The following is a 70,388-nucleotide window of genomic DNA, read 5'->3' as shown; positions in this document are numbered from 1 at the left end:
GAAAATTATCAAAAAACCACAGATGCTGAAAAATCTGGATAAGAATGTTATATTCCTTAAGGATAGAAGGCAACAAAACCAAGAGCAGCAATTTACAGGAAAAAACAGACACACGTGAAGAGCAGGCCAGAAATCAATTTGCCAGGATTAGAGTAACATAGAGTTTCAATAGCTCGGATTGGGTATAATTACCTCCCAATAATATAGTGCATTTTTTTTGTCAATGATCACTAAAGACCAGACGATATTAGGGCAAACTCCTAAGAAACAAAAGAAAGGCAATGAACAAACTGGCCAGAGCTTCACTGAAAACAGACTTGCTTTATTCAAGGACGCCTCTTTTCAAAAGAAATTATCTGTATTCTGTTCATTCGCTATGTGTAAAATATCAGCAAGACATATCACAGTGATAAAGCTCCGCTGGAGAATCCAGAAAAAGAGTGTCGTTCCTTATCAGACCATGATTATATATACATTGGTCTTAGCCTGTAAGACCAAAAACAAATTAAATTTGGACCCAAATAATTTAAGCAAGGCCTCATTAGGACCAGAGTGCAAGAATCACCACTGTCGAATCAAGTGGGACCGGTGTACATGAGCACACAAGTATCATTACAGAAGTGGAAGATAAAAACACATTAAAAAGTGAGGCCCAGACAATTCTTTCAACTGTGTTTGTTCTGTTCTGTCTTCACAAGAATATACATTTGTTTGTTTAACACTGTTGGAATTGGGTTGAATTCACTTTTCTCTAAGAACCGGGAAAAAAAACTTTCTAAGCAGAGTGGAAACGAGAGAATGTCGATGTGACCTGAGATAGTAAGGGAACTGGTCGAAAGTGACTTTGCTCTCTCTGCCATCAACCACCAGCCTGAGCATCTCCTTCTCCACTCTCTCAGCAGTAATCGAGTCTGAGGAAGAAGCGTTACCTGCCCATTTGCTCACTGTCTGTCCTGATGCTATTCCAAGCCCCACTCCAACTCCTACACCTATTGCCGACAGCAATATGTGTTTCTGTTCCATTGCCTGTTCTTTCTTCCTTCCTCAACACTCAAGACCCTGCCAAAGGATCATCTTTTTAGTACACACGAACAGATAACCAAACCGGGCGTGGGCCTATTAAAGATCAGACAAATGGGTTCAGAGAAAGAGCACCCGATAAAATCCCCTGTTCTCCATATTTCCACTATTATTACTTACTAAAAACGTACAGGAAGACGAGAAAAAGTCGGTCTACCAGGGAAATAACGCTAGCAGGACAAGTGAAACTCAGGAGTAAATCCTCCAGAGGCAGAATTCATCCAAACGAAAAACAGAGACACCGCATCCAAAAGAAAAAAGAAGACTCGACCGCTTGGGAAGTACTCAGAGCATCCTAGTAACCCATAAAAACTGCAACTTTCAGAAAAGCGAGACAAAGAAACATGAGAAATGATATCATGGCGTCCCTGTGCGCGGTCCACACGTAGAACGCTTCAGACAAAACCCAAGAAGGGCGAGTGATAACTGATAAGCGGGCGCTAAAGATTTTACGTGCAAGAGCGGAATAAGCGGATCTTGCGAACCGCGAACGACCCAGAAGCGCACCGTTTGATGCGAGATGCGCGGCAGGTGGCGGAGAGGCGACGGTTTTGGGCTTTGAAAATGGAGGGGAGGGCAAGAGAGAGAGAAGATGACGATGATGAGGCGGTTCCTTCCCGCTATATAATAGACCCTGCTGGGTAGTTTACATCACCTCGGTTTTCATCAATATACAGAGAGAGAGTGAGTGTCCTTACGAATTGGCCAACGTGTCGGGTTCTTGAAGGCTTGTCATTCGGTACGACAGTGCAGTCTTCCCATTTCCCAACAAAGGTGGTGGCTACGGTGCGGCGTCCACGTACTTTTCCTCGGCACGATCGAGGGATTTGCTGCACGTACTGGGTTTCCTGTCCGAAGGCGCTTCTGATCGCCGGACAGCCCGGTTTTCCGAGCTCCATCGATCGTAATCATGTGAGTTTTTACTTAATCTGAACCTGCTCAAACGTCTGAGACAGATTTTGAATTCGATAGATCTTCTGTTAAAAAAATCGCAATGTCGTTTGTTTATATGAATTTTGAGAGCCACGCATGTCATCCTGTAAATAAGTTCTACTATAGATATTGACAAAATGGTTCATAAAGTTCGGATATCTTAAATTTGAAAAGAAATATCCTATAATTTGTATAAATGTAATGTAACAACTTCTATTGGCCATGGTTATTATACTAGACACTCTCATGTCTCGATAATTTCATAATAATTCAACGGTTCTCATTTATTTTTATTTACTTACAAGTTGGATATTGCATATTTACTCGAGATACTCAACAATTTTTTTCATTGCCACTGCCACGAAAGATGAGTTGTCCATCAATTCTCGCTAAAACAAAATAAACAAACTTTGAAAGAGGATTGTGCCCATCAATTCTTACAAATTGGATATTGCATGTCATGATTCGATAAATATAGCAATTTTATTTCTGTTGTTATCTTTTAATCTGGGAGGATCAACCTAAATGATGGAGTGCATATGAACTTCAAATAAAATCCTACTTAAACTCTGGAAGAGGATGTGATTAAAGCAAGTATTTATTATTAAAATTTTCTACATATCATTTCTCTTGTAAACATTCATCTTAACACCCACGTTTAGAATGATATAACACTAGTCTTAAATCTGTGGAATGCACAGGCATCTCGCTAGTATCATGATAAAGAGACTAAAAATCTTTTCGACTGATGAGTACTGTACATAATGAATAATCACCGGCAAATAAACCACATTGTCGCCTTCTCAGGGGTGGCTTGGAACTGAGTGATGAAGCCGTCGATTAGGAGGTCTCGGTTCGTCCCCAACAAGAGGAGAAACGGATACCTCTAGAAAAAATTTACTATTTGAAATCATCCATAACCAACTTACCTCCCAACTAATTATTTGCTATTCAATTATGTGCGATGACATATAACAAAGTAGCTTAATTCAGAGGACTTACCCCCAATAAATTACAACATGAGGACCTTTCCCTTTTGGCAGAAGGTGTTAAGAAACTCATTAATGGTGGGGCAACTCGCCCAGCAAAAACAGAACAGCCAAACTCGAAGTCTGAGCCGAGTTTCCAGACCGAACCGTGTGATTTGAACTTGATACAAATATGTCAATTCAAAGAAACGCAGTCTATCCAATTGACTGAATGAATTCTGAATAAGAAAATGGTCTCGGATAAGATCGGGAGGGACCACAAAATCCGATGCAACGTAGGCAAAGGGCGGACGAATTCCTGGGTGGACCGGTCTACGGCTCGAGTACGATCGCGAACTTCGCTTCGAGATTCATGCTGGACATTTTTTTAATCCAGGAAACGGTTCTAGACAAGAGCTTCATCGTGCGAGAGGAACGTCGATATAGTCGACCTGTGGTGTCATAAGGCACTAATTTTCTTCTACCCAAATCAATCATCGCATCAGCGGTGCAACTATCTTGAAAGAAAACAGAAGGAATTCATGACACATAACTAGGTGCCGATTGATCAAGGGACAAGACACCCCATTCCGAGTTCACATCGCATGCTTCGGGTCCAAACATCAGACCAGATTGATCACGCAAGACAGTAGCGGATTTCCGACTCAAAAAGGAAAAAAAGAAGAAGAAAAAACAAAGACAATAGCCGATCCCTCATAGCAGGAGCCTCAGCCAACCCAAAAAACTTTATACTTTGCTCTCGTTTTCGTCCTTCCTCGTACATACAAGACAGCGTTACTTTAATATGCGTTCCGTATCTGTCCCTCGGATTCCAGACATCATCAATTCGCTTTAAGATCTTGTCATTCACAAAAGCAACAGGTATTCCACCGTTACAAGAAACGTAAATAAACTGATTGTTAATCTAAAGATGAGTCTTCCTAGATAATTCGGGAAGACGCTACTATTATGTTGCAAACCAAGGTGAAACTGCACATCAACCCTGGACAAAATTAACGTTTGGATGAAAAATTTACTGATCGATCACTAATTTACATGCAAAGCTACAAGCTATCTCATTAAACTTAAGAAAACAAAAGCATTCCAGAGGCTATGCAATAGCATGGATGGTAATAAGTTCCTTGACCGTGTAAAGAGAAGACCCATCACCACCCCGAGAAAGATGAGCGGAAGCATCCTCTGTCCATTAAAATGTGCTAAAGCAAAGGCGACTGAGCTCAACAGTATTGCACACCACACAGGCATGTATTTTGTAAGTGAAGGAAGAAGGAAACCCCGGAACACTATTTCTTCCCATACAGGAGCACAAACTGTTACTACAAGTGCGTAAAGTGCCATCGCGATCGGATCCCGTGCCAATATTGACTGTTCGACACTTGATAGCGTTACAGGTGTGGAGGGGAGAATCGGCAATAGATCAAGGTTGATTTGCGAAAGGCGATTGACCAGAGGGAACAAGAGGCACCCGAGTGCGACGTCGAAATGCCACTTACCTTTTAGACTGAAACTAAACCAATCAGATGGAAGGGGATAAAACCGTGAGAGACAGCGGTGTAGGATCAAAATTCCAGCAACGCCTTCAGTCACATCTGTCAAGAGGCTATAGAGTGCCTGCCCTCTGAAAGTCAAAGTTTCCTTGTTGAATCCTGCTATATGCACCGTGAATGGAACCAGCCATGTCCCTATAAACCAAAATGAGGTAACCCAAAGAACCATAACCTGCATCACGAATTGAAGAATTCTTCAGACCTACAATTAACCATAACTTCTGATCACTTCAAAGTATTGACCAAGAACTTCTCGTGCCCATGGAGATTTATAGCAACTAAAAGGAAGTACCTTTAACACTGTCTCTGCTGTCCAGGGCACAGTCCAAGGCCTTCCAATAGCTCTGAATAATGCATTTACAGCCTACATTATAACCAAAACATTTCTTAGAAGCATGTAGAAGTTTGAGAAACCTGAGGGCGTTCAAATTGTGATGTGTCAGAACATGAAACTCCTACTTAAAACTAGCATGCCCTAAAACTTTTCATTTCTTGCATTATGTTGCTCTAACATACAGCTAAGCATCTCTTAATTAAGTTTTGCAGGAGAACAAAGCCTAAAATCTTCAGTTTGGGAATGATGACATGAATCTTCAACCTGTGATCTCCTCCTCTTTCACCCTCTCATAAGTCCTGCCTGTACTTTGCAATTTAAACCAAGGGAATGTAACTACACCCAAGACCAAAGATTGGCTTCTTTGTGCTGGTAAAAGCAACAAAAAAAATGGAAAGCTCCTCTCTCACCCTCACTTATGCAATTCCAAAATGCAATTGGATTGAATTTCCATATCATGAGTGCTTTTATTTGCATCTACTCTCACATTCGTACTCTAGAATTCATAAGCGACAGGCGACTATGATTTATGACCTTCATCTCATTCAAGGAGAAAGTATCTTATGAATATGTTATATCACTACGTGGTTTCCGTCCATTAATATGCAATCAGTGGTTGACTTGCTTCTCCATATTAACAATGCAAGAGATGCATAATATACTTAGGATGTTCAAAGCATATACAAATATCAAAACAAGACTTTTTCAACAAATTGCAGGCAAACACTGGGTATTGACACTTTCAACAGCATCCAAGGTCACCCGGAATTCTTTCAAGTTAAGGATAATAAAACACGCTCAACCCCCTCAAGTACTTGGATATCTTGATGGCTCAACCTAACAATGTGCTCCCATTACAGAGCTTTCATAGAACTTACTTCACACACTAAAGCGACCAGAAACGACAACTCAGGTCATTTTCAGCGGAAGTCTCTCCCACAACTGCTCAGGCTCTCTAGATGTCTGTGTTGTATATCAGCAACTACACCCTCTTTCCTAACTTTTTGATTTGCTTCACATTGCTCTGTGTCATTTCTCTCCATTGACTCTAAAAAATGCCTTGTGATCTAGTATACTGATGTTCAAAGCACAGTTAAGAGGATAAAACAGAACTAGCTTTCCAACAAGGGATATAAAGTCAGTAACTTTAACACATTGCTCAAAGCCTCAACCCAAAAAAAAAAAGCACGCACAGAATTCCATGGCAGAGGAAAGCAGGCTTTGGTATTTTGAGCTAGGTAAAGTGTGTGAAAGGGGAAGAACAGAATCAGAATTCAAGCCCAAAGCCTCTGAAGAAAAGACCATCACTACACCCAACCCTTGTTCCTACATATATTCCTACACGTAGAAAAGTTCAGCCCTCTCAAACTCTCTAAAGCAGTAGATGTCTACTCAATTAGCCTCCTAATAATGACTCGAATTGAAGAATGGAAAGCAGAAAAAACGTACCTCTCTAAATTTTGCTTTCCAGTCCTTCTGAACGGCGATTTCAGTATTCAATTCAGGCTCCGCGTGTTCTTCCGGCGGAGCATTTTCAACGAATTTGAATCGTTGACTATCGGGAGGGAAACTCTGGTCCCTGAAGCAAGAAATCTTCCAATTCTGCATGATCATCAGAGCACCAAGACATCAAGCAGAGGCCCAACAACCATCATAAACTAGAGACCGGTTATCACAATTAGAAGAAAGAAATTGCTCACAGCAAACAAAAGATCAAAAAGAAAAACCTTTCTCTTGATCTAAAAAGCCGCCACAAAAAGGTAACTTGATCAAAGAAATACACAATCGAATCGAATCGATTAGCCAAAATACGCAAAAAAGATCAATCACAACGATCACCCTATCCCTAAATGCAGCCGAACTGAATCGAGCGCGAGACGGATTAAACCCTTACGTATCTGGCGCGATTGCAGCTGGAACCCGAGGACCCGGAGCCCCGGGAGAGCGCGAGCGACGCGGCGGCCGGCCTCGTCGGAACCCTAAACCGCGCGACGGGAGGAGGCGGGACCAGAGGGGGGCGAGGGGATAAGGAGTGGGAGCAGCAAGAGCTCAACATGGGATGGCAGCGACGATGACCATGCAGAATCGGAATCCCCCCCACTCCTCTTTCCCCCTTCACCTCATGCCCCAATCGGATCCGGTCCCTGTCCGGCCCTAGTCCCCCAGCAACCCGATCAATCCAATCCAATCCAATCCAAATACGACCCAACAAGAGCAAGAACAGGAGGAAGGAGGAGGAGGGAGAAAAATCGGATTTTGAGGCGGCCCCCGAAGAGCAACCTAATCTTCCAACGACGGAGGTTGGGGGAAATCCGACACGGGAGGAGGAGGAGACGATTTGAAATGCGGTTGCGATTATTCTAGGGTTAGGTCAGGGAGAGAGAAGGGAAGGGGGGAGTGGAGACGACTGTTGATTTTCGATTTGAATTTGACGACGACGACGACGACGACGACGAGAGGGAACGAGCGAATCACGCATCGGATGACGACGACGACGATGGCGATGAAGATGAAGAGGAAAGGAGAGGCAGAGGAGGAGAAAAAGAGGGGAGGTCAACGCAGTGAAAATCGGACAGGGGGATTAATACCAATGCTGCTTTTTCGGAATTGTTTCTTTTTTAAATTAATTGATTTTATGTCTTAACAAGAGTTCAGACACGTATTTTTTTTATTATTAATAATAATAATAATTAGTAACATTTATTGGTTATTTGTACGGGTACCTTACCAACCTACCGACTGCGGACGGGGACGTGGAGCTGAGTCAGCAACCCTGCATGCATGTCAAGCCAAGTCAAAGTTTTTAACCCCCCCTCCGTCAAACATGGGATTGGGGCTCTCTCTCTCTCTCTTTCCCTTTCTCCTTTTCTTGGCCATTACACAATCGATTCACCAATTTTGCTTTCCAATCGAAGGGTGAGCTGGAAACAGAAAGAAGTATTTCTCTTTTTTTCGGATGCTGAAATTCATACCTTGCTTTGTCCGGATATTTCGTCTCCAAGGTTCCAATGTTCTTAACATTCTGTAATTAATATTTATGACAATCTAATTAAGTTGATATATGAGGAAAGAGAGATCATAACGAGTTTAGTAAAGGCATATGGGTACTTCATGCGGTTTGAATAAAGAGTAAGATTTGCCGTAGAAAGCCTAAATTTATTGTCGAAAGCCCTCTTTTTTTTTTTTCTTTTTTTTTTTGTAGTAGTGTTAAAAAAAAAAAAAAATGTCAATCGATCTAAAATCACATACAAAATTCAGATAGAGCACGGGCAAAGTTATAATTTTGTATGTATGACGTTAGATTTTTAGATATTGTATATTTGTACAAACCCATTGGTCGATTTGTGCGTTGAATTTAAGAGAACTAGCTCAGTCATCTTTACTTGGTTGATTTCCCTAATTTTTACTGACTTTTCGCGAGCTTGGTGAGACGTACATTGGTGATTGGTCTACGTCCAGCGCTTCCATTTCACGTTATCGATCCTTTGTCCATCAGATGTTTGAATGTTTCAAAATGGGAAGATAACAATTGTGGAAATATGAAGGGAGTTTGACTACGTGATCTTTGGGCAAGTCTGAACTCGGCAAAGGGCCTGCTTGTGATGCACTACAGCATGCGCAAAACATGCACGGATTTCAGCAAGAGAGACTGTCCCAGCACGCACTCGAGACTTTGCACGCATGCGACGAAGACAGGCGCACAGCACCGGATCACGGACTTCTGTCCGATGCCCCGCCTCGATGCGGCCGAGTAAAGCCGCTCCGGCTTGATTCATATCATCTTCCTTCGACCCGAGTCCGGGAAGATAAAGGAGTCCCGCTCGAGGTTGATGATATCTGAGCTCAAAAGGCTCGTTCAGTATGACCGGATGAGTCAAACCCGTTCCATCCTTGGAACCCCGTGACACGTTCATAACATGAGATTCAACGGCCTTCCCTTTTGAGTTCAGATCAATCGAACTCGAGTCGAGCAGGAAAAACTCAAATATGCATAGTCGAGAATGTACAGATACAAAAGCATAGGAGCTAAAGAGGGCCAGATCAAAAAGGAATTTTATTGTTGCGTTCTAAAGAATTTAAATGCAAGATAACCTCCAGGAAAAGTGGCAGCAAAAAAGGAGCAAAGAACGTAAATCAAATCCCCAGAGAAAAATATCGAGAGACTAGACAACATGGTACTTCATGCCCACCTCAATCAAGCACACTTGAGGTATGTTCAAAGCCACGGACGGGCTTCGACAGTTCTCGCTCAAGAAAGAGTACACCCCGTTGATCGCAAACTTCTTCAAGAAGGACGAGTTCGATCTAGCTCTCACTTGGGAGTGACCCATCACGTAAGTCACCCCAGCCTGCTGAGCTTCCACGAGATGCAAGAGTTCTTCCTTGACCTGCGGGTTCTTGAACTTTGTCTCGAGCAGCTGGAAACGGTATATGCGGCCCCGATGCAGGGTCAGGTGGGACGATTCCTTGACGTAAATGGATTGCAGCTTCAGCAAGGCGGCAGACTTGCTGCAGCTGCAGCCCATCGAATCTGAAAAGCTCGAGCTGTGGCTTATGATGGGGTCATCTGATTCTGAGACTGCCAATCTTGTCCCGAACTTCTCCGATGTTCGCACAACGGCCATCCAGCCGTCCATAGAGCCATCGAGGGTCCCGCAACCTTCTGCTTCAAGCTGAATGAACTCCGCTATGCTCATGATGAGGTCATTTTCCAGGTCGTCGTCCTTCCTGTGAACATCCTTGTAGCCATTCCGAACAACGCAGCGATACAGTCTGTATGACTTGGGGCCAATCCGGCCGATCAGGTAGCGTTCTTTGTGGGGAACATGAGGGACAGGAATGGTTTTCACACAGACGAAAACGGCCACCTGGTAAAATGCAGGTAAGTTGGATAGGAAATTTGCAAAAGTTGCCGGGATACCAGTAGCCAGTTCAGTGTAGAAGAGACCGATCCCGGGAACCCTGAGAACACCGAGAGTGGGGCCCAAAGTGAGAATCCACTTCATTGGCACTTTGTTCTGCAAGTCGATCTTATACTTCTTCCTCGTAGCATAATGCCATATGTACATCACGAACATGAAGAGAGAAGAGAGAAAAAGAGGAACCCATGCCCCTTTTGGGATTTTCACACAGGCAGACGAGAAGTAAATGGTCTCGATCGATCCGAATAACAAGAAGAAAGAGATGGTGAATGCAAGATTCTTATGCCACACATAGTGAATTGCAAGGGACATGAGCCAAGTGGTCACAAACGCCTTCAGAATCCACGCAAATGCTGAAATCAAGACAAAAACATAAAACTTCCATTTGTAGCTAATTTCTTTTCTCATTCAAATCAAGATGGTAACCAAAAGGAAACTACCAATTACTGCACAAAAATGAAGAACATCCTATTTCTCTCCAAGACAACTTAAAAAAAAAAAAAAAAAAAGGCTGTAGGCTACATAATACCACTATGAATGGCTAATAAACCAGATTACTGATGGAACCTTAGAGTTCAGGACCCCATGTGGAATGTCAGCACATTGGGCAGACATCACCACCATGGCCACACAAGTTCATCTGTCTCGATTTATGAACAAGTAACCATTTCATGTGTAAGAGGACAGTGTTTTAACTGCAAACTGTGTGAGGTCACTTTGTTCTTGCTTGAGATGAGTAAATGAATCTTATTTCTACAATTCAACTGCTCCAAGGACCATATCTAGAGGAAATCAACTTGGACATGGAACGTCTCAAATGGTTTAATGCATAGAAGGCTTTCTAGATACCCTTCAACTAGATGAAACCAACCAGAATAATGTTAAACAGACAAAAATACTTCCACAAAGAAGGCATGCTCTAGATTGTTATCCTGGTTGACGTACCGAAAGCATATGCGATGTGGTTTGTGTCTCTGAAACCAATTGCCACAGCCAAACAGAGTATCATTAGAACCCAGTTCAACTCTGGAACATATATCCGTCCTTTGATCCACCTTGATGTGTGTAGGATCTTGACGCGAGGGAAACAACCCAATGCATGGCTTTGATTAACGAATGAGCATGCAGCAGATATCGCAGTCTCACTGGCAACAATTGCAGCCAAAACAGCCATGGCAAAAAATGGCCAGAATAAGGGATCTAACAAAATTTGAAAAAAGCATTCATTAGAGACCAAAAATAAAAATTTATGCTCTAGTATTAAAAATGATGGTTCTGGAACTCCTACAAGGTGTTGTGATAAGATTAATTTATTGGTTCTAGGAGCTACTTATCAAATTTCATTGAGATTAGCTTGAAGAAGAGAGTTCCAACGGCAAGTTGCTCATACCACTCAAATAATTATGCAGCTCAAAATTAGCTAGTTCATCGTTTAATTTTGATTCATGATAATATATTCGGAGAAATTAAACTTCTTAAAAGTGTATCACTTCATCTTGTCCATTGGGGACTGCAACTAAATGTCTAAAGATTATAATATTCCTTATAATATAAATCAATAGAGGAGCAACAGTTCAGTACATGATCTCTAGCTCCACATTTAGCAGAGTAAACACATGCCACAGCTGAATATTACTTGCATCGTATCATCACTTAATCCATTTAAAAAAGAGAAAGAAATCAAAAACCTTCACAGATCCTACAGTTTTGTTCATCTGAAATGAGAATTTTTTAGCAGCAAAAGATATCACTGATGAATCAGCAGTTTCAACTAAAGAATCCATGTTCTCGCCAAAGAAAATAGAATTCATATTGTCAGCTTAATTTCATGCATTCCCATAATTGTCTAGATAATAGTCAGCTTCGTTAAATGCCCTTTAACATAATCTTGTGCATGGAAATGCCCTAAACTTATGCAATCGAACGACTATTTCATTTGAGACTGAAGGACTGCTATGCACAACAATCCACATCAACATCCATGTCGGAACAGAAAATCTACCTGGAATAGATGCATAAAAGCTCATAGGAAAAGCTGTAAAGTTCTTTGACAGAAATGCAGCCTGACCCAGGTACTGGAGCACCAGGCAAGGGTAAGTGACACAAAAGAAAGCAATCTGCAGAGAGCAACTTCATCAGAATTTCCATCCATCAGTGCAATGGACTAGTGAGGCGGAAATAGTCCCCAACAGAATGGACTGAATGGCAACAATATGAATAAGCTAGAAGAATATATCATGGATAGCAATTCAAGGAAAGTTGATGTTGGACAACAAATATTGTGCCTAAGGTGAGTGCATCGGATATTGTCATTGATTAAACGTGTCTCTCATATAAGTCTTAAAGGTGAAATAACAAAACAAAGCAGCCCCAGGTTGATTTCTTCAGATCACAGCTTCAACAGCATAAACCAAACCAAAATGGTCTTTAATAACTTTAGGCACTAACAGCAATACATACCCGTACTGATGCAGCTGAGAAGTAACCCAGATCTTCAAACATGACCTCTGTTCCTGTATTTGACAGGAATTACCTCCATAAATTGATGATGAGAGAAAGCTTGTTGAGTAGGACTTGCACTAATCCAGACAAAATACTTGCCTGTAATACATAGAAGTACTCCCCCAAGAGATATCCAACCATCTGGTCCTGTGTGCCTGAAGAACTCAATAATAAAATAAGGGGAAAGAGCCTTATAGACATTAGGATTCCAGACTATGATGTTGTAGATGCCAAGGGCAGCAATGGATAGTGACCAAAGAATCATTATTGGAGCAAATACAAAGGCCGCCCTGTATGTTCCACGGTGTTGCAAAACGAAGAGGCCAATTAATACAACACTAGCAATAGCAATCACAGAACCTGTGAATTTTAAAGAGTTAAAGATTTGACGGGAGATATTTGAATAAGCAAATATTTACTTTAAAAGGATAATCAAATGATCCTGGCAATGCCTACAACTCACGTATCAATCTTACGTCTGTTCAATCTCTTCTTTCCTTCAAGATGTTTTCACATTTGTATTGAACAAAATAACATTAGAACACTTTTTGAGCTTAAACACATAGAAGACCCAGCCTTTATGGGATATGTCACATGTGTACTCAAAGTCTCAGTGCAGTAAGAAACTGTCATCTCTTTTCGTGGGTAAATGACAAAGTTCAGTCCGTCTTATCCCAGAAGATGTGTAGATTTTACCATACTTTTATATCTTCAACCTACGTAAGATCTAAGCTCCATGCACTGATGATGCGACTAAAAGTGTACTTACCTTTATGCAAGGAAGTTACTTGTGCTTGCACACCTTCAATTGACGATAACACTGGACAGAAAAATAAAATCAAATCAAAGAATGAGTTCCTGAAGAGAGCATGGGCAGAATTAATCTGATAAAATTGCATCCTTCTCATCCATTGCAAGTTCCTATCCTATTTTTCACAGCAAGGATGATGGATACTATAATACCTGAAATTGCAGGTGCAAGAGCACCAAAAGTCATCCCAAGGGAAGCACCAAATAAGACCAAGAGAAGTAAAAGAGTCTTTCTTCTTTTAAGCCGATCGATAGATCCTCTGAACCTAGAAGAAGGTGTACTCCTGAGTGAGATCTTCGCATTGCCATATGTAGAAATCTCCTCATCTGCTGTTTGATAATTAGGAAGCAAACCGAATTTCCCATGTCTGCATAGTAGAGAATATAATGCAAAAGTTCCTCCTGCACGTGACACAATCACAAAGCATAAGCACAAAGCCTAGGCTCATGAGTATCTTTCAAAAGCTTTTCAACTCCATACCTTCACCATTATCATCTGCAGTCAACATGATGATCGCATACTTGAGCAATGTAACTAAGGTCAACGTCCAAAAAATCAACGAACACACACCAAACACCACATCTTCAGTTTGATAGTCCCTTAATTTGCCCGAAAACGTAACTTTATACACATAAATGGGCGAGATGCTCAAGGCAGCAAAGGCCGTGCCAAGACTCTGATATGCTAGAAAGATAACTTCTTTGCCTTGAAGTCTACTCCCAGCCTGCCGAAACAGAGACAAGACTCAGTTGAGCAATGTTGAGTACTAACCCTTTCAAAGTACCAACTTTCACAGCACAGGCAACGGGCTTCCAACCTTTTTTAGTCAAAACCCATTTGCCTAAACTAAAGCAGTATCATTACTATCTGCTTAATCGGCGAATCAGGTTGATAAGCCTCCTACACAAGTGTTCTGCAGCGCAAATGGGTGCAAAGCATCAATAGCGCCTTGAACCTGAACCTTTCGAAGCAGACATCGAATCAAATTCAGGCACACGATCTGTCACCAAAAACCCTCTCTCTCCCACCGTCTGAACCAGATGCAACAAAAACAATGTCGTATCGGGTAAGGCGTAACGTTTCAATACTTGCCCACGAATTCAATTCTTGCGAATCGACTCGAACCCAACTCACATTAAGAGATCCCACAAACGACGACCCATCTCAATGACAACCACGAACGCATTACCCAAATTTGTTTGCCCATCAACGTTTCAATACTTGCCCACGAATTCAATTCTTGCGAAACAACTCGAACCCAACTCGCATCAAGAGATCCCACAAACGACGACCCATCTCAATGAGAAACACGAACGCATTACCCAAAACAAGACCGAGACACGGGGAGGCATCGATTGCCTCAATCGGGTCTCGTTTGTTTGCCGATCAACGTCGTGCAAGAACTCGAGAAAAGACGGAGGCCGTACATACCATTGCTTATGTCTCTGCGCGGGGAAGCGGCGGGCGAAGAGATCTGCACGCGGGTCGTGTGGCTAAATGCATGCGGGGCAGGCGTTCATGCGATTCTCAGAACAGGGGGCAGCTCTGAATCCGTCCAACGTTTGATCTTGTTCGTAACGAACCGAGAATTCCAGATCCCCTCCCCCCAATAATCTCTGGCAAAGATCGGCGCTTTGCTTGGAGGAAGCCCAGCACATGGATCCTGAATCATGTGATTCGACCGACGTGTTGCATTTGCCACCTATTATACATTTTCTTTCGTGCTTTTGGTTATTCTTCCTATTTTTTCCGTATTAATTTTTTTTTAATATTAATGAACATCTTCCAATTGAAAAAATGACGTAAATAATCCATGAATTTCGAATCAATATACAATATAATTCATAAATTTAAAATTTTTTCAATGTAGCCTAATATAAAATGCCATCCTTGAACTTTTAATTTGTTTGATATGATTTTTAAAATTTTGGTATAAAATTTATTAATGAGCATGAACATAAGTGATCCATGAATTTTTGCTCAATGTACAATGCGGTCCCTAAATTTTAAGTTTACTCAATATGATCCTTAAACTTTAAATTAATTTGTAATTTCGCCTTTGAATTTTTAATTTATTCGATATGATTCTTAAACTTTTTGTGCAAGTTCAATTTAAGTATGGAACTATACACAAATATTCAAGTTCTACCTAAACTTAAATTAATCTATGGACCACACTGAATATTTTTATATAATTTAGAGGTAACTTGAATATGTATCAAAAGTCCAAGGGTCACATTGAACAAATTTAAAAATTTAGAGACTATATTATATACCAAACTAAAGTTTAGGAATTACATTGAATAAATTAGAAATTCAATGATTTTATTGCACATTGAGTCAAAATTTAGAGACTATTTGGGTTTTTTTCTTTTATGTAATTACTATTGTGAAAATTAAAATATTTTTTATAATGTATGTTTAATAGGTATTCAAAAATTGGTTGACAAAAACTTTTTAAAATTACAACCTCCCACAAAGAAATTTTATAGATTTTATTTAGCACAACCTACAATGTCATATAAAATGAAAATACATAATTCTACGTCAAGTATAATCCGATATGAATATCTATAATTGGATAGACTGAAATTTCACGGTTTTGAGTTAAGTTGAATATCCCAAAATCAAATAAGCTCCATTTCACTACTATTTATATTGATTAATCCATGCGTGAAAAGAATCCTGGCATTAATAATGAAATTTACTTATTTTTTGTATGTACGATAATTTATAAAATAATTTTTCAAATAGCAAATTTTGCTTAATTTCGCCTCATACTAGTATATGTTCGAATATAGTATTTGCTTCATCTTATTGTGTTGAAAATATGCCTTGCAAAAGCAAAAGCAAAATTCTTTTTAAAGAAAATAGTAAAAACATACCTTATTTTTAGCCAATGACCTGTCATTTACCGCCATTTGACATACCTCTAAATAAAACCACCACATTGAAATGACCGATAGTCTTGTTGTAAATAGGGACATAAAAATTAATTGATGTGAATGTGTATAGTGATTTCTAAAGACAAAATTGTGGTCATTGAATAATAAAGAGGTACCTTTTTATTTTCCCTTTTTTTCAATATGCTTCTACGCATGTGAATAATTGAATTTTGATAAATTAAAAATGGTTGCAATCTCTTCGTAAGAAAAATGCCAAGCTACACCCTACATGTGGTAAAGATAAGCAAGACCTTAGCACGTGCTACACTCGTTCCAGTTTAAAGGAGAAATGCTGTACAAAAGTGGACTTTTATTTTTTTAACACATGTCATGTAAGTAGTATAATTTATTTAAGGATAAAGCTGGAAAAGACCTAAACGAAAGACCATCAATTTTATATTCAGATAACGAAAAGCATAGTACTGGAATTTAGTACATCTCATATAATTTAACTGGGTGCTTAATTGCACACATCGAAGCCAATCAAGGTAATTCGTATTTCTTAATAAGCGGTGCATGAATCATTCACCCTATTGCTACTTTATATAGTATCTTAATGATTAATCGATCATTCCCACTAGCAAAATGATTCGACCACTGAAATAACTATTTGATATATTACATATTTCGAACGGACTCGTCAATCGATTCAAGCATATTCTAATCAATGTTCATTTCTCGAATTCACTATGCTTTTTTTTTTCCCTATCACGTGAAACTCCATCTTATATGGATCCATTTCGGATTCGTAAGATACTCTTACAATCTATAAATCCCATGATCAAGGCTCGAGCAAAACCTACGCGGGTCCCCAGTATATAAATTGAACTTGTTGAGTGCAAACTTGTCGCGTGCTTAATTCACACGCGGATGTCATATTGAAAGTAACTTGCAAGTCATTATCGAATGCATTGGACCGCGACTTTGCAACGTGCATGAATGGTTCTTCGAACCTCTCCACAGTTGGCCGACGAGGGGAGACATCAAAGCAACACAGTCACGACTGCCTGACACGTCAAAATTTATTTCAATTAGCAAGGTAAAACGTACAGTTTGAGGAAGGACCACTCCACATTTCCAAATTTTTTCCTAGTCTTACGTCCAGCTGCTGACCTCAATTTCCCACTATATTTAGACTTTATATATGACAGAAATGACAATGAAAAATTCAAAAAACAAAGATTGTGGACCAAGGAGTGGGGTGATGGTCCATTTTACAAACACGAGCACTTGCAATTTTTTTTTTTTTTTTTTTTGGTGAGAACAGAATAGTTAGGATCCAACTTTTAGATCACTTCATCAGCATCCAATTCCAAATTTTAAAAACGATGGGAATAATTTATTTTTTTTCAAATTTTCAAATCAAGAACTGATAGTTCAGTTTGCAATACATGCCGTTTAACTTTCCTTCTAGGAAAAAAAACGAGAAAAAAGAAGAGGGAGAATATCCAAAGCTTATTCGTAATAAGAGCTAGAAATTAGGATGAAAATTATAAAATGGCTTATTATTAGGTAATTCGATGCTTAAGCCAGCAATCAGCATGGATGTGAATGGGAGATTTTTTTTTTCCATTATATACATAGGGGAAAATGCATGTAAAATGCTGGTTAGTTGTATTCAAACCTTCGCCCTTGTTTCGACTGAATCTATTCTATTATATATTGGTTAAAATAAGAATCGAGAGAATATTCACTTATGTACTCATCATGTGACACTTCACTTTATCTCTATGATCGCCACGTGACAAGTCATATAGCTCACGCATTCTCACCCGTTTTGATTTTATATTAATGTCTCCTGATGACACAAATATTTGGTGAGGTCCTGACGGCCTGTTTCTGAAGTTTTACCGATCAATAGTGGTCCTGTTGAATCTCACCGAGTGTGGTACTTTTGAAGTTCTCTAATTTTCGAGGACTTCTTAATACCAGCTTAATGGAGAGGATGGGAGAGGTCTTTGATCCTCGCGATTGCTTCTGGTTGGTCAAATTAAGATTGCATGGACAACTTGCATTTTGATCCTATCGAATTCATTTTTTGTACTCAACATGGATAAATGCTAGGTTGATTTAACTCGTCTAATTGATCGATAATATCGTTCAACTTTAATTATTCATCGTGAGTACAATTCTTACTTTGATTTCCATTTGCTCATAAAATTACTAGACACTGAAATATTATGCAAAATTTTGAATTCGGCTCGAAATTTTTGTTGTGTATAAATATAATTCAGAAAACAAATCGAAAAATAAGCAATGTTAACAAAGAAAACACATTGAAAAATATCTTCTCCAGTTTATCCTTTTTTATGTTTAGCCCCTATAAGAGATTAATTCTTGATATAGTTTCTCTTATCAATTTTCTAACATTGAAACTCAATATTAATAATATATAGTAATCAAGAGACGACATAAAGTAATTGAATTTTTTCTCTACTAGAAGTTAATGTCTCTAATTTATTCTTTTTTCCAAGATTAAGCTCCATAAGAGATAAGATCTTCATATTATCTTTATCTATTTTCTGAAATTTAAATTGAATAAGAGATAGAAATTGATAGATGATAAATCATTATGCTAAAAGCTTATTGGTTGAATGTGCGCCATGTCGCCAAACTATGCCACGTGTCATGTCATGTGGCACACATAGAAGCATAGTGAAGTTCTATGCGGCAAGCACTAGAGTGAACATTCTCTCAACTCTAGGGTTAACATTTAGCCAAGTCAAATTTGAAATAGATTGGATGATCAATGGACTGGACAATAACACTTTGATACTAGCAACTCACATATGAGTCAATTCATGTGTCTTAACACAATCATCAATGGGTCAAATCTTACCGCTTCACGTAGATATTGGTAAATGCCAAAAAAGTTTATGAATTCATTTGTCTTGCTTTCATAAGATTTTGTAAAATCACTACTAACTATTAACATGGGATTCCACATACTCCATGCTACTAGGGTTGGGGTCCCTTAAACCGTTAAGGCATGACTTATGGTGCGTTTGTTTCAGCATTCTCAAGGAGTTTTCAGCCTCCAAACATAAGCTGGTGATGCTTTTCAGCTAACTTTGAACTTTTAACATTTAGGAAACTCTATCACCATCTAGGGTGGCCTTTTAAAAATATATATTTATATATTTGGCATTCCAAAATTTATATTTAAAAACATACTATTTGATTTTTTTAGCATTATTTTCAAATTTTATATTTAAATATTGCTCTCCCATTTATTTTTTTCAATTTTAAACAAATGAAAATTAAAAATTTGAAAGGTTTGACTTAATTAAAAAAAACTTATACTCCATTTGATGTGTAGGTGGGATTTTGGCATAAGATTAGGTATGGAAATACACAATATGAGGCCAATAAAGGGTCTGCAAAAATTTGAACCCAAGAACTCTTACTCTAATATTATATTGAAATCACAAGCAGATTATTCTTCCTTAATTGATAAATCAGTGCTTTTTTTAAATTTAAAAAAAAATTGATAACCTGTTATGTGGTAATTTTCGAGATGCTTCGCTCATTAGCTCTTGTCGATGAAACTCTTTGATGGGACGAGTCAAGCTTGTTATAGTATCTGCTCTCTCTCTCTCTCTCTCTCTCTCTCTCTCTCACGCGGGCAATACACGGATATGAAGATAATGACCTATAACTAGGATTGGCAGATTACCTGGCTAAAACATAACAAATTGACATTAAATTTCCTCTTTATGGACTTAAGAGTAGACACAGACTTCATGAGTATACATATTTCATCTGCGATTATGAAACCAGATAACTGAAATTTCATTTCAGTTACTCATTTTTAATCCTTAAAAATTTTACAACCAATGTCCTTTGATCGAAATCAAATTAATATTATGATGAACTGTTGATGTAGCTGACATGCGGCCAATTTTCGGAAAACGATTCATCACCACTTGGGCATGATGTCGACTTTTTTGCCCTGATATAAATCGGATTCCAATCAATGTGAATTAATTGCAAAAATTTGAAAGTTTAGTAGCTTAGGTGATTGGAATTTAAGTTCATCGATTTGGTTGCAAATTCCACTAAAGTTCTAAAAACACATATGAGATTCACCTACGCATGAGTAATAAATGTGACATTGTGATCCATCACTTCAATTTTTCAATTTGAATTACTTCCGTGAGTTGCAATTTCCCATCAAATTAGTTGCACATTTTAACTTGTTTCCTCGAGTACAGAGGTATGAGAAGATTCCATCATATCAGTAGTGGTGAGTATATTTCGAATTGTCCATTCCAGAGCCAAAACTAAGAACCACACTAATCTACTAAAGAACTAGCCTAGAGCCGAACAAGCTGGTTGGCTTGCCACTTCTAGGAAGGACTGAGCATTTGTTCAATTTTTTAATTTTAAGTAAATTGAAAATATATAACTTTAAAAAAAAATTGAGTTGATACTTTTGTCTTTGTGAGTCATTTGTTTAATTTTATTTTGTGTTGTTAATTTGCTAATAATTTTTTTTTTTTTTTTTTAAGAAAAAGGATATGCTCACGGGTTCAAAGATGGTTCCCATCGAGGAACTAGCTTGGTCACTTTAGTTCCTAATAGAACTAGGTTTGAGGCTCAACTTAGAAATTTAACTAGACGAGATAGATTCGCCAATTTTGAGCTAGGAAACTCATTCGATTCTTCCTGGATCAGCCTTGAACGGGACTTGCAAGATCAGTTTGCAGCCAGTTTCCAGATTTAACCTGGATTGTTGCTCATATAAGTAAGTAGAATAAGCATATTAAAACCCAGTAGGTGTTCTTTTCCTCATTTGCCTTTTTTTCTTCTTCTTTTGTGGGAACTTGATTGTTTAGGCAGGTCTTAACCGGGGAGTGTAGATTCTGATTTGGCTATAGTGCGACAGTTGACATCATACTCTTGATGATGGTCGAGAATGTTCTCTTCGCCTTCACCTCTATATCCACTTCAATTAGACATTCTCTCAGAAGAAGGGAGGAGGAAAAGAAAAAGGAAGGAAGAGAGAAAACGAAGTAATGGACATGTTATCTTCATCTGCATTCAGAATATATTCTTCGTTTCAAGAACTACAGGAGCCATTCGCTTAATAAGGTGCAGAAATCCATTAGTTCAGACCGATCCGATGAATATATTCAATCTAAAAAGCCATTAGCTTGAATTTGCTGAAGTAGAGTCTATAAATCTGAGATCAGGTCAGAGAAGTACAGCAGAACATCAATCAGGTAAGACCATGTCTACCCCCGGAAAAAGGGCAAAAGGAAAATATCATGGGCATCTATTCCTACGTTAGAAAAAGAATAAGTAAAAACCTGGTAAAGATTATAATGACATGTTGAAAGGAACATGAAAAATTGGAAGAATAAAAGCATAAATGCCTTGGCAGGAATATGTAAGAATGTATAGAGACCTCAGGAATTGGAACCAAAGATAATGAAGAAAATCGGTAGAAGGAATGATATGCTTTGAAGTTGTAATCATTCAGGTGATAACAGAAGCCAGAGCTGCCCATAAAGCGAATGTCGAATGGGAAGTTTTCCTGTACAACAACGTGATGGAATTAATCAATTTGCTATTCGCTGTGTGACGGTGTCAGTGGTTTGTATTCTTACATGAAGAAAGTATAAAGAGGTTGCCACTTGCTACTACTGCGTGGAAGCGTCCTAGCCTTCTTGTTTTCTCCATCATTCTTGCTCAGTCTCCTTCCTTCTCCAGGCATTGGGAGGAATCACCTCAAGAAAGTTTAGGTCATTTTCGCCAATAATCTGAATAATTCAGCGGCCTGTCTAATTACAACAACCAAACTCCGGATTTATGTCCGTACCCTAGACCACTTACTGCACTGGAAAATTGGGATTCGGCAAATCATATAAGTCATTCACATATTCATGCATGGTGAAAATTGGCATCACCTCACTGTATGAATTGACACAAAGTCTTATCTCTTGCTGCTAAAAAAAACAACTGTTCTTGCAAAAGAGAAATTTACGGCAACAAAAATATTTCGAAGTAGCTAGCAAGCGTGGCGATCGAAACCCGCTTCCGAGATTCTAATTCTCTGTGCATCGCAGCATTATTGAGACTAAGCATCTCCTTATCTTGAGTTGTTTTTTCCCTTTTTTCTTTTCCTTTCTCCTACCTCATTGTCTCTTCTATTATTGTAGTATTATTCTTCTTCCCCTATGCATCTACTTCCGACTAGACATACTTTGCCCTCCCTAGTTGCCCAACAACTTAGCTACAACCCACTCCTTTAAATCAGTTTGTCCTTTCCAAATCTTTTTCATCCACAAATTCTTTAACGCACCTTATATCCTTTCACCTCCTACTACAGCTAGCTCACATTCCTTCGCACATATATAACCAAAGCATTCTTGTTTTGGGAAGCCATATAAGGTCTCCTTCCTCATTTAGCACTCTCAATATTGGACTTAAATCAATAGCAAATTGCCAGATTTTGAAGCACGATTGTCTGGAAACCTCAGAAGGATGAAAGGGAAGAAGGGTAGTATCGAAATCAACATTCCTTCGGCTACTAAAAGTAATAACCACCTGGTAAGCGGGAAGGAGTTCGGGAATGATGATGGGTTCTCATGCAAAGCATGGTTGTGGAGGGTCTGGGAATTTTGCAAGGAAGATAGCAACAGAGTGATATTTGCTCTCAAAGTTGGGCTAGCTGTTCTGCTAGTGTCCTTGCTGATATTGTTCCGTGCGCCCTATGAAATTTTCGGCACCAACATTATTTGGTCGATCCTCACCGTTGCCATCATGTTTGAATATACAGTTGGTAAGCGACAAAATCATACATACATGCATATTTTTATGCTTGTGCTACTCGTAAAAAAATGGAAATTGAGCTCTTGGGATGATTGCCTAATGTTCATGTATGCCGTGACATCTGCCACAGGCTGACCCTGCAGATTGCACGGCAACAGTGCTGTAAGCGTGCAGCGACCATGCAATGCTTAGACTTCCTTTGACTCGTTCGCCCCTTACTGAAGTTGTCTAAGCTTAGACTTCCTGTAAAGAGAAACATAGATAGAATGCTCAATCACTCTTATTGTATTGGATATGTGAGATCCCTCCCCCTATCTTTATATGAGCACCTTTGGTTCCACACGACTCGATCTAATGGTTCTATATCTACTAAGTATCCCCGTTAATTTCAAGAATGAATACTAGTGTATCATACCCATTATACCCTTGAAACTATGTTAGAGTACTCATGAGACCTCATTAATTACCAGAACGAATGCAGGGTTACCTTACCCATTATACTCTTGAGAGTATTCTACGGCTCGTGAAACTCTAGACACTAGAAGGTTCATGGCATGATGAATCATCTTGGCCATATTCTCGATGATCGTGCCATAAAAACCTTTGCTCCATGACGATGACATCTTAGAGCTTTTGTGAATCGAGGTTACTATAGAGAAAAGAACAGGACGCCACGCACTTGAATCTGGGCTCACGAACCTTGAATCCAATGCCGAGTGATTGCGGTTTGCGGAGTCCGATGGTGGCTTCAAGTGCACAAAGGTAACGAGCAATGGACGATCCAAAGGTAGAAAATGATCTAGAGTTTGAAGAGGATCCATGGAAAAGAAGGAAAGAAAATAAAATAAAATAAAAAATAGAACACTTTAGATTAGGCAATTGTCTAATACCTTACCGGCTGAGAGGATTTGATTGCGATGATTGGACCAACACGCTAGAAAATTCAGGCGAGAGGACTTGATTGCATCTTCACCAACATGTTTAGGATTGTCTTGATATAATTGAAAGATTTGCAACTAAAGTTAAATCGGTACAATAGGTTTACCAAGAAAAAGTAAACATCCTTTGCTTAATTGAAACAAACAGATTAGTTTACTGATGTTGTACGCATTGAGCAACCGAAGTGTTGATCATATACAACGAGTTTCTGATGTATGACTTTTTCTTCTAAATTTTTCAAGGTGCTACTTTCAACCGAGGATTCAACCGGGCGCTCGGCAGCTTGCTTGCAGGGATCCTGGCCATTCTGGTTACTCAGCTCGCTTTATGCACTGGCCGGATTGCTGAACCTTTTATAATTGGCATTAGCATTTTCTTCGTTGGTATGCATCTCTGGTTTGCCACATGAAACGAATCAAGTATGCAACTTCATTGGATTTTTTTTTGTTGCCCATTTCTTGGTACAGGAACTGTTACATCGTTCATGAAACTGTGGCCCTCGCTCGTTCCGTATGAGTATGGATTCAGGGTCATACTCTTCACCTTCTGCTTGATAATAGTATCCGGTTATAGAATGGGAACCCCGATAAAGACGGCGATGGATAGGCTCTACTCAATTGCGATTGGAGGGTTCGTGGCTGTCATAGTGAATGTGCTTGTTCATCCTATCTGGGCCGGAGAGCAGCTGCACAGGGAACTGGTCAAGAGCTTCGACTCGGTTGCTGACTCGCTAGAAGGTGAGTTTTCTATCCGTTGATCTAGAGGGCATTGGCCTTGCTTAGGACCTGTTTTAATATCCTCTTAGGCCTTGCTTCTATTTTGAATATTGCCAATACCATCAGCGTATTAGAACTGAATCATCACCTTCGAAAGTGATGCAACGTCCTATTCTTTATTTAGAGTGCGTGAAGAAATATTTGGAAGACGACGATACAGTCCATCCAGAGTTTTCCAAGACAATCATGGACGAATTTCCTGATGAGCCTGCTTACCGGAAATGCCGTGCAACATTGAACTCCTCGGCGAAGCTTGATTCTTTGGTACAACCTTCCTAGCCTAACTTATATCTCAAATAATCTTCCATTAATATATGTTTTGAGACCTTTGACTATCGCGATTCACGATTTTTTTATTTTTTATTTTGGGTAAGATATCGCGATATTAACGTATATTAACTCGAGGCGTTTTCGCGCTCCAATATTTTAGGCGGTTTCAGCGAAATGGGAGCCACCTCATGGAAGATTCCGACACTTCTTCTACCCGTGGTCAGAGTATGTAAAAGTTGGGGCAGTCTTGAGATACTGCGCTTACGAGGTCATGGCTCTTCATGGTGTCCTGCACTCAGAGATTCAGGTATGGTTTGTGTGTGCACACCGCGTCGGCTTTTTCTTTTATCCTTTCGCTTTCCAGCATTCGTGTCTCGATTACATGTTATCAGATGGAAATGGAATATACACTATACACTAGGGAGGAATCAGAACATAACCATCGTCCTATGGTCTAATTGTACGTCGAGTGGCTGGCAGCCAGGAATCTGAGAAGAAAAACCTCGGCTGTGTTGGTTTTAGTAATTCAAGACCTCCAGAATTAACAGGAAAGAATATGCTTTTTAATAAATTTAGTTTAATTGTCAGGTTCCCCACAACATCTATTCATTTCCTGTTGTTTGTCCCGGTTGAGAGAGAAGAATATGGGCTTGTAACTTGTGTCATCGAAAGGGACCAGAAGATTTGTATCGCGTCCCGATCGCGTCCGCATATGTTCTATATTCTAAGCATAATCGAGGGCTTTTTTCGCTGCAACTATTTGTAGTCACGCAAAGATTCGTCTGACCTGCTCACAAAGTCTATTCCCTAAAAAGGAGAGATCATAAAGAAAAGAAGCTTGGCTGCCGTTTCTCAACGTGACCCTGTAAGTGAATTTCCAATCCAAAATTGGGAAGTCACTGTGTCAGGAAACCTGGGAATCTCAACCACATTGTATAAGCACAGTTGAAGCATATTTTAAGATGATACTGTTCGAAAACTGACCGTTCAAAGCCTTGCACATAATAGGACGTCGCTAGTATAATTCTATTTAGGAAAAATGGGAAAGTTTATGCAGAAAAAAACTCTCCAAGTGTATATACAAGACATCTTCCATGCAGATCATATACGTATGTGAGCGCTCGGATGCATAAAATGGGCCGTTTAATAAGCTCGTGAACCACTGCCGCCTCTACAGCATACACAATTCATTTTGAACTTATGTATAATTTGATATCCATTATTTAATCCAGGCTCCACACAAACTCCGGATTGCCTTCCGCTCGGAGATTCATGATGTTTCGAGTCAAGCAGCCGAGCTGGTGAGGATCTTGGGGAAGGACATTAGTAGCATGAGGCGAACGCTCAAGACCTCTCGGCTTAAAAGAGTTCACTTCTCCACCGAGAAGCTGCAAGGCGCCATAGACCTGCATTCTTATCTCCTCACAGCCCACATTGGCACGCCCGAAAACTCATCCATCAGCAGGCCGCTCAATCCAAAGCCCGACGAAAACTCTGGCGAGCAAAACTCGGGGCCTATTGTGCAGCCCGAGACATACCACGAGATGATGAGGAAGCAGTCGAGGAGGCTTTATTCATGGCCATCAAGGGAAGTTGATGCGTTTGAAGAAGAGGGGGCATTGAACATGGATTTTCTGCCAATAATGAATAAACTCGAGAGCACCGCTTCGCTTTCCCTCGCAACGTTCACTTCGCTGCTCATCGAGTTCGTGGTTAGGTTGGATCATTTGGTCGAAGCAGTCGAAGAGCTCTCTAAGTTGGCCAAGTTCAAGTCCGAGGCCCTGTAATTGTGAGAGACTGAAACGACTTACTAAACTGATGTTCACTTCACATGATACTGAGAAAGGATGGGGTATAGATGAAGGAAGTTTCTTGTAAACCAGAACAACGAGGCTTCATGACCATAATACATATATGATTATGTAATATCAAAGTACAAGGGCCAATGGATGGAACAAGTTTCTAATTTTTTTTCCTTGCTTAATACAATCTATGAAGTGTTTTTCTAAGTATGATGATTATGGGTGCAGAATCCAGAATCTAGCAATATCAGTTGCAATTAACAGTACGCAAACCATATTTGACCAGTAAAATGTCAGTCGATTACTAAAAAAGTCATAAACCTATTGCACTTTTGCCATTTTAGTCCTAAACATGTTAACTGTGACAATTGAGTTATAGACCTTTTCATATGTTGCCAATTGAGTATATCCATCCATTTTTGTTAGAAATTGCTGATGTTTCTTTTTTATTTGACTGCGGCCAGCGAGGGCTTTGCATACCTCACTGGCTCTCTCCTAGTTCTGGAAGAAACTTACCAGAAACACTTTATGTCTAGGCAAAACAAATAACGAATCAAGAAGAAACCTAATAGAAACATCATCAATATAATAAATCAAAGTAAAAAGAACGATTTGAACATTTTTATGTCAAGGAAAATAAATAAGGATTATTACTAGCAACATCACTGATGTAAACTATTTTTCATGCTTGCTGCCGTGAAAGAAAAATATCCATCATCTGCCAAAATAAATATAGTTATCAAACTTAAAACCCAGATGTGTATTTATCTTAAGTTTGCTTGTAGACAAACTTTTTCATACGGCCTATGTATAGATATAGACATAAGACTACTAAGATTTTACGTCAAATAACACTTATCTGTGTGCAATCAAGGCCTTTGATCTATACAAGCAGCTCTAACTTAGAGCGGTCTGTATCTAATTTGTGAGATTTGAACGGGTGACTTTCGGTTCAAGAGTTGCAAATCTCCCAGCACCGGAATTACACTAACCGCAAGGGGAGAGAGACTAACTTGTATTTCAATGTGTAAATGAAATAATTTTGCTGTTGGGTATCTTAATGAAACATTACTTGGAACTCCACGGCATATATTATTCATGTATAGGGGTATTTACTTCACCTTTTCTATTAATCCCTAAATATCATTATTTTTCTTATCTTAGAGCACTATCCAACCTTTAAAAGTTAGGCTAGCAATGTTCTAAAGCCCAAATTCTTGTTATCATCCGATGCAGCCCGACCATCCTTTCCTTTGATGTTCCTCTCTTTACTTGACTCACATGCCATACCTGGTTTTCGCTTGTGACCAAGAAAAGAAAAGAGAGACTCAAGATAAATGAGAGAGTTGCATTGCAATACAAAAGGAAAAAAATAAAATAAATAAACAATCTTTCGATTTCTTGATCCTTGGTTTGTGATTGTGAATGTCGTAGAATGAGGAGGAATATGATTGTTTTCTGCGGAGAGGAGATATAGGGAACCCGTTAAGGTTTACGTCAATGAGAAGGATTGATTCCTTTGACCATTGGCGGGCCCAAAGCCAGAACAGAGCAGAAAGTTTTCCACTAGAAAGGAAGTGTCACGGGATGGAAGGCGATCTTGTCTCGTGATCATGCACCTGCATTCTTATCAACTGGACTCTGTGCATCTGTAGTCACTTCCCGCTGGTTCCTTATGGGTGGCCAATCAACTCAAAACTAACTCAAAACTGACATGACTTGACATGGCTTGAACCGTTTTACACGGATGAGCAGATTTTTATGCCAATGGGGCTTGGCGTGGATCGCCCCGTTTTAGTGTCTTAGACAGATGAACAAATTTTCAACGCATCGGAGACACTGATACAGTAACTCGGTATTAATTGTCAAATCTTCACAGAAAGTCTTCAATTTCTTTATGCATGTCCTCGTGAAGCTTGTGAATGACTGAAACTATAGCTCTGCGATTGTAACTGGAGAGTGTAAAGATACATTCACTGTTTCCGACGGACAGAGTCCATGTAATTTGCAACTTCGTCACAAATTTCAATTCTCAAATTGAAACGTATAGATGAGGAAAGAAATTCCAAAACACGTAGAAACAGATTTACAGTAGAACCAGAAGAGTATACTGGAGCCAACTTTACTGAGCTTTTTAGCATCACATAATCATGCACTTAAAAATAACTGAAACACTAATTAGCAAGCACCAGTGAATCCAGATGGTGAAAAGGAGCTATTATTTAAGCCAAAATGTCATACACGTTATTACGAAACACTACACATAAGGACCTGAGGATAACAATATACATGTACAAGAGAATTCATGAAAAACACAATTGCCATAGGCTATGCCTAAATACTACTTAGCTCATAACCTCTTAGTTTTGCTCCAGTGTTTCTATCATAATGACCAAACTTACAACCTAACGCAAACAAACCAGAACTGGCAGATGGAAAACATGCAGGGAAACCTCAGCAACTATAATTTGGAGGAGAGAGTGGCCTAATGTGCTTTATATCCACCTTTGTGGCACCACCAATGACTTCCCTGTTTCGGGTTCATCGCTTTCTAAGCTTATGTCCTTGTCAGAGCCAAGAGCGATGCCACCATTGAGCATTGCCATCAGACTACCACCGTGTACCCTACCTTCTGAAGCAACGGTCGACGAGTCAGAAGGGCTTTGTGCAATGGGCAATTTCGAACTACCAGGCTCAAATTGGTTCAAATCCAAATTGCAGATATTTCCAACATCAATATTCATATCCTCGGTATTCACAACCTCTTCCATCTCTTCAGGCTGCGTTACTTTCTGGCCCTGTAGTATAGGCCCCACACTGAGACCCCCATGGACTCTTCTATCCTGCACCAATCCACTGTGGAGTGCACAGAGACCCGTCTTTCCCCTAGCAAAAGAGTTGCATGAACCAGTATTTTGATCCCCGAACTCGGACCCTGGCTGTCCCCAAGAGCACCTCTTCCCACCACCATGGGCCTTGCAATAATCCGTGCTTCCTTGAGCACTCTTGCTGCACCCATGAGATTTACATCTTTTGCCCCCACCATGACGTACACAAAAATTGGTCCTACCCCTCGCACTTCTTGTGCACTCAGGCATAGCGCAACGTTTTCCACCCCCATGGGCCACGCAGAAATTGGTGCCACCATGCACACTCTTGGAACAAACTCCCCCGCCTTGGAAGGCGCACCTCTTGCCCCCACCATGACCTTTGCAAAAGGGGGTGCTCCCTTCAGCACCCTTGTTGCAACCCACGAACGTGCACCGCTTACCCCCACCATGAGCCTTACAAAACATAGTGCTCCCTTGTGCCCCTTTCGTGCACCCTGTATAATGGCAGCGGCGGCCGCCTCCATGCGAGATGCAGAGACCTGACAGGCCTTCGGCACTCTTTGTGCAGTTCTCTTTCTGGCATCTTTTGCCTCCACCATGCCGGATACACAAGCCTGACTTCCCTCGTGCAGCTCGAGTGCAACCATCGCGAGTGCATCTCCGACCACCGCCGTGGGCAATGCACAAATCTGTGCGCCCTTCTGCACTCTTGGTGCATCCCAGAAACTCACAACGCCGACCACCTCCATGGGCCTTGCAATACACAGTTCGGCCCTCAGCCCCCTTGTGACAGCCAGGTTTTTGACACCTTCTGCCACCTCCATGGGATATACAACGCCCGGAGGCACCTCTTGCCCCCTTCCCACATCCCTCAACCTGGCACAGTTTTGAAGCACTACTCCGCTGGCTAGAGGTACAGGTGATTGAGCTCCTTGGAGTAGATAGTACGCTTGAAGACAGGTCTGGAACAGCAGCAACCAAATCTGTCTTTTCAGAAACCTGGTTCTGAAAGAAGCTATTTTCTTTGTTCACCTTGTGGAAAGGATCCAAGTATATCCCTGATTTCCAGCAACTCGATGTTGATCTTTCGTCCACATTTGTGTACCTACCAATGCATAAGGGAATCTCCAGGCCAGAACATATTTGAGAGGAATTTGGATGAATGCAGGTTAAACCAGACTCAGAAGGCCCAGTAGAGAGACTTAACTCCAGGTCAACCTTAGGTTGCGGATCAGGACTAGCAACTTTCTTCCTGGAAGGTGCTTTGTCATTGCCAATACTCAGAGTGAAATCCAGATCAAGATCCATTGATGACTCCTCGTCAGTTTCCTTAGCTGAAGATGTTGTGGTGCAGGCAGTTCCTGAACTTCCCTTGCTGTCTGAGGAGCTTGAAGGCCGACCTAGCCCAAGATACAGGGAAGAGCCAACTTGCCAGTTGATGGAGTCATCCATCATTTTCCTCTTGCGTTTGACTCCCTTCGAGGCAGACAAGAGACGAAGTGAAGCAGGGGAATCAAGTTGTAAAATGGGGTCAGCAATATATTTAACACCCGTTCCTTGGGCAGGAGGTAAACTGCCCAATGTCTTGAAGGCCTTTGAAGAAGAATTGCCCAATGTCTTGGAGGCCTTTGAAGAAGAATTGGCAGCGAAACCCAAGTTCTGAAATCTAGGGTCCATGAGATGACTATTGATGTGTCTGATCTAAACAGCAGTGTGTGGCAGCCTGCCTGATTTCTGATGTGTCTAAATTAGCAAAAAAAAAACAAAAATATATCTACATTACATGTCCATCAAACAGTGTATTGCTCCTCCGCTAACAAAACCTGAAGTATCACAGCGATCCATTTCCTCAGATAATAATCTACACTATTGATGAGCACTTCAGACCAGCTAGGACCCTTCAAAGGACGAGCTGAGGTTGCGAGATGAAACCGAATCCGTAGATCATCCTATAAGCAAAAAGTTGAGAGATAGAGCAAGATTGGTAAGGTGACATTAGGATGGTTACCAAATTGAGACATTAAGTAACAAAGAACCAAGCACAATGTTGTTCAACTTCTTGAGTTCTTGACACATTGATAGGCAGAATATTGGAAGGCTTTACTTCGCTCACACCAACTAGCAAATTTAAGAAGTTCAGCGTTTGGAATCACTCTAGAGGAACTAAAAGCATTAATGAGAACCAAGGTAACGTGTTATGGATTAAAAAGCAGACCCCAACTCCTCAGCAAATCTTATACAGTATCCAAATCCCACCAGTGGATTTGAAGAAACTCCATGTGCCGAAGAAAATGGGCAGGCCGCTGTCGAGCATTCAGTATATCAAAGAAAAAAAGAGAAGCCATGTTTCAACGATAAGGGATTGACTCATAAAAGCAAAAGAAGAAATATGATTATGTTGCCAGATGAAATGGAATCCCCTTTTAAAATCTCAAATATACTACCAACCACGAGCATCCATGGTACAGCCTAAGGAACTTCAACTGCATCATGGCACAGAATACACGCAAGGAAACAAGGCAAGGCAAGGCAAGGAAATGCAAGGAGTTTCAAACAAAGATCAAACCAACCGATCCGCCATCTAATTCCAAGTCATTATAACAAGATCAAGCCACAAACTCTCTAATGATTTTCCCTAGCCAATTAAAGAAAGCATCAGGATGAGAGATTGCAATACAGCATGAGCCAATTCAATCAATCTAAAATTAAAAATAAGAACCAAAGCCTTTAGAATAAGGAAAAGGAAGGGCATCTTACAAATTAAACATTTATCTCAAGCCATGAACCACAACCCACATTGGAGTGAATAGTTCACTGCCTCAACTAAAAAGAACTCTACATAGCTTTGAGATGGAAATAATAAATTGTGACAGCCTTTCTATAGTCTTCCAGTTTAAGATCTCAAATCCACATGGCCAACTAATAACAGAAAAAAAGGTAGTGATCCAAAGATCTTCAAAAGATGGAAAAAGATGACCTTACTAGTAAATCATATAAACTCAGAGATCTCTCATAAAGTTCCAAACTGATTTCTACGATTATGTCTACAAACATGCGAATTGCCACCAGTCATGGACAGGAACGCTTTGTGATGACCACCCAGAAAGCACGATAAAGCAAGCAATAAAGAGGAGAAAAAGAGATCTTTTCTACCACATGCGAGCTGACTGGCACAACAAAAACAGAACCAAATCAGATGGAAACATGACCGCTAGATTGAGATCTCTCTTGTTCAGGTAATGCACCAATACAGAGCAATTCAAGATGAAGAGTGCAATAGAGTCGAATTTATCAAGCAACCAATAGCGCTCAATTCAGCATTAAATTTATCAAACTTCTCTTAGAGACATAAATCTTTCTTGGTCGTAAACCCCACGAGTGAGCAAAAAAATTATCTTTCTTCAGAATCCTCAGAAAACAGGGAAAGAGAAAGAGAAGCAAAAGCAAATGATCATTGGATTGCCCAAGCACACGCATAAAAAAGGCTCTAACAGAAGCATCTCAAGAACAAACACATACCCAAAATCCTACACAGACAAAATGATCAGCTACCAACCCCACAACTCGACCAACCCACGAAGAAATGCTAAAAAGCAGGGAACTTTCGTCGAGACTCGCGGCTATAAGCTGAAACCAAGCCGTTCCACAAGCTCCATCGAGTTGGGGAATTCCTGAATTCCCTCCTTTCCCAAAGAGAACCCAGAATTCCACCCGAAAATTCAAAAGAAACGGAAAAGCAAAACGGATTGATAGCTAGCGAATTCAGAACAATACTGGGTCGCGATGCGATGCATCAAAACTAAGAGACGACAGAGAGTTTCAGCAGAAGGACCTCGCAAGAACGGATTTTGCCGCGGATTGAAGCCGGCCCCCCCTCCGCAGAAAACAGGGCAGACCCAAGATTGATGACCCGAGATATGCTTCGCGTAGCCCAAGAAAAATCAGGTCGCTGCGATTTTTATGGCGCGCCGGCACCAAAGGCGGATATAGAGAGAGAGAGAGAGAGGCAGAACGGCGGGCGTTCTTGCGATGAGCAGGAAACGAGGATTCGCATGACATGTGATAAGGACAGAGATCTTCCCTACTTAGCTTTTACTCAAAATTGACTCGATTTATCTCGGTAATTCATCAATAAATTATATATTTCTTGTGTAAAAATATCAAGAGGTTCTTTTGGTCTAAATGAAAAAAATATATATATTGAGAGTTTTTTTTGGTCTAAATGAAAAAATTATTAAGAGCTAAATCACACTACAAGAATACAAATATTAGAGCGATCTTTTTATTTTCGCCACAATATAAAATCGGTGTTTATTATAACCAAAAATGTAAAATAAACTTAAGATTGTGTCGATGCTATATTCTTTGGACGTGTTAGTGCGAGACAAAAAATAAAGCCCCAAAGGTGGATGATTAAGTAAATTGGGAATGTGGTCCTTATGGATATTTAGGTATAATGCCAAGTCAACTGTTCATTCAAGAAAAAAAATAATGTACATTTAGCACTTGATGCGATGGTGACTACATTAAAATATGGGTAAGTAAAATAGGCATTTGCTTCTTCTTTTCTCATTTAGTGACACATGGTACTTTTTTGTTCTCTATAGAATAGTACTAAAATAGTAGATATTAAAATCTTAACATCACAAGTAACTTATTATGTACTAGACACGCAATGGGACATCATCGTTGAGTTTGTTCATATAAAAATTACGCTTCGACTCTAAACCCTAAACTACTTCGATCGATTCACTCCTTCCATTACCAAGAGAAGCACGACAATCATTGTGCCTTTCACCCGAGCAAGTCGTGTTTCGTGATCCCGGCTATCTGTTTTTTTTTTTTCCTGGTTCTTGTGATGTGAATTATCTGTGATTAACAACTATGTCCGAAGCCGGGGGGAATCGAATGTCATTTTGGGAGAAGTACGCGTGATCTCGCATCGTGCACATGACAAGATGCCCGGGAGCACGAAGAAGTGGTCCGAGAGCCAAGAGAGAAAAAAAAAAAAAGAACAATTTATCTAACAAAGCAGAAAGCCCAAATTAAATTAAATTAAACTAAACAAAAAGAAGGGGGAAAAAAAAGGAAATAAAATAAAATAAAAGGAAGAGATATTCGAGTAGGCAGCTTCGTCGGCATCGGGAGGCCAAGTTCGGTGGCGTGGCGAAACGATGGCGAGAAGCCCCAAAACGGCCCCTCCCTCCCTCCCTCCCTCCCTCCCCCGACACGTCATCGTCTTCGTCATCGTCAACGCCGACTTTTCTTTAGGTTCGGCTCTGCGGGCAGGCAGCGCGGCTCGCCACCGTCCGTGGTGCTGCGCTGTCCCCACCCCCCACCCCTTACGTGGGGCCCCTCCCCAACCAACCCCCGACGCCGTCCCCACGTTGGAAATTCCTCGTCAGACTGAAGACGACATGATAAGGTTTCGTGGATTTCTAGGACCGGCCGATCGGATCCGCTGTCGTTCGTTCGAGAATTTTCGATGCCGAAATCTATGCCGTGCGCGTATATTTAGCTAAACCCCGCATGCAACGCTTCGTATAATCTCTGGACGTGACATGACAGCGGCTTCTTCTTTTTTCAGGGAAAAAACGCACGCATAATTGTCAATTTTATCGAAATAGCCCGCTTTCCTTGTCCTTGGCCATGTCAATATTTTCTTTACGATTCTTAAATAAAAAATCGATACACTTCAACCGGCATGTATTATTCAACATGAATTTGATGGTAAAATTAAATAAAAATTAATATATAAAAAATTTGTCGTGGATATCTTAGTTCGGTATTAAATTTGTCATTATTGATTTGAATTTTTTTTTATAATATTAAACATAAATTCGTTCTCTTTTGATTTATTAGTTCAAGGTTTTTGAGTTTGGCAATCGGAGGAGGTTCTCCGCCTTGTTTGAAGCAGATATATTATAAAGTGAGGAATATGGCCTTGGAAGATAAGATACACGAATTTTCCGAAATTCAACGCGGCGTCCTTTTACCCCCCAGAAAAAGGAAAAGAAAATGATTTCAGGGGTCATCCACTTGACAGAAAAGAGTGGTGCATAACCCAAAGCCGAACCTGAACTTGGACTTTCTTGCACATTTCCAAATCACAGGAAAAAAAAATGAAAAAAAAAAGAAAGAAAAGAAGGATTAAAGAATAAGTACCCTCTTATCGTTTGGTCTCCCTACCACTGAATTTCGATGCCCTCGGACAATTTTTGTACGAGAATTATTGACCAGATCAAAAAAGAATAAAACATCTTTCGCTCGGAGTAATCTCGGGGCTCAGCACGTCGATTCGCTCGTGGCAGAGGACGACGGACGCGGCCACACGGCGGTTATTTTCTCGACTCGATTCGTTCTGTCGGGAGCTCGATTTCGATCGACGTGGTCGACAGCGTCGAAAGGGGAGATTTGTATAGGCATAGACTTAGGCGGGCGTGGCCACAAAGATGTGTCGATTTCATGCGGGATCGGACAAGGCTTCGTGCTGCCTAACTTCGGTATTCTCGGCGCCATATTTTTGTGTTATTTTTCCCCCCTCTCTGCCCATTCGCTTTCTAACAATATTTTGCCATTATCGCATCGCTGTCCCATTAACGTAAGGTCGACTTTTGGGGCTGTCGAAAAGCGGGGCGGGGGGACAAGGACCGTGTGCTTTCCTTGTACTTCCTGAGAAGGAATATGCCTTGTAATATTCACCTCCCCTTCGGATCGCACGTGCGATGCGTCGTCCTGGAGCGATTTTGCCCGTGTCATCTCGTTTTGTCTTGGGTTAGGTGAGCCCCTGAATTAGTTATTATTAATCACAGCATGCCCCCACATATGAAATTGTACCTAAATCAAGCTTTTTCGTGAAGAAAGCTCTTGATCGAGCCTTTTAGAGTCTGACTTGAGTCCGGCTAGCTTGAGTATGGAAATCAAGCAGCTCGCGAACTTGGTCGTTGCCTAGTAATCCTATTTTCCCGTATTTTCAACTCTCGGGTTGAATTGAATCGAGTAGAGTTGATCGGTTTAATTCTATGAGACGCTTACTAAGTTGGATTTTTTAAAATCAGGCTCGAGTTAAAGTGTAGAGATATTAGAATGTTCGACTCGAGCCGCATCTAGAACAGTAGAGTGTCGGCTCAATCGTGTCTAAATGCATGAACTCGAGGCTGCCCACTAAATACTAATTATTTAATCTAATTAGCTGGCTTAGCACTGGCTTATTAGCAGCATTAATGAGCTTTAGACTTGAACCACGTGGGTCAACGCGAGACAGCCTCGTCTGGCGAGTGTACTATTTTTACAGGGGGCACATGTCCTCCTCAATCGAATATGAAGAGAGCCGACAAACTTTAAATTATGCTATATACCGTACAACGTCAAACTAATTGATTTCGATTCAATGATCAAATCGAACTAACGTTTTTGGCTTTTCTTCGTGGGAGCACATGGACTCAACTCTAGATCTCCAGGCATAATCTTTTGAGGTGTAGATTTCTAAATCCTGATACAATCACATACTATCGATTTCCAGATCGGCATTGCCATCAAGATGCCAAAAATGACAACTGAGGTAAAAAGACCGGTTTCTATCCCGCTTCGAGCCTCTTTCTGAAAATAGAAAATCAATTCAAACCCACGTAGCTTCATCGCGAGATTTGGGTGGCATTTCTTTCAATTGGCTATAGTTATGATTGATTTGGGGTCGATGCCGAAAGCCAATTGACTTTTTGCTAAAACATGATGCGATTTTTGGCATGATTGGGAACAAGAGAGAAGGTGGGGAGAAGAGACCTAAAATGGAGCATTTTTCTCTCTTTTATTGGGGGACCGATGAGGAATGTACGGACCCAAATTGGATGGCGGTGGGGAGAAGAAGACCCCCTCGAAAGACGAAAGGGAGAATAACAATGTGAGGCGGTCCAAAAAATTCCGATCTCTAATTATATTCTCCCTTTGAATTTTTCCTTTCTCATCGAGTCCATTCTTTGTTATTCCTTCCGATGTGCCAAAGACCGGTGTCGATGGTGGGGAGTTGCCCCACGTCGATTCGATCTTTGCCAGCCTCCCAGATTTTTTTTGTTCCGCGTCTTGGATTATTCCTTTGGTTTTCATTCCTTAGTAAGAAAGATGAGATTGAGTGTGATGCGAATGTTTATGCACTTTATCGACAGTGGGACAACTAGTTCTAACATAGAAATCTTGTAATTAGAATTGCTCACTAAAGACCGGATTTCTAAAAATAAAAACTAAAAATGTTCGTTGATTCAGTTCTTAGGTGAATTCATGAAACAGTCAAAATGTCCTCACATTAGAAAAAACACGAGACTTGAGAGCCAGTGATGAGGTTGGAGGCCAGAGGCGACCGAGAGTGGGAGTGAGAGAGGAAAGAGTGAGGGAGGGAGATGAGGGTACAAGATGAGGAAACTCAAAGATTGAAACTAGGATTTTTACTTGAAAAGTTAAAACTTAAAAATTTTAAAATATATATATACCGGTCCGATCTAGATGGGCAATTCCATACCAAGAATCAAGTACCAAAATCAATTGAAAACGGGAACTTGATCGGTTTCCATGGTAATCACTAATTTTGGACTGATCTGGGTAGTTCGGACGGTTCTCAATTATTATGCACATTCCTATCAACACTAAGATGAACAGGAACCCAAAACTTTTCCTTCTGCCGTATGTTTGTTTGAAGTACTTGAATTTCGACGTGAATATGGCGCGGCAGGAAATCATGTCGAAGCTATACTAACAAAAGAATGATGAAAATCCTTGTCCCAACAGAAAGTGGTGTCTAACAAAGAAATGGCGGTTGATCCTTTCACTAAGCAATTTGCCCTACGAATTGCCAGGCATGGATGTTTCGTGACGACTTCTCGAGCCGATCACTGCTCGCCGATTTGCTTGTGCAGAACACGTGGAAATCTCTCTAAGTCACGATCTCGAACAATGTCACGGCAGCGAAGACCAGGAAAAGAGTACCTCCGATGTAGGCGATGGCCTGTACAGTAAAGAGAGGACGGCAAATCAACTAAAAGAATGTATACTCGACGAACCTTCGTTAAGAAAAATATTGCTATAGCAGCATGGTGAACGAGTAAATTGAGTGAGAAGTGATTTTGATTATCATACCTTCTCAGACAAGAATGTTCCCAGCAATGAACCTCCGAGCACGGCAATCTGCACAAAGTTTCGAGTAACAATTCACCGATTAGCATCCTTAGATTCACGATAATCTTGCACACAGTTGAAGACATTTCGCAAACATACGAGAATCGAAATTGTCTCCATACGTTCCTCCAACTGGGCTTCGAAGTTACATCTGACCACAAACATGCATTGTGCCTTTGATTTGCAAGAATTGTATTGAGATCTATCAGAATGAACAACCCGTCGACAAGTTTCGCCAACTTCTTACTAGTGAACTACTAGAATTTTCACTGCTCAAAATTCTTTATAGTCACATTGGAGAAGGATATTTCTTCCCATTTCTTACACAAGAAATCGCGTCGACCCTGAAGCTAGCAAGTAGAAGAAATAATTTCATCAGGAAGCAAATTACCAAAGTTGCCACACCGTGTCCAGCCAAAGCTCCCCCAATGACTCCAAGAGGCGAAGAAGCTGCAGCAAGGGCTGTATTGCAAGAAAAATGTCCAATCACTAAAGAGAAAGTCAAGATTTAAACTAGATTTTGAGCATTAGACAATAGAATGAGTTGGAAAGGCCAGAGGTTGCGTGCAGAAAACTTCCCAATGTTATGTAAGTATCAGAACATGGGAAGCTACAAATGAATAGTAAGAGAGACAAGAAAAAGATGAACTGGACTGGCCTAATACATGTTATTCATTGGGAGCTATAAAGCCTCGAAGCATGCATACGTGTGTTGGGTCGACGAGACTGACCGGTCAAAGATGTACGATTCAAACTTTGCACTCACCTATTGTGGAGAAAAATGACTTATCGCCCCATTCAGCAACAAAGACTAAAACAAAAGTACTAACAACGGTACTAGCAGCTGCTACTATCCCAGCACCATTTCCTGAAAATTTCGAAACTGCTAATTCAGCCTGGTTCAAAAAGAACAAAGTGATATTACCTTCAGAGAACATAACACCCAGAAAAATATCATATTTATAGGTGCCGCATCGGAAAAAGGCTCGACAAACTGCGAAACAAGCATTTAATTCACCTCTTTCTGCTCATCGTCTGCCTTAAGACCATCATCGGAGGAGGCATCAACAAGTGTGGAGATGCCAAAATAGACCTGATATGCAGAAATTAGGGAAACAATGCTGCTCATATCTCAACAAAAACAGTTCCTTGTTATTGACAGAAGTCATTCAAACTAGCAAGAACATTGTGTATATTTCGTGGTATCAGCAGCAATCCAAAACTCACCAAGAGACAAACTGCAGCAATGTCATCAACAGGCAAATCATTCTCACCAAACCTGTGATGTCATTAGTACACTATTATACTTCTCCAGCAACATAGTCAACATCACTCAATAGCTAAATGGATAAGAGATGAGTGATCATGTGCAGTGGAAATGCATTGAGAAGCAGAAACAAAAGTACCTGAATGGAAGGATTTCATCAACATAGTGAAAGGTTCTTCCAAGAACAACAGATATAACAGTCATTATCCTGTCCAGAAGAATAAGCACTTCTTTTAATCCCAACAGCAGAGAATTTCTATGGTCTCCTTGAAATAAAGCACAATTGACATGGACTTCAGTAGTGATGGCAATCAACTATTTTAAATAAATAAGATATAGCTGTCGCCTTCTAGTGTAATTCATGGCTATTTATCCCAAGATACTTGGTCTTTTTAATGGCAATTAGCAGCATGGATCAACAATTACACTTCTGCTTTGCCAATGACACTAAGGGCATGAACAAGCTAAGTTTCTACAAGTACTATACCTATAAGACAAATAAGAGATGGAAAATGAGAATATCACCAACTCCAAATGGGTTGGATAGAGACTGGCTGATTTAGGTCTTGTGCAGATGAGAGAATAACTATTTAGTTAGAGGCAGTTGCTTTTCTTACTTGCTGTTTCTTGATTTTACTCTTCATATCTCAAATAAGATTCACAAAGAGCAAAAGAAAATGCAAAAGGACATCTAAATCACCATGCAAAGGCACAGTAACATACGCAAGTGCACCGAATGTCCCAGTGAAGACAATGCCTGCAGAGTTCCTAGCTGCTAAAAGAGCCTACAAAAAGGAAGAAGACAAATTAAGAGTTATTGCACTTCATCAAAGCTATGCAGGACTAAACACTTACAAAGAGATGAGTGGAAGAAGAACAGATTATGAACCGAAAGAGAGATGGAAGAGATGCTGTGTGTGCATGTGCATGTGCATGCATGCGAGAGAGAGAGAGAAGCTAACCTAGACAACACCTGAAATTGGCAGATTTTTTTCAGTTCTGGAATATATCAATCCATTTTGTTCTTAACAAAGCCATACTTAATTGATTTCTAATTAAAGGTATCACATGTCTGGGAAAGAATTCTTTTCAGCTGAAACTACATCCTCACAAAGCTACTTAATTGATTTCTAATCCAAGAAAAACATGTAAGGCCTCAACAGGCATAACAGGGAAACCTTGAAATCTCTGGTTTGTTTTAGTCAAACTTCTTTCTCAGGTTCACAGACTGAAGAAAGACATATAAGAACGCCCCTTGTGGGAATTCCCACAGTGCTGGACATATAAGATGTTTTCATTCGCTTATTTAACGAGCACCTTAATCAGGTCCCTTCTCTTCCTAAATCCCGAGAAAAGAAGTGCTTTACTGATGATAAGATTTGGCATCAGACTATGACAAGCAAATTAATACCATTCGTAAGTTTAACTCAGCCAGTCAAGAGATAAGATTTTTGGTCTCACCGCAATAAAGAAGGTTTTATCTCCCAGCTCTGAGAAAAGATGAGCAAGAATGCCTGCATGAAGGGAAAATGTATAAGAGCTCTCCATTAATGTAAATGACATAATTTTATCCAAAGAATTAACTCTAGTAAAACATAGTAGGTAATGCCAAATATGAGCTTATTGGATGGTAGGTTGAGATGATTGATCCAATAACCAATCAGATCACTAGATTAAAGGGAAATCTGTGCATGTCTAAAGGGCATGATTACTGTGTATCTTTTAGTTAGTAGTACAATGTCCAACAAAACTGTCGAATAGGAACATGTCCTGAAAAGTGACAGTCATTCTTGTTGCAGCAGTTGTGATGTCACTTATATAACTGATCTGAAATCTGATAAGGCTCTGAATCAGTTTGTATGCTTAGGGATCCCGAGATACAATTTATTTTCTAAACCTTTTGGAGCCACCAAAGCATCTGCTTATTAATAACTATGCATAAAGATTGAGCCTTTTTATATTGAAATTCAAAAGTTAAAGGGAGATTTCCCTAACTGAGGCAAAACCTGTGCTAATATCACCAAGGTCCTGAAAGTAAGGAAGCGACTGCAAACCACTGGCAATGTCTCCGGCAATTGCTGGTTGAGAGCCTTGAAGCGTGAGCAATCCGAAGAGAAACACAAACTTTCCCAAATTACCAAATGATGCACTACTCAACAGAATCTCTCCAGCTGTATTATCTTGTCTGTTCAAGTTACTCATCCCCGAAAATATAGGCGCAACACCAGAATTGTCCATGTTATGCAATGACTCTTCTGATGCACTGCTATTCTCATCACTGATGTACCCCGTGGTCTGTATTGACAAGAAAAATTTGGATTAAAATTTCAAGTAAGAGACAAGAAAACACATTTTCATTTATTAAGTATGTCCACTGAGAAAAATCAGCTGAAAGTTCGACTCCAAAGTAAGCAGTTATGCCAATAGCACGAAACACAATGTTCCGATGCAGAGAAATCCGACACAAGATGAATGAGCAAGCAAGAACTTGCTAGCATGATTTACTGCATATTACCCTCAATGACTGATCCAATCAAATGCAGCAAAGAAAAAAAATAGGATCACACACTTCAGGTCTCAAAGATTCTTACAAAGTCATCACAGTTCTCAGAAGTTCTAAGCCGAAAGTGACCAGACCGGTCTTCGCAATTTTTCACATTCCACCCTCTCCTGTACCTACAAAAGGCATGCCAATCAGTCCATTTCAAAAGCTTCCACACCTCTTCCCAGCTTTGCATTTCCTTCATTAAATTGGAATGCCAGCGTAAAAATCAAACCCCACCTCAACAATTACGAAAGAACAAACAAACATCTCAAAATCCGTACAACTTAGCATAGCCAACATCAAATTGAACAGATTTCGCTCCGTCACTCTGAAGATACAAAAAGAAGCTAATCCATTTTTCCTCGGAGCTCAATAAAGCAGAAAGACCACAATGACTTAGCAAGAATTCCAAGATGCCACCCACGCCGAATGAAGCACAACCCTGAAGAGAGTCATTCGAAACCATACAAAACACATGTTTCTTAGATTACCTGCAGAAAATGGGTACTGGGTCCCAAGCAGGGCGGTTGAAAGCTCGGTTCTTGAAGCGACAACTGAGGGAGAGGAGGTGACAGGGCGCGAGTTTCGGATGTTTTGGAGATGGAGGCAGCGAGTGCGACTTGAGGACGCTCTCGGAGAGCGTGATGCTTCGCATTCTCTCTCGCTCTTGTTCGTTGTTGCTGCCCGCCTGGTCTCTGTGGCCAGAGAGAAGTTAGTTGATGAAGTTAAAAGGAAGGAGATAAGTAATCCGAATGTAGCGCCAATACGTGCTCTGCCCCTATCTGCTTCGGTTTCAACTGTCGGGGATTTTGTCTTTGAGGAAATTACAATGTGGCCCTTATATTTTGGGCTTTAGATCAAAATGGCCCCTGAAGATTCTTTCGTTTCAAATTTCGGAAGCAAAGAGCTGGAAATTTTAAAATGCCTCTTATTCTTTGGGAGATATTTCGAGGATTAAAATCTCTCGCCAAAACACTTTTCGCCTCATTTTTCTGCGTGGATGTGTTAAAAGTGTACTTAATGACCTTAATGACTAGTCATTAGTCCCCATTATGACTAATTTCTACATTAAATTTAGATTCTCAAGTTGTTATGATCACTATTGAAAGTGTTAATCAATCATTAATTACCTTCTATCAATTATCAATCATTGTCGATCGGTCCTTGGTCATGTTTGATTGACCATCTCAAATTTTCATTGATTCTTTCTTCTCCCTTTGCATCTGTCTCCTCCTTCTTCCTCTTCTTCTCCTCCTCCTCCTCCTTCATCTTGTTGCTTCTTCTCCTCCTTCTTCTCCTTCCTCCTCCTTCTCCTTCTTCTTGCTGCTTCCTCCTCCTCCTCCTTCTCCTTCTTCTCCTTCTTCTTCTTCTTCTCTTTCTTCTTTGTCTTCTTTTTCTTCTCGCTTCTATTTCTTCTCTTTCTTCTTTGAATTTGTCGTCCAGACCCTAAGGCCCCTTTGTCAACTCTCTTTGTCTCTATCTCTGTTTGCATCAATTCTATTGCTAGAGGTCCACTCTCTAGGTTCGAAGGCGATGTCTCTACCATTGCTTCTTCTTCTTCTTCGAATTTGTCATCCATACCCTAAGGCCTCTTTGTCAACCTCTCTTTGTCTCTATCTCCATTCGCATCGATTCTATTGCTAGAGGTCCACCCTCTAGATTCGAAGGCAATGCCTCTACCATTGGCAATGAGCTTAACGCCAGTGCTGAGCTCAAAGAGAGAGAGAGAGAGAGAGAGAGAGAGAGAGAGAGAGAGAGAGAGAGTTCATTGTTGAGGCAGCATGCAAGTGATGTCGAGGACTCAATACCAAATATGGCGATTGAAGGTGGTGGGGTAGCGTCCATCCGCAGGGGTGGTGGAGGGTGGAAGAAACTAAGCCTTGTTGGTGTTTCGGAATAGTAACAGACATCAAGATGAACAAAGGTTTGTGTTGAGTGAAACAAGGACAGTTTAGTTTTTCAATGTGAAATATTGTGGGAGGACATGAAGGGGTATTTTGAAAACTAGAGGATATAAAGTGATGTTTAGGCCAAACGTGAGGAGGGTATCTAGTATTTTCCCTAACTTTTATTTAGTTTGTAAGATCTAAGAACGGGATTAAATCAATCGCAACCATGAGCCGATGAGGGGATCAGATGGAGGCATATGCAGCGTAATAAAGTATCTATTTCTGGTGGATTATTCCTAACTGAGTAAGGATGGAACTTTACTAAAATTAGTAAAATCATTATCGGGGAAAGAAGATGTTGGTAAGGTGGAGTCAATCTCGGAGGACTCAAAAGAAACTCTTTCGTTTCTGATATTTGAGCATATTGAGGAATTGATAATAAAGAATGTTTCAGACTTGATTGATGCATTTTATTCTTAAACTTGTCTTAATGATGCATGTTAAAACATTTTTATTTCGTGCACTTAAATTTGAAACTTGTTACGTACGACGTCCACTTTAATCCATCCGTTAACTCTGTTAGACTTTAACAAACGGCCCATCTACATGTCATTTCCAATGGAATGGCCGTGTAAGATTGAAAAGAATAATAGAAAGCCACGTGGCACTTAGCGTCTACTTAGAACTTATTAAGTCAATGGAAAGATTCAAGTACATCGAAGTTGTAAGTTCTAGGATTTAAATGCCAAAAGTGAAAGTTTAAGGATTTGAGTGTATTATCACGATAAGTTTTAGGACTTATATTAGATTGTCTCAAAAGATATAAAGCATATGTATTATTTTTGTCATTCTAATCGATTTAGGTTCAGACTAACTCAAATAGTTTTTGAAAAGGCATTTTGAAATAGACTGGGCGGCATTTTAAACCGATACGTAGTACTGAAACACCGGACAATACACTGCCACATCTCTTCGTAAATTAATCAACCTTGTAAAGGATTTTCGTATCTATAGCAGCATGTAAAATGGACGGTGATGAAACATTGACACCGACTGAAAGGCCTGACCATTTGAAGCATCTTTATCTCATCATATATCTGAAGATACACAATTTGACAAGCATTATTTGGAAAGCTACTGACCAACATTGCAACATGAAGAGACATCGCCCCCTAATCCGAAACCCTAGCCGCGCACTTCCTCCTAAGTCCTAAATTCACGTAGCATATGTGACTGAGGACTCTTTTAGCTCCTAATAGCACTCGTACAACTTAATATCCATCTTCAGTCTAAAATACACAAATGGGACGACACCATCTTCCTCAATCTCTAGAATCCCTCTCGTCATGAAAAAATCCCCGGTTCCACCGACAACCGATAGATACCTAGTCTTTGCCGGGATAAAATTGGACCCCATGACGTTTATGGTGCCCTTATGCTCCGTCGAATTGAAAACCAAGGTAAAGGCCATCCAGGCGCTTGGAACAGTTTTCATATGGTAAAAATAGGGGAAAAGTGCCAAAAAAGTCCTAAACCTTTTATCTTTGTGCCGATTTAGTCCTAAACCTTTTTTTGGTGCCGATTTAGTCCTAAACCTTTTTATATTGTGCCAATTCAGTCATTTCCGGCCAAAATTGACCGGAATTTGCTGACTAGACGCCGCCGGCCGACGTGGCCCGATCGGCGCTAACGTTGACTATTTTTAATAATATTTTAATATTTTTCAATTTTTCAATTTTTTTTTATTTTTTTATTTTTCAATTTTTTTATTTTTATTTTTATTTTTTTCTTTTGTCTTCTCTTCTTCTTCCTCCACGTCCTGGCGACTCCGGCGACCGCCGCAGGCGACGGCCGAGGTCGAGGTCGACCTCGCCGGCCACCTCGCTAGTGGCCGCGAGGGCGGCTCACGGCGGCGAGGCCGCCCTCGAGGCCCGGGTGGCGAGGCTTGCCCTCGCCGGATCCGGGCGAGGGTCGGGCCTCGCCCATGGCCGGCGAGGGTGAGCCCGCCAGCTCGGCGCATGGAGCATGGGGAGGAGAGCGAAGCCGACGGTGGCGAAGCTCGGCGAAGGAGACGACGCGGAGCACGAGCCGAAGTCCGCGGTGCCGCTCGGCGGCAGCGACGACGAGGAAGCGAACGAAGACCCGAGCCTGAAAATCGCCGAGAAGGCGCTCTCGGTGCGCGCCGCGAAGCTCGCCTCCACGCCACCGGCGTCGACGTGTCGGAGGAGGACGACGATAGGCCTCGGTTTCATAAGACCTCGAGGACCGAACCCCGCCTCCTCGCGAAGCCGGCGAGGCTCGCCCTCGCTGATCCGCGAGGGCGAGCCTCGCCACCCAGCCTCGAGGGCGGCCTCACGCCGGGCGGGCAAGGCTCTCCCTCGCCGGATCGGCGAGGTTGAGCCTCGCCTGCCATGGGCGAGGCTCGACCCTCGCCGGATCCGACGAGGGCAAGCCTCGCGCCGCCGCGAGGCCGCCCCGCGGCCACGGGCGGTGGCCGGGCGAGGTCGACCTCGACCTCGCCGGCGGCCGTCACCTCGGCCGGTCACCGAGGTCCGGCGACCGGGCCGGAGGAAGAAGATGAGAAGACAAAGAGAAAAAAATTAAAAAAATTAAAAATTAAAAATTGAAAATTGAAAAATATTAAAATATTATTAAAAATAGTCCACGCGGCGCCAATCGCCATGTCAACCGGCCGGCGTCTAGTTAGCAAATTCCGGCCAATTTTGGCCGGAAGGACTGAATTGGCACAACGTAAAAGGTTTATGACTAAATCGGCACCAAAAAAAGGTTTAGGACTAAATCGGCACAAAGACAAAAGGTTTAGGACTTTTTTGGCACTTTTCCTGTAAAAATAGAATCCCTGAGCTCGTGCTGCCGGTGGAGATAGCAGGTTCTGGTCTTTGGTCATGGGATTGTCGAAGATGAATACCTGGCCAAAGGCAAAATGCCCAAGCCCAACTGGACTCGTTACAGCAGCCCGGGTCGTGTTGGCCGAGTTACTGCCATTGAAGATCACTTGATGCATGTGGAGCACAATGTGCTTGCATGGTTTGAGTTCTTTGGAAGGCCTAGCTAATGAAAGTTGTGAGGCAAGTGAGAGCAAGAGAAAGATGAGGAAGAAGTAGATACCGTGGTTTTTCGGAAGCTCTACCATCTTGTGTTTCTTTTACAAGGTAATGAGGATCGTGGTGAATACAATTGCTCAGTGATCAGCTTATAAGGAACTTAACGTGCAAATATAGCTCACGTGAATCATGTCAGGTTGCATATTTTGCTACAACCCAATAAAATCGCACATATCTAGGGACTTTATTATAGCATATTAGCTAAATATTCTAAATTTCCACAACCATTCCCGCTTGTGGCTTGTTTCGCTTTTGGCTTTATTAGAGGCTGTCAATTTTTCTTTAAATATACTGGAAGTCCTAAACTTGTCATTAAAATGTAATTGAATTCTCAAATTTTCAAAAAGTACAACAAAATCCTAAAATTTGAAAAGTTGATGCAGTCAAGTCCTTTCATTAACTCTATCTAACTTGATAAATGAAAAATGCTAACAAGTTTTGAGACTTGATAGTATTAACTTGACAAATTTTAGAACTTAATTGCATTTTTTGATAATTTTAGAATCAATTGCACTTTTGCAATAAATTTTAGGATTTGATTGTACTTTTTGAAAGTTTTAGAATTCTATTACACTTTCATAACTCCCTTTTTTCTATTCTTTTTTTATGAGAAAGGTAATTTTTGTGAGGAAGGTAACAATAATTGTTACAAGAAGAAATACTTTAATCAATGATTAATTTATATAGAACTTACAATGCATGATATCACAAATTTAATTTATATTTCTTTGTTATAATAAATACTCGGGATGGACCTAAGTAAGTACTTAAACTGCTTCGTTTCAGGCCTCTCGCGGACCTCGGCATCCCTGGAAGTAAAACACATAGAGGGTATTTCCTCCCCCTAGGGAAGACAAAGATACGAAGGGGAGACAAGAGGCTGAAGCATGCACGTACCGACACATTAAAATAAGGAACGCAGTCTTGTCAGTCCATCAATGAAATATTTACTGGAAAGGTGAGGCGGCCCTCAATCGAAGTCTTCGGACTCTGTTCTGTGGTGAGAAACCCTGGAACAGCCAAGGATCCATGGAGTACCCCTATTCCTAGGGAGGAACGGGATGCTCCCTCTGAATTAAATCCCACTTGCATTTAGCACCTGATAAGGTAAAGCGACAATGTTAAATACCCTTAACAACTCATCCTCGAGACCTGTTTCAGATTTTTTAGCGGACACTAGTATATGTTCTGAACTATATAAGCTTTCTACGACAGTACTCTAGAAAGCATGTCACTTTTAAAGCTCATGCCACTTTGCATCCTCTCTTTTACAAAGGCTTTTTTTTTTGCTAGATACAAAGGATTAATTTAAATCTACTGCCAGTATAAAAAAGGGGAATGTTGTGATAAGAAAAAGGGTGTTGTGGCCTGACCAATCGATTCCTTTTTACGAATTCGAGGACCATATCGTGATAAAAGAGCTGTTGAGATAAAAGAGGGGGCGTTCAAGTATCACAGAAGTGCTACTTCAGAAGTTCTGACGATCTTAACCCAAGACAAAAGTTGCGGTGTCACCGGTAAAGACGCCTAAGGGACAAGAAAAGCAAGTACTAAGTAGAAATAAGATTCGCACAACTAGACGCATGAGGATGGACTATTTTCCCTTCTAGTAACGTTCCTGTAACTTGACATCCATCTTCAAATTAAAATACTTGAACCCTTCAACTGTATCGGTCTGAAATGTCATGATTTCTCTAGCCATGAAAAAATCGCCCATCCCTCTGATGTCGGAGAGATCTCAAGTCTTTTCCATCATCAGGTCTGCCCCCATAATAATATTTATCGTGCCCTTATACTCAGTCGAATTGAAAACCAATTTGTATGCGAACCAGACATTATAATCAATCTTCATGTTGTAGAAATAGAAACCCTGAGCCCACGCCACTTGGGTCGCGAGTAGGTGCTGGTCTTTCGTGATTGGGTCATCGAACACGACCAACATGCCTAGCACGAATTGGCCTAGCCTGGTCCCGTTGGTCGCCCACGTAGATGTCATGGTAGTAGAGGACAGTCTCTTGCAGCGTTCATTCTTTTTGAATGGTGTTCTCGCAGCAAAACAGGTGAAAATATAACTAGGACAAGGAAGAAGATGGGGTATTTCACTACGGATATCTTCATATTGCTTTAGCTTAAAGTCTTGGTGATGGCAAGCATTAGCACCTCAAATCAATTTATATAGGAGTTAATGAGTTAACTTGTTTATTCTCTCTATTTCAAAAATATTCCCAATAAGAACAAAACCGTACGCTAGCTTGTATATATAATCCAAGAATGCACGAAGTGCTTGATGCCAAATTAGTAACTTTTAGTGATTATTTCAGGTGGTAGGTAAGGGATTCAAATAGGGTGGTAATTTAGGATGCGTTTGTAACATTTCTATTATGAGAAATAATTTCTTTTCAGAAATAGAAATTATTTTTATTTTCTGAAATAATTTCTAAGTAAAACGACACATTTGGTAAAGATACAAAATTTATACTCCCATAATAAATAAATAAATAAAAAGAACAAAAACGTGTTTAGTACGAATCACAAATGATTTTGTACTATAGATTTTCTTTTAATATTTAATATTTTTTTTTATATTTTTTCCTTCTCTTCTTTCTCCTTCTCTAGTCAGCAGCAGCCACAAACCAACGGGGACCAACAACAGGTGGCCGGCAAGGGTAGGTGACTGGTGGCGGTGGGTGGCAAGTCTTACTAGAAGAGGAAGAAGAAGAAAAGAAAGGAAAAAATGACTTATTTCAAGAAATTGTTTAAAGAAATAAGAAGATACTTTTTTACTTCTTGTTTATGTTCTAAGTCTATTCTGAACCACTTTTTATTCTGGGAAGTAGAAAAATTAACCGACATTACTAAGTGGATTTATATTTTTTTCTATTTCAAGGAACAAAAGAACAAAAAAACCAAAGAACGGAAATGTTACCATACAAACCCTTAATTTCCACTTTTTGCTAACTTTTTTATTTACCATTTTAGCTTCTTAAATAAGGTTTTAACTTTTTGATAATTCATTCGAGGAGAGTAGCAAAGAAATACGACATTATAGAGATTCATACGCCTTTAAAATGATGAGTACGCTTTTACAATATGTAGTTACCGTTCTATACTCAAGTTAGCTTTAAATCAAAGGATTTTAGAAACTAAAAATTAGGTACTTTTTTTCATTAGAATTTATGAGTAAGACTGCAGCTTGTTCTTATAATTTAATTACTAAAAGAAATCACGAAGAATTACTTGATGGATTGATCGGGCCGACCAATTCGGAAATTTAGTATTCTATGCTCCTTCGAAGATTAAAAAAAAAAAAAAAAACGTTGCAAGGTTTAGAAGTTTCATTCCAAATTCTTAAAATATCAACTTAGAGGATATGTTCGTATAAAACTGTCACTTGTTTGTTTGTAAAACAAATAATATGTGATTTTCCTTGTCCCATATAGGAAAATTCGGAGGAAATGGGTTACTTGATAAGTGTAAGCCTTTTCTAGTGTATTCAAAGAAATAATTGAAGAGTGGGCTAAACCCCACAATACCTGTGTGCAAGCACATGATTATTAAGTTTTATTAGTTGAAATGTTGTATTTGTTTATTCAATATTTTTTGAATATATATTTTTATTATTCTTAATTTTATGTGTGTCTTTTCAAGATAACCTATGAAATTATTCTTGTTTAGTTTACAGCCTTTCCCGAAGGGTTGCATTTGTTTACTTTGTAATATTTTCCGAATGATTGCCTTTGTTTACTTTGCAGCCTTCCCGAAGAGTTTTCTTTAAGATCGATTTTTAAATATATGTCAGTTTTTGGCATGAATGAGAATAAAAAGTCATTTTGAGTCTTATTTCCTAAACTACAATAATCATTTTAATTATTTCTTAGAGACTATAGAGAAATATTAGAATTGTTATCTAGTATTTTCATTAAAAAATTTATTATATCTTGGAGGATATTTGCCAATGACCATTAGCAACATTGTGAGGTAAATAAATCCTTAAAAATAGTGAAATCATGCATTAAAGTCTGACTTGATTACTCTATCTAATTCGAAACCATATTTTCCAACAAAACCAATGTGACATGGCTTTTCAATATGAAATATTTGTGATATTAGCCCTATCTATGAGGAAAAGTATGGCACAAGTGTCATAACATTCGTATAATGCTCACTTAAGCATTTAAGTGTTGTAACCTTTAAAAAAAACGTTCATTTGAGTGTCATAATTTTTAATAGATGACATGAGTGCCATAAATTTTTTAAAATGTTCACCTAAGTGCCAGAAATCAATCATAATTGCACATGTGATGAATATTTTCAAAAAGTTATAGCACTCAAGTGATTGTTAAAAAATTATATGGTACTTAAGTGATAGAAAAAAGAAAAAAAGCACTCAAGTGAGCCTTCTATGAAAATTATGCTACTTATGGTGTCATTTTCCCCAATCTATTTTAAAGTTTAAACAATTATACAAAAACATAGTTTAAAGAGGTGTACAATTACTTATTCATTGGGACGCTTAACCCCTTGGAAGGTTTGTTTGGATTTAAATAAAAGCAAAAACATACTAATATTTGAGTGTTGCCAAAGTTTGAAGTGTTTCAAACCAAAAAAAATTAAAGTGCCTGAGTTTTAAGATTTCATTTAAGCAAAAAAAAAAAGAAGAAGCCGTGCCCCTAGGGAAGACAAAGATACAAAAGGTAGATAGGGGGCTGAGGCGTGCACATACCGATATGTTAAAATAAGGAACGCAGTTTTGTCAGTCCGTCAATGATATATCTATTGGACAAGTGGTGAGGAACCCTGAAATAGCCAAGGATCCATGGAGTACCCCTATTTCCAGGGAGGAATGGGATGCACCCTCTGAATTAAATCCCACTTACATTTAGCACCTGATAAGCTTAAGCAACAATGTTAAATACCCTTAACAACTCATCCTCGCGACCTGTTTCAGATTTTTTAGCGGACACTAGTATATATTCTGAACTATATAAGCTTTCCAGGAAAGTACTCTGGAAAGCATGTCACTTTTAAAGCTCATGCCACTTTGCATCCTTTCTTTTACGAAGGATTTTTTTTTTTTTTTGGCTAGATACAAAGGATTAATTTAATTCTACTGCCGGTATAAAAAAGGGAGATGTTGTGATGAAAAAAGGGTGTTGTGGCCCGACCGATCGATTCCTTTTTACGAATTCGAGGACCATATTGTGATAAAAGAGTTGTTACGATAAAAGAGGGGGCGTTCAAGTATCATAGAAGTGCTACTTCAGAAGTTCTGACGATCTTAACCCAAGACAAAAGTTGCGGTGTCACCGGTAAAGACGCCTAAGGGACAAGAAAAGCAAGTACTAAGTAGAAATAAGATTCACACAACTAGACGAATGAGGATGGACTATTTTCCCTTCTAGTAACGTTCATGTAACTTGACATCCATCTTCAAATTAAAATACTTGAACCCTTCAACTGTATCGGTCTAAAATGTCATGATTTCTCTAGCCATGAAAAAATCGCCCATCCCTCTGATGTCGGAGAGATCTCAAGTCTTCTCCATCATCAGGTCTGCCCCCATAATAATATTTATCGTGCCCTTATACTCAGTCGAATTGAAAACCAATGTGTATGCGAACCAGACATTATAATCAATCTTCATGTTGTAGAAATAGAAACTGTTGACACCTAAATTTTGGTAACCCGTTTAGTCATTTATCGCATAAAAATTAGGGATTAATTTTAACCCCTAAAAAATATAATTGCATAACATATGGTCATTAGGAGCATATTTCATTTAATTGCATATTTGTTGGGCCGGCGGTGAATGGATTTTGGTGAATGGCTTTAAATTTTGGATAAGTGAATAATTCCTCCGTGGTAATTGATATTACATTTACACGGGTGTCCTAAATTGTTAAAAGTTGACTATGAAATTTCCAGCACATTGGCACTGACATATTTGTGAATTTAAGGGAACGAATGCAAAGGAAGGACAACGTGTAAGCGGCCACCGATTCGTAGATGGGGAAGCCCATCCACGTGAAGGAAAATTATGCACTTGGCCGTGATTCGGTCAACGTGGGGGGCAAGAAATTGACCAATATTATTTTAAGAGGAAAGAATTTATGCATGATTCTCTAGACCGATTCACACAATATGGGCAAATCGGCAGAATATTTCAATATGAGCGTAATCCTTCGAGTATTCGCGGCGGCCGATTCTCGTGTTTGTAGGACGTGACTTGGGCTTAAAAGGAAAAAAATATATTTGCGTAGCTGAAGGTACAAGTTCCGAAAGAAAAAAAAAATCAAAGGAATATATTTCAATTCATCCACAATACGAAAGCAGATCACCTTCTCTTCCTGGGGATCCCATGTAGTCTTGCATTTAAAAGGAAGAGTTCTCATGCAAGAAAAGGGGGTCGGCACTTCTATTCTAAAAGACGTTGAGAGATGCTGCGTTCCCCCTGCAGCAACGACGGACTCGCTGCCGTGACCCCTTTCCGACAAGCTGCTAATCTGGTGCCAACCTCCAACCGTCGTGACCAAGCCTCGACGAGCCCAGCTCAACCGAGACATTGATGGAGCTACTGCCTTCCTCGCGCTCAACTGTTGCTTGATTCGCTGTTGCCCCAACGGGATCGTAATTTCTCCTTGCCGCAATCACTCGAGCAGCCCTCGCATCCCCGACGATCCATGATCTGCTGCTTTTGCTATACCATGAACCAGCACACCCCAGGGACGCTTGAACCACTACAGCCTAGTTCGGAGTCGGCGAGGACTCCCGCAAGTTCCATCTAGCCTGGCGATGTCCTGAAGTGTTTTCTTCTGACTCACCGACAATCACCAAACAGGCTTTAGCGCTTTGTTCGCATTCATTCTTTGCAGGTTTCGTCGGAGTCCAAAGAGGCCAACATCTCCTGACCAGCATGAATACCACGTCATATACTGTGGCCACCACTTGCAAGCCCCGGAGTCCATAGTCAAAAGAGTCGCTAGAATTTTGATGAAATAAGTAAGTGGTGAATTGGTCTTCAGGTATTGTCTAGAAGTGAAAATACAAAAGAAAAAATTGTCAAAGCTTCCTCTCTGCGGCGTCGCCTCGACGTCTTCGACTTTAGACAAGCGGTCCACTATGATCCATCTTGGGCGTCCTCGTTGCCGCCGGTCACCCGTCACACTGTGTCGCTCGCCGCATGCCGTTGCTCACACCGTCGAGCATTGCAAACCACCATCAGTCACCATTCGTGATCCATTACCCAGCACTCGAATTTGGAAAGTTATTGTCACAATTAGGTAATACTCCTTACTCGGTGCCATTGAATATTTTATCGCCTAATTTGTCTATCTGATATCCATTAAGCATATTTGAAAGATAGGCATATCTCCCAATTAAGATTTATTGCCCAACCGCAACGCGCTAGGTTTTTATTTCATCTATAAGGCTTTAGATGAAATAATTAATCAAGGGAATAAAATTGATATTTTGATCTTTAAGGCTTAAGATCAATTTATCAATTTTACTAGGGAATTATCATCCCTTAATCTGAATGGTGTGTGATATCTTTGATGATTTTGAATGGTCTATCTTGTCTCGATTGCTTTATTCATCTTGAGATATGTTTAAGTTAGAATATTGCATGCTTTAGGGTTATTTGCATATTTAGACTAAGCATTTTATTTATCATGAATTTTCGAAATAAAAAATAAATTTAGGATGTTAGATTGTCGTTTCATTAACCTAAATTGCATGTTTAATTATTTAATAATTTTAATTTCGAATTTAAAAAAAAAAAGAAAAAGGGAAAAGGAAAACTTAAAATTAGGGCATTCTTTGCATGTCATCACATATTAGGATAGATTGCATGCTTATTAAGTCAATAAAAATCATGTGCACGTCATATGGCATTAGGTTCATAAAATGCACATCATTTAATAATTATTGCTAGGTCTATTTAATTAGAAATTACATGTCATTAGAATTAAGTCATTTAGTTAATATTGCATTGCATATTGCATGATTTTCATTAATTAAGTGAAAAAAAAAGAAGAAATTGCGTGTTAATTAGAAATCATATCTAGGTTGTTGATGTTGATTTTAATTTAACATTGCAGATGCTTTCGTTATTTTGAGGTAAGTTTTTGCAATTTATTTATTGTTTATCTGGGTGTTAAATTGGTGGATTGTGCACCCGCATGAATCACCTCACATGTTAAGGAAATATATTTAAAATTAATAAAATTGCCTGCAAAAAAAAAACATTTTTTGGAAAACAAAAGAATGGTACCGAAAGGGCATTAGAGGAATCTAGTGTAACCAAGTCCCCATACCCATAGTCTCTGGTTCGTAGGAGTAAAGTAAATCTCCCGTTACTTTACTTGGGTTTCTAATCGACCCACTAAAAATAGATTAGTGGCGACTCCTAACTGAAATATCATTTGCATGTTAAGAACTTGAACTTAAGTCGTGAATTGGTATGAGTTTGGGAGAGCCCGAGTTAAGTCTAGGCTTAACAATCCATTAGCCAAAAATTAGGTGAATCACCCGAAAATTGGTCGCGACAGAAACCCTGAGCCCACGCCACTTGGGTCGTGAGTAGGTGCTGGTCTTTCGTGATTGGGTCATCGAACACGACCAACATGCCTAGCACGAATTGGCCTAGCTTGGTCCCGTTGGTCGCCCATGTAGATGTCATGGTAGTAGAGGACAGTCTCTTGCAGCGTTCACTCTTTTTGAATGGTGTTCTCGCAGCAAAACAGGTGAAAATATAACTAGGACGAGGAAGAAGATGGGGTATTTCACTACGGATATCCTCATATTGCTTTAGCTTAAAGTCTTGGTGATGGCAAGCATTAGCACCTCAAATCAATTTATATAGGAGTTAATGAGTTAACTTGTTTATTCTCTCTAGTTCAAAAATATTCCCAACAAGAACAAAACCGTACGCTAGCTTGTATATATAATCCAAGAATGCACAAAGTACTTAGATGCCAAATTAGTAACTTTTAGTGTTTATTTCAAGTGGTAGGTAAGGGATTCGGATAGGGTGGCAATTTAGGATGCGTTTGTAACATTTCTATTCTAAGAAATAATTTCTTTTCAGAAATAGAAACTATTTCTATTTTCTGAAACAATTTCTAAGTAAAACGACTCGTTTAATAAAGATACAAAATTTCTACTCCATTAAAAAAAAAGAACAAGAATGCATTTAGTACGAATCACAAATGTTTTTGTACTATAGATTTTCTTTTAATATTTTAATACTTTTTTTATATTTTTTCTTTTATTTTGTTCCACTCTTCTTTCTCCTCCTCTAGTCAGTGGCAGCCACAAACCGATGGCGACCAACGGCAGGTAGCCGGCGAGGGCAGGCGATTGGTGGCGGTGGGCAGCAAGTCTTATTAGAAGAGGAAGAAGAAGAAAATAAAAAAAGAAAAAAAATGACTTATTTCAAAAAATTATTTCTAGGAATAAGAAATTACTTTCTTTTACTTCTTATTTCTATTCTAAGTCTACTCCCTAACCACTTTTATTCTCCGGGCAGTAGAAAAATTAAGCGACATTACTAAGTGGATTTATGTTCTTTTTATGTTCCAAGGAACAAAAGAACAAAAAAACTAAGAAAATGTTACCATACAAACCCTTAATTCCCAGCTTTTGCTAACTTTTTTTTATTTACCATTTTAGTTTCTTAAATAAGGTTTTAACTTTTTGATAATTCATTCGAGGAGAGTAGCAAAGAAATACGAAATTATGGAGATCATACGCCTTTAAAATGACGACTACACTTTTACAGTATGTAGTTACCGGTGTATACTCATGTTAGCTTTAAATCAAAGGATTTTAGAAATTAAAAATTAGGGTACTTTTTCATTAGAATTTTGAGTAAGACTGCAGCATGTTCTTATAATTTCATTACTAAAAGAAATCACGAAGAATTACTTAATGGATTGATCGGGGCGACCCGGTTCGGAAATTTAGTATTCTACGCTCCTTCGAAGATAAAAAAAAAAAACGTTGCAAGGTTTAGAAGTTTCATTCCAAATTCTTAAAATATCAACTTAGAGGGTATGTTCGTACAAAACCTGTTGCTTGTTTGTTTGTAAACCAAATAATATGTGATTTTCCTTGTCCCATATAGGAAAATTCTGAGGAAATGGGTTACTTTATAAGTGTAAGCCTTTTCTAATGTATTCAAATAAATAATTGAAGTGTGGGCTAAACCCCACAATACCTATATGCAAGCGCATGATTATTAAGTTTTGTTAGTTGAAATGTTGTATTTGTTTATTCAATATTTTTGAATATATTTTTTATTATTCTGAATTTTATATGTGTCTTTTCAAGATAACCTTTGAAATTATACTTATTTAGTTTACAACCTTTCCCAAAAGGTTGCATTTGTTTACTTTGTAATCTTTTTCAAATGATTGCCTTTGTTTACTTTGCAGCATTTCCCAAAGAGTTGTATATGTTTTTTAAGATTGATTTATATATATATCAATTTTTTTGGCATGAATAAGAATAAAAAGTCATTTCAAGTCTTATTTCCTAAACTACAACAATCATTTTAATTATTTTTTAAAGAAACTCTAGAGAAATATTAGAATTGTTATCTAGTATTCGCATTAGAGACTTTATTATATTCTGAAGGATATTTGCCAATGACCATTAGCAACATTAGGAGGCAAATAAATCCTTAAAAACAGTGAAATCATGCATGCATTAAAGTCTGACTTGATTATTCTTTCCAATTCGAAACCATATTTTCCAACAAAACCAACATGACATGGCTTTTCAATATGAAATATTTGTGATATTAGCCCTATCTATGAGGAAAAGTATGGCACAAGTGTCATAACATTCATATAATGCTCATCGAAGCATTATATTTGTTTTTTTTATCCATTTGAGTGTCATAATGTCAAAAGACGTAGAGAAGCAAAGAACAGACTGAAGGGAAGAGGAGATCGTAAAGCTTTTGTGGAAGTTTTCTGTTTTTCTCTATTACATTCAATGTTCATTACACTGTAATTATAATACAGGAGATACATGAATAAAAGGAAAAGAGATATTTTTACAATCGTATCAATATCTCAATCTAATCAATCTAATCCCTAATTGATCTAATGCATGATCATAACCAAAAATAGATCCTGCATATCTTCCAACACTCCCCCTCAAGCTGGTGGCTTGTAGATATCCAAGACTCCTAGCTTGCTTAGAAGATATGCATGCTGTCTTTGACATAGAGGTTTGGTGAAGATGTCCGCGGGTTGTTCTGCGGTTCCAATTCCTCTTGTCTCAATGATTCCTTCTTGAATCTTCTCTCGAGTGAAGTGGCAGTCCACTTCTATATGCTTCGTTCTTTCATGCATCACGGGATTCGCTGCGAGTTTGAGGGCTGCATCATTGTCGCAAAATAGCTTCGTTGGCCCTCTCAGCCTTATCCCAAGATCTCCAAGTAATCCCCGCAGCCACACAATTTCACATGTAGTTTTTGCCATAGCCCGATATTCTGCTTCAGCTGAAGATAAGGAGACGGTCGCATGTTTCTTGGTCTTCCATGAAAGAAGAGATTCCCCGAATTTAATACAAAAGCCAGTAATCGATCTTCGACTCATCGGGCAGGTCGCATAATCTGCATCACAGTATCCCGTCAATTCCATATTACACTTTCTAGACAGAAGTATCCCGAGTCCTAGGCATTTCTTTAGATATTTCACAACTTTCAAGGCTGCATTCATGTGAGACTCCTTCGGGCTGTGCATAAATTGGCTGAGAGTTTGCACGGCATATGAAATATCAGGTCTGGTCATAGTCAGATATATGAGTTTTCCAACGAGCTTCTGATAACTTGTCGGGTCTTTGAGTATAGGGTCATCATTCTGAGATATCCCTCCAAGAAAATCCGCTGTGGTTAACTTGGTGTTCTGCTCGATAGGAATAACTGCTAGTTTGCATCCTGATAATCCAGCTTCTGAAATGATCTCCAATACAAACTTCCGCTAACTGAGAGAAATCCCTTGGTCGGATCGAGCAATCTCAATACCAAGTAAGTATTTCGGTGCTCCCAGGTCCTTTATATGGAATGTAGCATGCAAATATTTCTTAAGACTCCCTATTGCAGTATCATCGTTGCCCATGATGAGAATATCATCAACGTATATCATCAAGTAGATAGATGACATACCTTTAGTCCATGTGAACAGGGCGTAATCATACTTGGATTGTTTGAAGCCTGCAGTTGTGAGAGCATTTGCAAACTTTGCATACCATTGCCTTGAAGCTTGTTTCAATCCATAAAGGGATTTATGGAGATGACATACTTTATTCTCCCCCTGTCTCCGTAAGCCCTGAGGAATATCCATATAAATCTCCTCATCTAAATCGCCATGAAGAAAGGCGTTGTGAACATCCATTTGATGTAAGGACCAATTATGGACAGCTGCTACTGATAAAAAAGAACGAACTGTGACGTCCTTAGCAACAGGAGAGAAAGTCTCGTGATAATCGAAACCTTCCCGTTGCGTATATCCTTTAGCCACCAACCTAGCCTTGTAACGCTCAATGGAACCATCAGATCTGTATTTGATTTTATACACCCATTTACATCCTATGGACTTTCTGTTTTGAGGAAGAGTGACTAATTCCCATGTGTGGTTATCAGTCAATGCCTGTAGTTCTGCTGCCATGGCCTGTTGCCATCGTGGAACTCTAGATGCTTCATCATAACTAGAGGGTTCTTTCTCATGGGAAATATGGCTTATGCAACATCTATGATCTGACGAAAGCTTATCAAAGCATACGTAAGAAGATATTGGATAGCGAACACCTGGTGAGTTAAGCGAAGCACAAGCATAATCTTTAGTCTAGGTTGGCGGTCTTGTGGCTCGTCCTGAACGACGTGGATGAGCTGTCGGTGGTGGTGATGAAGATTGTTCTTCTGCATGTGTCTCAGGGGTATCCTCCGTATTGGTTGTGTCATCAAGAGCACTATCCAGAAATCCTTCTGGATGAGAATCAGGCAAAGTGGAAGGAAGATCTGCTTCTGGTGGAATTGAGAGGATAAAACCAAGGGATGCTTCTTCTTCGTTTAGAATCCGGTGGGAACTTGTTGGAGCATTCAAGTCGTCTTGAAAAAATGAGCTTTCACGAAAGGAAAAGATATTTTCATGAAAAATAACATCTCGACTAATAAAAAAATCTCCCGTTCTTATGTCAAGAACACGATATCCCTTTTGCAAATTTGGATAACCCATGAATATGCATCTCCTAGCACGAGGACTCATTTTGTCCCGAGGCCCCATTACTGCAGCATAACATAAGCAGCCGAAGACCCTCAGATGGTCTAAGGTCGGCCTTTTTTCATAGAGCAATTCGAAAGGCGATTTGCCATCTAGTATCCGTGTTGGCATTCGGTTGATCAAATAAGCTGCAGTAAGAACGCAATCTCCCTAATAATTTTCTGGGATAGATCCCTGAAATTTCAGTGCTCTGGTGACTTCCAAGAGATGGCGATGTTTTCGCTCTACTACCTCATTCTGTTGTGGAGTATAAATACAGGAGCTTTCATGAAGAATGCCATGGGACAGAAAGAGTGAACGGCAATCATTATTAAAGAATTCTGTCCCATTATCAGTTCGAATCCGTTGAATCGACCTTTTAAACTGATTTTTAGTCAGGACTAGAAACATCCTTAGATGAGAAACAACTTGTGCCTTTGACTGCATCAAGAATACCCATGTGGCACGAGAGTAATCGTCCACAATTGTGAGAAAATATCGCGAGCCATCCCGATGTGGGGTGTGATAGGGTCCCCAAACATCCATATGAATCAGAGAAAAAATTTCAGTGGAACGAGTTGTACTGGAAGGAAAAGGATTTCGAGATTGTTTTGCAAGCAGGCATATTTCACATTTAGAGTAAGGAAAGAATGCACTATGGCCCATTCGTAAATGCAAAAGAGAACTGTTATCATTGGTAGATAGATTACACAACGATTTTTTATTCAGGGAAGATAAATCAAAATGACTGGGATAACTGATCCAAAAATAAAGCCCTTCAAAAAGGTTACCCAAGCCCATCAGTTTGCCAGTCGAACGGGCCTGGAAAAGACAGGTGTCAGAATCGAAGAATACTTGACATGAATTTTCTCTGCAGACTTTGGAGACAGAAATTAGATTGAATTGGAATTGTGGGACATAAAGAACGTTTTGAAGGGTAATTTGATGACTTAATTGGACAGTGCCTGTCAAAGTGACATGAGTAATGTTCCCGTTTGGCAATTGCACAGAAATAGGTGTATCTAATTTCTTATGCATATTTGAAAAAAATCCTCTATTAGAAACAATATGATCGCTCGCCCCTGAATCAATTATCCAAGCTTTTTCTTGAAATAGAATTTATCAGACAATGAGAAATACCTGAAAAGCTTGCTCCTTTATTCCCAACATCGACCTTTTGCAAAGTCTGCATCAGCTGCTGATATTGCCCATATGTAATAGGTTGATCACAATTTAGACCAGTTGGTCCAGTGACCTGGTAAGCTGCAGCATATTCTTTTTTCTTTCCTTTTTCTCCTGGCTTACCATGCAATTTCCAACAATTATCTATGGTATGATGTGGGCGTTTGCAATATTCACTATATAATTTGCCTCTCCCCTTTGAATTTTGACCAAAATTCTTTAAAGATGCAGAAAAAACCTGACCGTCCGATCCTTTTGATGTCGAATAAATCTGACCATCCGATCCATTTAATGGAGAACAGATTTGACCGTCGGATCCCTTCAGTGAGGGATAATATCCACCGTCCGATTCACCGAACTGATGGAGCCCCTGCCCACTGTCAGATCTCGGCGGAAGATCTGGGCCGTTTGTCCCTTCCCTTTTAAAGGGACGCGCGAATCCTCCCTGGAACCCTAGCCCCCTTTCGCGATTCTCTCTCTCTCGGGCTAGGGTTTGTCCTGAGTCTCGCCGGACGCCGCGCATCGCGAGGGCGATGCTGTCGCTTCCTCGCATTTGCTCCGGAACCGCGAGCCTCTGGCTTTCCTCTTGAACAGTCAGTTGGAAGATTCGTCCGAGGGGAGGCACCGGATCCATCACCAAGATCTGAGATCGAAAGGTTAGATAATTTTCGTTCAAAATCAAAAGGAATCGTGTCGCCTTCTCTCTCTCCTTTATAGATCTGTACTATTGGAGCGTCTCTGCCGGTCCCTCGAGCTTCTCCTCCGTTGCTTCGAGTTGGTTCTAGAGAGATGACAATTTGTTGTAGCAGGTCGTGACGGTCGTATTTCCCTGTTTTAACTCGCTTAATTCATGCATGAGGGAAAAGATCTTGGCTCAATCTAGTTTCCCGTACATTTTTTTGATGTTATCCCACATCCTTTTTGAATCTTCCGTCGGAGGAAGCCCGGCGGCCACCTCTGGAGAGATGCAATTGCCGATCCACGTTCGGATGAGATGGTTGCACTTTCTCCAGTGCCTGGCCAGTCGCTCGTCCGACGGTATGGGTATTATTCCGTCGAGAAATCCGTCTTTATCCTTCGTCACAAGGGCCCGCCGGAAATCCTGTGACCATTTGGAGTAATTCTCCGACCCGGTAAGATGTAGACTAATCAATTTCAATTCTGGATCGTCGGCGGTTGATACATATAAAGGGTCGCTAGGTTCCGGTCGGCCAGTGACGGCAGCGATCGGAAACGGAAGGAAGCCCGGTGGAAAATTTGGGTAGGGGTTCGCCCCTGTACCCGATCCGTTAAATCCAGATCCATAAGCCGCATTAGAAACACCCGGGTAGGGATTCGACCCTAAACCCGGTTCACCCGACCCGCTCACTTGTTTTGAACCGACGGCTGAGTTTACCCCATTCGTGGTTGGCAGGCTCCCGTCGAGCTGGGGGTTGCTCAGGCTACTCCCAGTCCCCGGCGATGATGCATTTGGGGAAGCCCCAACGTACCATGGATATGGTACCCAATGGTAAGGATGCCCAGAAACCGGCAACCCCATGTTTGACTGAGCCGGGTGATACTGCCATGATAGACTTTGAATTTGAGTTTGCTGTTGGATTGCCGGAATTGTGGTTTGAACTTGTTGTGCAGATGTAGCCTCTCCTGTGGATTGTGTATCCGAGCCAGAGGATGGATTTTCTGGTGGATTCTTGGTGAGTAACCTCATTTGCTTCTTTCTTCTCTAACAAATTTTGATTCATTCTCTGCTTTGATCTGGTTTTGCAAATCAGGAAGCTTCGACAGGCAATCAATGTATGCGGAAGCGGAATTAAGAGCGGCGCTACGATACCATGTCAAAAGACGTAGAGAAGCAAAAGAACAGATCTGAAGGGAAGAGGAGATCGTAAAGCTTTTGTGGAAATTTTCTGTTTTTCTGTATATCATTCAATGTTTGTTACACTGTAATATAATACAGAAGATACATGAATAAAAGGAAAAGAGATATTTTTACAATCGTATCAATATCTCAATCTAATCAATCTAATCCGTATCAATATCTCAATCTAATCAATCTAATCCCTAATTGATCTAATGCATGATCATAACCAAAAATAGATCCTGCATATCTTCCAACACATAACCTCTAAAAAAATAGTCATTTGAGTGTCATAATTTTTAATATATGACAGTTTTTTTAAAATATTCACCTAGGTGCCGAAAATCAAACATAATTGCACTTGTGATGAATATTTTCAAAAAGTTATAGCACTCAAGTGAGCCTTGTATGAAAATTATGCTACTTATGGTGTCGTTTTTCCCAATCTATTTTAAAGTTTAACCCATTATACAAAAACGTAGTTTAAAGGGGTGTACAATTACTTATTCATTGGGACACTTAACCCCCGGGAGGGTTTGTTTGGATTTAAATAAAAGCCAAAACATACTAATATTCGAGTGTTGCCAAAGTTTGAAGTGTTTCAAACCAAAAAAATTAAAGTGCCTGAGTTTTAAGATTTCAATTAAGCAAAAATAAAAGTCAATCCCTATATGATATTTAAATGTTACAACATCCCACTATGCAGAGGCCCAGATTCATCCTGAAATCAAAGCGTATGAATACCCGACTGATGAAGTAAATAAAGGGTCTTGACGTAATAATGACTCCCTTGAGTGATTATTTGGAAGAGGATCTGCCGGCCCGCGTAAGATTTGAGTTGTGGGAAAATTCCCTTCCAACTATTGTGAATCAGCTTTTATAGAACTTTTTTTTTTTTTTTTTGGTCAGAAAATGTAGATACTTTCATTCATTAAAACGAGAAATACAAGAAGTCGACAAGTAAGATTCCGAACATAAGATTTCGAAAGAGCTGGAGGAGGATTAGACATCCAGTTTTGAGGGAGTGATTTTGTTGCGTTAGCCTTCGCTAACCGGTCACACGGAATTGGCTTCACGTGGGCAGTACACCACTGCGTCGCACTTGATTGGGCCGGGATCTTGTTGCATTGGTCAAGGATGGTCTGCACATTCCAGGGTGTTCGGCCCACCCATTAGGCTTTACTTTGCAGTCAAACAGTCGAGACTCACATTGCACTTTCTTTGCTTCAACTAGTTCGGATCCGGCTTCTTCCACGTGCGCTTGCTTTTTGGTTGCAGAAACTCCAGCCCCTTCAAGATCGCTAGGGTTTTCGATCTGCACGGATGAAGAGGCTCGAGTTTCGCTCACGAAGCCGTCCACCACCTGTTCGGCGTGATTCCTCAGTATTCCGGCGACAGATCCGACCGGTTCTCCTGGCACCCACGAGCCATCGACGTTGAGTTTCAGTGTTCCTCTGTTCGGCGGTCTCCATCTTCTCGGTAAGTGCAAGTCTGTGGGTTTCTTAGCTTCGTTTGTGTTGTGCCATCTTCTGAAATTTTGGAGGTTTGCTTGTGCGAGATCAACGATTGTGTTCGGATCGCGGTTTTGCTGCGAAGATGGTGCTATTGCGGGCTTTCCATATGAACCAGAGAACCATCGTCACTAATTCCTTTTCGGGTGAGTGATAGTTGCCTTCGAAGCTTTCCTTCAACCATTTATCAAACCTGGATATGTGCGTGGGTTTACACATGAGATTAATCCTTGGGTCTGTCCATATTTTCTTTGTCCACTTACGAGAGGAGGAACGAGGTGCTCGGTGGTTTCCGGATGTGCGTTGCGAAGCGAGCGGGTGGGTGAGGTAACACCTGTCTTTTGTAGAGGTTTTCTCTAGTTGGTATTGCATTTTGACATATGCTCCATGCAAATATGCGCATTTTCGGGGGGATAGATAACTTCCATAGCTGTGTCCATAGTGTTCGAGGGGGCTGGTATGAACTTGATGCTCTGCTTTGTTCTGTTTTTGACGTTTGCGCACACACTTTATTGTATCCGCTCTTTACTGTGTACAATCCAGACCTGTTCCCTTTCCATACTAAATTGTCTTCCTGTTGATTTGGGCTTAGAGGGATGGATAGGATTTCATTTGCCACTCGGTCTTCAAATAGGTTTTGAACTTCTGTTTCTTTCCATGCTCTGCTTTCTTCGCTGATAAGTTCTGCCACCATTATAGGGTCATTTTCGTTTGCCGGCCCACCTATAACCCCATATGCTAGCCATTTATCCTCTCGAATTCTGATTTGCTTGCCGTTTCCTACCTTCCATTCCACCTCCTTTTCAATAGCTTCTCTCCCCACAAGAATGCTTTGCCAACCCCATGAGGGACGCTGCCCTCTCCCTGCCTTCCATATATCTTCGTTGGGGAAGTAGACTCCTTTTAGTATTCTGCTCCATAAGGCTGAGGGGGATTGAGATAACCTCCAGGCTTGTTTGCCCAACATTGCCTTGTTAAAATTTGTCAAGTCTCTGAATCCGAGCCCTCCTTCATCTTTCCTCAGTTTCAAAACTTCCCATTTCTTCCAGTGCAAACCACTCCTTTTGTCGTTTTGTTTCCACCAAAAAGATGCAATTCTTCTTTCGATTGCCTTGCATATTGAGATGGGTATTTTAAAGATCGACATTGCATATTGAGGCAGGGCTTGCACAACACTTTTTATCAGCGTTTCTTTTCCTGCTTTGGACAGAATCTTCTCTTTCCAGCCTTCCAACTTCATGTGTACCCGAGCTAGGATCCAAGCGAACATTTCTTTTTTTGATTTTCCCCAGTTCGTCGGGACTCCGAGATACTTTCCTGTTTTGTCGATGATCGGCACTCGAAGTTCTTGCGCTAGATTTCTTTTTAGAATTGGAGGACAGCCCCTGCTAAAACAAACCCCTGATTTGTTGAGGTTGATTGCTTGACCCGTGGCAAAACAATACTGGTTTAGGACAGCTGCTAAGTTTTGGCATTCTGAAATAGTCCCATCAAGGAAGAAGATAGCGTCATCGGCAAAAAGTAGGTGTGATAGGGTAGGGCAGTGTCTATTCAAGGTTATTCCTGTAAGGCTTCCATCTGCCATAGCCTTATGCATTAACCACGATAATACATTCGATACTAGGATAAAAAGATAAGGTGAGAGAGGGTCACCTTGCCTTAGTCCCCTTGATGGTCTGAAAAATTGCATTGGCTCCCCGTTTACTTTCACACTAAGACTGGTTGTTGTGACGCATTGCATTATCAGCCCAACCCATCTTGTATTAAAGCCCATTTTCAGCAAGCATGCCTCCAAAAAGTCCCACTCTATCCTATCATACGCTTTTTGCATATCAAGTTTCAGAATGGCTTGGAACTTCTTTTTTCTCTTCTTGATGGAGCTGGTGTATAACTTCCTGCACTATTAATATATTGTCTTGGATTTGCCGACCTTGCACGAATGCACTCTGCTCGGATGTGATAATTTCTGGGAGCCATCTCTTCAATCTGTTTGCCATCACTTTTGCAATAATTTTGTAGCTGAAATTACATAGGCTTATAGGTCTGAATTGGGTTATGCTTTCTGGATTTTTGACCTTCGGTATTAGGGAGATATGTGTTTGATTGAGGGTGGGATCGATGATACCTGTCTCAAAGAAAGTTTGGACTAGCTGGATAGCTTCATGCTTTACTTCCTCCCAAAAGTGCTGATAAAATTGCCCGTTTAGACCATCTGGACCCGGAGCTTTAGTTGATCCTAGTTGGAAAACCGCTTCTTCGACTTCTTCCATTCTCACGTTTTCCAGGAGGTGAGCATTAATTATCTCATTTACTGGGCTAGGGCACTGATTTAGGACTGGCTGGATGTTCCTCGGACCCACAGTTTCATATAGTGTTTGAATAGGTCACGTGTCATGTCAGATTGTGCATGCCTATGCTTAAAGATATCCTCGTTGGGCTTCTCATAAAAAAATGGCACATTTTTTAAGACATTATTATAATACGTTAGCCTATATGAATTTAAAATATCCCCAACAACGGCCACCCTCTTGGCCTGTTTCGGATTTTTTTAGTAGACGTTTTCATATATTCTGAACTTTATAGCTTTTTGGAAAATACACTAAAAATCATTTTTAAGCTCATATTTCATCCTCTCTTTCTTACATACAACTTGCTTTAAGTTTCCTACCAATGTAAGAAATAATTTACGCAGTCACGATTAAATGATTTACGCATGGAAAAATTCGATTATAAAACTAATTCTAAACACATATAACATTCATCCAACGGTAATATGTAAGTGATTTCTTACACTAGCGCTTCACCTACCCATAATCCTTTAACAAAATTACACTTTGCATCCTAAGATTTCATGCCGGAAGACAAACAACACCTTTCATTAGCTTTTAATTTTTTGTTGAAACCAAATACCTCATTCAAATCTCAAGATGATACATAAGATAATCAAAATAAAGCATATATCAAACAACAAAGTAGAACTATAAAGCACAATTTAAGCACACTCTTACACCACAAGAATAGATTTGTTTCAACATCAAACAAAAATAAATGGTAGCCGATCATCAAATCTCACATTATCATAAGTGATGAAAATACACCTTAAACTCCTTTTTCCAGCATTCTCCCTAAGTATCCTCCCTTTAAACCCATTCAGCATTCTGGGCTAAATCCAAATAATTTATGACTGGACAGACTTAAATGCAATTTATATGGACATATTATTACTAAATGAAAAACATTCCTAATGCCTATACTGCAAATGCAAGAAACGTTAATGACATTTTTGTTTAAGAATTGGAGCCGACTCTCAATTTTTTGTATGATAAATGATTAATTATGATGATCAAAATTTAGGTGTCGAAAGTGTGCATCCGCGACAATTCATCAAGTAAAAAAACTTTGGTACACACGTTAAATTGCCTACCTTAGAAGACATAGAAGCTCCATCCGGTTGACCACATGAGTCCTGGAGGAGACTTCGAATGTCCATGAGAAATTTGATGAAGAAGTGTGCTGTGGCCCCACCACTGTTTCCTTTTCACGAATTCGAGGTCCAGATTGTGATACAAGAGGGGGGCTCGAGGATCGTACTGTGATAAAGAAAAAGTACTGCTTTAGATGTTCTGATAATCTTAACATAAGGCAAAAGATTGCAGTGTTCCCATAACGACGACGATGAATTAAGACCATAACCACGACGGAAAATTCAGATGGGTACTTCATTTTCTCTTAACTAGATATAGATAAGCGACAAGAAAAGCAAGTACTAAGTAAAAATAAGATTCACACAACTAGACGCATAAGGGACTGATATTTCTTTCTAGTGACATTCATACAACTTGATATCCATCTTTAGGCGAAAATATTTGAACCCTTCAATTGCCTCCGTCTGGAATGTCATGATTCCTCTAGCTATGAAAAAATCACCCGTGCCACCGACAATGGAGAGATCCCTAGTCTTCTCCATCAGCATGTCTGCCCCCATAATGTTTATCGTGCCGTTGTACTCGGTCGAGTTGAACACCAACGTGTATGAGAACCAGACACTATAAGCGGTCTTCGTGTTGTAGAAGTAGAGACCCTCAGCTCGTGCCGCCGGAGTCGAGTGTAGGTGCTGGTCTTTCGTGACCAGGTCATCGAACACGACCATCAGGCCTTGCATGAATTGGTCAAGCCCGGTCGGCTTGGTCACCTCTGCGGATGTCGCATTGGCTGTATAGTTGCCTCTGAAGAGGATGTCGTGGTAGTACAGGACTATCCTTTTGCGTGGTTCACTCTTTTTGAATGGTGTTCTCGTAGCAAAAATAGGTGAAAATGTAATTAGGACAAGCAAGAAGAAGAGGTATTTTACTACGAACATCCTCATACTGTTTGTGCTTGATGTCTTGGTGATGACAGGCATTAGCACCTCAATTCAACTTATATAGCAGTCATGAGCGAATTTGTCCTTGTCACTAGCTCATACATATTCCCAAATGAGAAATAACATAGATAATGACTTGTATATATAATCCAAGAATGCACAAAGTGCTTGCTGCTACTTTTAGCGTTTTCTTGCGTGGTAGGTGGAGATTACGGCAGTGTGGCAACTTTATTTCATAGTTTTAGATAAAAAATTTCTCCCGTTTCAATTTGCTCAATTAAGATTTTAAGTTTTTGATCATTCATTTGAATAGAGTAGCAAAGTAATACTATTTAGTGAATTAGCTTATATGGAACTTACCATATAAAAATACATCACGCATGTTGTGTCAGATTGTATATTTCTATTATGTAAGATATCTTCGTGGTGCATCTCTGAATGATGACACACATTTAGCAACATTATGATAGCATGTTAGATTAGAAAAATATCACGCGTGACACCTCGAGTTTAATTTTTATTGCTTTGCTTCAATACATAATTGCCATGCCCCATCTGAATGAAATCCCACGTGTATTTATCTACCATCATAAAGTTAAGCGACAATTTTAAATGCCCCCCAAGAGCCCACCCTCGTGGCCTGTTTCGGATTTTATAGTAGACGCTTGCACATTTTCCGAACTTTTGGCAAACACACTAAAAATCATTTTTAAGCTCATGCTTCATCCTCTATTTCACATGCAACCTTCTTCAA

General features: G+C 40.1%; 9 protein-coding genes across 10 annotated transcripts in view; 1 reads left to right on the top strand and 8 right to left on the bottom strand.

Annotated features, from left to right (window-relative positions):
* LOC104441703 overlaps positions 1-1,849 on the bottom strand; it is a 9,014-nt gene extending 7,165 nt beyond the window's left edge. Inside the window, 2 exon segments of the mRNA XM_010054892.3 lie at positions 812-1,059; positions 1,588-1,849. Of these exon segments, the coding sequence (XP_010053194.2) occupies positions 812-1,023 (212 nt within the window). The 5' untranslated portion in view covers positions 1,024-1,059; positions 1,588-1,849.
* A 1,971-nt stretch (positions 1,850-3,820) lies between these two features.
* Positions 3,821-7,438, bottom strand: LOC104441702. Its single transcript, XM_010054890.3, has 4 exons — positions 6,778-7,438; positions 6,333-6,485; positions 4,842-4,913; positions 3,821-4,721 (listed from the first exon to the last, which is right to left on the bottom strand). Exons 1-4 carry the CDS (start codon positions 6,937-6,939, stop codon positions 4,053-4,055), a joined length of 1,056 nt encoding a protein of 351 aa, XP_010053192.1. The 5' UTR covers positions 6,940-7,438; the 3' UTR covers positions 3,821-4,052.
* A 1,465-nt stretch (positions 7,439-8,903) lies between these two features.
* On the bottom strand, positions 8,904-14,799 carry LOC104441701 (potassium transporter 3). Of its 2 annotated transcripts, XM_039311463.1 has the most exons (10): positions 14,550-14,799; positions 13,936-14,031; positions 13,599-13,842; positions 13,271-13,519; positions 13,077-13,127; positions 12,407-12,667; positions 12,266-12,318; positions 11,808-11,922; positions 10,751-11,005; positions 8,904-10,158 (listed from the first exon to the last, which is right to left on the bottom strand). In XM_039311463.1, the coding sequence occupies exons 3-10, from the start codon at positions 13,624-13,626 to the stop codon at positions 9,047-9,049; spliced, it is 2,124 nt and encodes a 707-aa protein (XP_039167397.1). In that variant the 5' UTR covers positions 13,627-13,842; positions 13,936-14,031; positions 14,550-14,799; the 3' UTR covers positions 8,904-9,046. The 2 variants fall into 2 exon arrangements, with proteins under 2 accessions (XP_039167397.1, XP_010053191.1); XM_010054889.3 differs by lacking the exon at positions 13,936-14,031.
* A 7,505-nt stretch (positions 14,800-22,304) lies between these two features.
* On the top strand, positions 22,305-26,793 carry LOC104441700 (aluminum-activated malate transporter 9). The gene is made up of 6 exons (XM_010054887.3): positions 22,305-22,850; positions 24,022-24,162; positions 24,247-24,516; positions 24,680-24,819; positions 24,986-25,132; positions 26,058-26,793. Exons 1-6 carry the CDS (start codon positions 22,553-22,555, stop codon positions 26,610-26,612), a joined length of 1,551 nt encoding a protein of 516 aa, XP_010053189.1. The 5' UTR covers positions 22,305-22,552; the 3' UTR covers positions 26,613-26,793.
* Positions 26,794-28,805: 2,012 nt separating this feature from the next.
* On the bottom strand, positions 28,806-33,509 carry LOC104441699. Its single transcript, XM_010054886.3, has 2 exons — positions 33,291-33,509; positions 28,806-31,407 (listed from the first exon to the last, which is right to left on the bottom strand). The coding sequence occupies exon 2, from the start codon at positions 31,133-31,135 to the stop codon at positions 29,123-29,125; it is 2,013 nt and encodes a 670-aa protein (XP_010053188.2). The 5' UTR covers positions 31,136-31,407; positions 33,291-33,509; the 3' UTR covers positions 28,806-29,122.
* Positions 33,510-38,051: 4,542 nt separating this feature from the next.
* On the bottom strand, positions 38,052-43,201 carry LOC104441698 (GDT1-like protein 1, chloroplastic). The gene is given in 13 exon segments (XM_010054885.3): positions 38,052-38,453; positions 38,585-38,632; positions 39,015-39,085; positions 39,390-39,519; positions 39,642-39,716; positions 39,851-39,902; positions 40,030-40,098; positions 40,614-40,675; positions 41,352-41,389; positions 41,392-41,404; positions 41,886-42,185; positions 42,482-42,566; positions 42,927-43,201. Coding segments are annotated over 13 exon segments (1,179 nt in total). The 5' UTR covers positions 43,091-43,201; the 3' UTR covers positions 38,052-38,381.
* A 2,375-nt stretch (positions 43,202-45,576) lies between these two features.
* LOC120292607 (dirigent protein 5-like) lies at positions 45,577-47,478 on the bottom strand. The gene is made up of 2 exons (XM_039310879.1): positions 47,169-47,478; positions 45,577-45,821 (listed from the first exon to the last, which is right to left on the bottom strand). The coding sequence occupies exons 1-2, from the start codon at positions 47,476-47,478 to the stop codon at positions 45,577-45,579; spliced, it is 555 nt and encodes a 184-aa protein (XP_039166813.1).
* A 15,298-nt stretch (positions 47,479-62,776) lies between these two features.
* Positions 62,777-63,442, bottom strand: LOC104430173. Its single transcript, XM_010042932.2, has one exon. The coding sequence runs from the start codon at positions 63,440-63,442 to the stop codon at positions 62,777-62,779; it is 666 nt and encodes a 221-aa protein (XP_010041234.1).
* Positions 63,443-69,091: 5,649 nt separating this feature from the next.
* On the bottom strand, positions 69,092-69,673 carry LOC104430172 (dirigent protein 5). Its single transcript, XM_010042931.1, has one exon. The coding sequence runs from the start codon at positions 69,671-69,673 to the stop codon at positions 69,092-69,094; it is 582 nt and encodes a 193-aa protein (XP_010041233.1).
* Between the last annotated feature and the right edge of the window lie 715 nt (positions 69,674-70,388).

This window comes from Eucalyptus grandis, chromosome 4 (genome assembly GCF_016545825.1).
Source record: "Eucalyptus grandis isolate ANBG69807.140 chromosome 4, ASM1654582v1, whole genome shotgun sequence".
NCBI lineage: Eukaryota > Viridiplantae > Streptophyta > Magnoliopsida > Myrtales > Myrtaceae > Eucalyptus > Eucalyptus grandis.
The sequence above is the reverse complement of the archived record's forward strand: the minus strand, read 5'-3'. Positions and strand labels throughout refer to the sequence as shown.

Excerpts from the sequence above, each read along its gene's own strand:
- LOC104441702 (XM_010054890.3), bottom strand. The coding sequence starts at position 6,939 with ATGTTGAGCTCTTGCTGCTCCCACTCCTTATCCCCTCGCCCCCCTCTG. Across the intron at positions 6,486-6,777 it reads GCTGCAATCGCGCCAGATAC|AATTGGAAGATTTCTTGCTT; the intron begins GTAAGGGTTTAA and ends ATGATCATGCAG. Across the intron at positions 4,914-6,332 it reads GGAAAGCAAAATTTAGAGAG|GCTGTAAATGCATTATTCAG; the intron begins GTACGTTTTTTC and ends GTTATAATGTAG.
- LOC104441701 (XM_010054889.3), bottom strand. Across the intron at positions 13,520-13,598 it reads TGCAGATGATAATGGTGAAG|GAGGAACTTTTGCATTATAT; the intron begins GTATGGAGTTGA and ends TGTCACGTGCAG. Across the intron at positions 10,159-10,750 it reads CCACATCGCATATGCTTTCG|CATTTGCGTGGATTCTGAAG; the intron begins GTACGTCAACCA and ends TCTTGATTTCAG.
- LOC104441700 (XM_010054887.3), top strand. The coding sequence starts at position 22,553 with ATGAAAGGGAAGAAGGGTAGTATCGAAATCAACATTCCTTCGGCTACT. Across the intron at positions 24,517-24,679 it reads GGTTGCTGACTCGCTAGAAG|AGTGCGTGAAGAAATATTTG; the intron begins GTGAGTTTTCTA and ends TTCTTTATTTAG. Across the intron at positions 24,820-24,985 it reads CGGCGAAGCTTGATTCTTTG|GCGGTTTCAGCGAAATGGGA; the intron begins GTACAACCTTCC and ends CCAATATTTTAG.
- LOC104441699 (XM_010054886.3), bottom strand. The coding sequence starts at position 31,135 with ATGGACCCTAGATTTCAGAACTTGGGTTTCGCTGCCAATTCTTCTTCA.
- LOC120292607 (XM_039310879.1), bottom strand. The coding sequence starts at position 47,478 with ATGGTAGAGCTTCCGAAAAACCACGGTATCTACTTCTTCCTCATCTTT. Across the intron at positions 45,822-47,168 it reads TCAGGGATTCTATTTTTACA|ATATGAAAACTGTTCCAAGC; the intron begins GGAAAAGTGCCA and ends CCTATTTTTACC.
- LOC104430173 (XM_010042932.2), bottom strand. The coding sequence starts at position 63,442 with ATGGGGTTGCCGGTTTCTGGGCATCCTTACCATTGGGTACCATATCCA.
- LOC104430172 (XM_010042931.1), bottom strand. The coding sequence starts at position 69,673 with ATGCCTGTCATCACCAAGACATCAAGCACAAACAGTATGAGGATGTTC.